General features: G+C 41.4%; 1 protein-coding gene and 1 long non-coding RNA gene across 2 annotated transcripts; one reads left to right on the top strand and one right to left on the bottom strand.

Moving 5' to 3' along the window:
• Positions 1-16,042: 16,042 nt before the first annotated feature.
• Positions 16,043-32,218, bottom strand: LOC148154029 (uncharacterized). The gene is made up of 3 exons (XR_015766027.1): positions 20,934-32,218; positions 18,831-18,933; positions 16,043-17,047 (listed from the first exon to the last, which is right to left on the bottom strand). It is a non-coding gene; the product is annotated as an uncharacterized LOC148154029 (long non-coding RNA).
• A 12,992-nt stretch (positions 32,219-45,210) lies between these two features.
• LOC148154028 (uncharacterized) lies at positions 45,211-48,338 on the top strand. Its single transcript, XM_088016027.1, has 2 exons — positions 45,211-46,438; positions 48,283-48,338. Exons 1-2 carry the CDS (start codon positions 45,211-45,213, stop codon positions 48,336-48,338), a joined length of 1,284 nt encoding a protein of 427 aa, XP_087872153.1.
• Positions 48,339-50,916: the final 2,578 nt, after the last annotated feature.

The raw sequence follows: 50,916 nt of genomic DNA, 5'->3' as shown, positions 1-50,916 counted from the left end.
AGTGCAAGAGGTGTTTTATTTCCAGATCTTTTTTTTTTTTCTTAAGAAAATAAAAATTGTCACAGAAATCAAAGCAAATCAGAGACAAGATGCAGCAACCTGCTTCCAGTAGCACTGGAGAAAGCACCATGAGTTTATATCTGTTCAATATCCTATTGGAAAAATTTCCCCCACAATGTTTTCATCACCGCTTCAGCCCTGTGACATAACCATCCCCTTCTTTTAGCTGGTTCTTTTAGCAAGGCCACTTACAGTTATTGGAAAACGCCGTCCTGGAGGAAGTACAGGGGAAAACGTTAAAATAAGAGCGCTGGTGTCGTGTAACAATCACAGGTTAGTGCTGACGGCAGCAGGATTAAAGCAGGAATGAAATGAATCAGGAGGATCATTTTAATCTAAAGGATCAATAAGGAGTGAAACATTATCCCCTCAAGGAGCAGATCATCAGCAGTAACTCTGAGCTGAAGGTCTGTTGGGCTCTTAGACGGCTTGAAGGATGGAGGGTTTTTTTTGTTGTTGTTGTTTTTTTGCTTGTTTATAACCAACTAAGAAGAGTCCCGGCTTGGAAAGTCCAGGCAGTCGTAAATATGACTGAAACCAAATAAACCGAATAAAATGAGACATGACTTTTTATTGCTGTGAGATATTAAATCTGACCAAATTTTTCCTGTTTCAGATCAGCATTTTTATGTGGCCGTACAAGCTCCAAATTACATCAATAAGTCCCTCCAGTTTTTCACAAAATCAACAGATCCCCACGTTTTTTCTGACTTTCTTCCTTTTATGAATTTGGAATAAAAACACAGACATGCTGCAAAAGAAAATTCAAAAGTGTATTTACTAAAATTAAATGTGGGTTGTTTCCCTTAAATGTTAATTCAAAAACTGACCTCAGTTTCTCCAGAAAGTCGCAATGCTGTGACAGCAACTATTAATGCAAATTCACTCATCATTCGTAAATTGTGCAGACTTGCAATTTTCACCAGACAACACAACGTTTCCACAAATATGACCAAATAAACTTAACATTTCCTGTATTTCCTTCTTTTCTGACCAATCGCTGCACGTCGGCTGAATTTTGACAGCAACATTTTCAATAAGGTTCCACAAAATCTGAAATTTTGTTCCACAATAATCACAAAAATCATCGGCACATCATGGAGGAACTGTAAAGCTCCTTCAAATTAAAATCCATGTAAGCTTATTAAAAGGTGGGTTTCACAAAACCTTTTCTTCGTATGTGTGTTTGTGATTCTGAGTGGGCAGCCAGAGTCACCTCATTGTATATCAAGCACCACGCAACCACAGCTGATAGCCAAACCGCAAACACAACCACAAAAGGCTACAGGACACACAGAAGGAGGGAAAGAAACAAAGCAGGGGGCAAGACCCAAGTGTTTCACTAGCCATTTCCACGTTCGCCTTACATAAAGTGCAACACTGCCCACACGCACACACTGAAAGACTTATGTAATTTCCTCTGAGAAAGAGAGAATCAGTAATGGAGAAATAAGAGAAGAAATGTAAAAAAAAAAGATGAGGAAAAAAAATGCAGCGGTTAAAATTGAAGGTTGATAAGAAAAACCCACTTTCTGCAGGCCTGCAGCGATGCACTTCGAAGTGATGGACTGCAAACATAAAATGCTGAAGGAGACATCAACAATTTATCAAACAAAGTGTTTTTGTCCCTAAGGGCAACAGCAGCAGCAGCAGCAGCAGGATAGACCTGCAAGAAAACAGCTGATGCTGCTGGACGCACCGAGCAGTTCAGGAGAGGAACATGAAGAGCCAAGGCAAAGACCCGACTGACGGACGGCAGTCATAACCACGTGAAACGTTGCATTGATAAGATACAAAAGGTCAACATTTAAAACAGAATATTTTACTGACATTTGCTTCAAATGAATTTTAAGTATCTTTTAAAATTAAATCTAGGTGAAATTAATAGAAATAGTTCTTCTTTGTTGTGTATTGCTGATGAGATAAATCCCCTTCAGCGGATACAAGATAAAGTTTGCGGAACTTCCAGGTCTTGTTTTACCAATCGTGGTCGAATCCCCCAGTAAAAGGAAAGTAAATCTTGCAGGCTGCAGCAAACCTGCACTCAAAAACAGAGCAAGCTACTGGGTTCTTCAGAAACAAATGTCCGGTTTTGCCGTCCAAAGATTTGATTGACTGACGAAGAAACCCAGCTAAACCTTTTGGAGATGAGCAGAAACGAAATTGGAAGGAAATCTCACATGAAATGCCGGGTAGAAGAGCTGACCTACAAGCTGTCTCAGTGAGTGATGGAGAGCTGATGTAATGAGACAAACACTGAACAAAAGACACATTATGACCAGAGCTGAAAAGAAAAGAAAAACATAACAGGTGCTGTGATTGTCAGTGTTGGTGTGTGTTTTCCAATTTCATGCAGAGTTTGGGGAGAACATCTCTGGTTCTGAATCAGCTATCACTCATCAGGTGTATACAATAAGAGCAAAACTTGACCAGACTGAAGAAAGGGCAGCGCTCATGGTTCAAAGTGAGTGTAAAGGCAGAGGTCATGAAGTATATTTGACCAGTATAGTAAGTTGCATGGATTTGTAACTACTATTATATCCAGAACAGGTGAGCAGTACGTGTTATCCTGAGCTTCGTTTCCAGTGTGAAGCTGGTTGTAGATACGAGCAGAGAAACAAACAGAGATAAGATGAGACTGTCGGGTCCAGCCTGAATCGTTAATACAGGACGGATCGGTGCTTTCAAGTTGTTGACTCCCAATTCTGATCCCACCATGCGAATGTCGCAGCAGAAATCCAGACTCATCCGACCAGGCAACGTTTTTTTGATTCTGGTGAGCCTGTGCGAATTTTAGCCTCAGTTTCCTTTTCTTAGCTGACAGGAGCGGCCCCCCGGTTGGTCTTCTGCTGCTGTAGCCCATCCGCCTCAAGGTTTGCTGTGGTTTCAGAGATGCTCTCTGCATACCTCAGTTGTAGCGAGTGGTTATTTGAGTTGCTGCTGCCCTTCTATCAGCTCGCATTTGCGCCCACAGAACCGCCGCTCATTGGATATTTTCTATTTTTCGGGCCGTTCTCTGTAAAGCCTAGAGATGGTTGTGCGTGAAAATCCCAGTAGATCTGCCGTTTCTGAAATACTCAAACCAACCCGTCTGGCACCAACAAACCATGCCACATTCAGAGTCACTTAAATCCACTTTCTTCCCCGTTCTGATGCTCGGTTTGAACTGCAGCGGATCGTCTCTAGGCCACGTCTACATGTCTAAATGCAGTGAGTTGCTGCCACGTGATCGGCTGATTCGACACTTGTGTTGGTGAGCAGTTGGGCGGGTGTACCTAATAAAGTGGCCACTGTATCTATATTTGCTCATAACTCTTCAGCTTGATGGACGCGTCTCCCTGAAGTGACTTATGGAGGTCCAAAGATCCCTTCCTGCTGTGTCGGGTGTTTATGTTTGATTTTTCCACAAAGACTCACAAATCAAAATCAAATAAAATTTTATTTGTGTAGCACATTGCAGCAGCAAGGCATTTCAAAGTGCTTTAAGGAAGCATTGTGTTGCTTTAAGTGACATCCACAGATCAAACCTTATACATTCAATTGTGAATTATCTGATCAAAAGTTTACAAAGCCATGGGAAGATGATCTGGACTGTGTTTCAAGGTTTAATAATCTCAGTCAATCAATCAAATTTTATTTGTATAGCACATTTCAGCAGCAAGGCACTTCAAAGTGCTTTACATAATTAAAAAAAGTGCATAGCAACTTTTGAATTTAAAGAAAGTAATAAATTGTACTATAAAAACATCTATGATTGTTTTGTAACTTAATTATTTCAGGTAATGCTAACTGAGTTAAAACGGTTTAGTCTCAAATCAGAGAGTGAGAAATACATTTTTAAAAATGTGTGTATTTTTACATATTTCTTGTAAACATCTGCTTTGGCTTGTATTCCTGGATTACTTAGCTGCATTACTCCAACAGATTGTTTTTCATCAGTAAATCTGCCAGTACAGATTTACTTACTAAACAGAGAGTTGGTTTTAAATCTCTGCTTGGCTTCTCAAACTGAGGGAGCTGCTTTTCTCTCTCTATTTTTATTTCTCCACCTGTCACTCCCGGACTCCATGTGAAGACATGCTTTCCTCCGTGAAAAAAAAAGAAAAAAGAAATAATAAAAAAAAAAGATCAGCATTTTATGGGAGCGCCGTGTAGGATGAAAAAGTTTCTCACGGCATGCAGCTGCTCTGTGAAAGCCTTAGTCCCACCGAGACATCATGGTGTCCTTGTTTGCAGGATGTAGAGGTTTGTCTCTCTGGTCAGACAGGGATGACGTCCACAGAAGGTTGTATGTTTCCAGGTGCGTCTTTTTCTCCCAAAACAAAAGCATGCCTCAGTCTCAAGTTTGGCAGACACCTTTGTTTAGACACGCCCTCGAAAAGGCTTCAAGAGTTGGGGGCAGAAAAGAGAAAAAGAAGAGAGAGCGGCACGACGCTCGGTACAGGACAGAAACTGGAAGCACCGCTGGAATTATTTTACTGTTGTAGACAAAAAAAAAAGACATTTCAAGGCATCGTGTTAAATACAGAAGCAACACTGAGGTGCTTTGAACAAATGGAAAAACATAAAAATGGATAAATGCAAAAGCAACATGAGAATTGATCCCATGTTCAGCCTGTTAAATCTGTCCTGCTTCAAAAATGATTAACTCTTAACAGGAGCGTTAAAGTCTGTTCATCATATGTAACGATGTGGAAAATCTTCTTTAGAGTTTGATGATTTTTGGCTCTAATAAGCTCCTCCTAATGAATCTTCCTCAGGGTAAAACATGGAGTGTTTGGGTCAGTTTCCTCAGTAAATTCCCCAAGGCTAAAAGGATTTAATGTTTGTCATGTTTGTCACCTTAGATACATGTTACTTCACGCAAAAGCTAATAATGTTTCTTCCAACTCTGCGCAGCATCCATGTATCACTCTGTAAGATGTGTTGTATTCAACATTTCATGTCACTATAATAAAAAAATTGCATATCAGGTTCATATTTAGCCTAGATTTGAGATTAATTAGTAATCTAGCTAAAATTAATCACCAGAAAACAGAGAAGTTTTCCTCCTGAGAGAGCATAACATTGAATACAGTCGAGTTTCATGTGTAGGTGGATGTGGCAACAATAAGAGAAGGATAATGGAAAGCATCCTCCAGTTTTACACTCAGCTAAGCAAGTTTCACAACAAAATTAGCTGAATTTTGCCATATTTACGGTTGACGTTGATATTTCTTATCCTGCCTGCAAAGAAAAAAAAATTAATACGCGGTATGAAACTTCAACTTTTTTTTTTTTTTATATATATATATATATATGTGCAGGAAGAATGAGATGGAAAAGTGAAACTTGTCCTGAGACAGCTGGAGCTAACTCCCTGACAAGCAGCAGAGGGAGAACAAGGAGGAACCTGAATCCTCGGTGACACCTCCTGCCTCCTCGACGCCGAGCTGATTCAGCTGCTAACAATGTCCGGCCTCTGCCACGTCGTCAGCCCTGCTGCACGCAGTCTTCAAAATAAACCTGCAGCGACAGTCACAGCATGTTGTGCACTTTGTACCGTGTCGCGTCGTGACTGAAGGCAGCAGACTAATTTACGGTCAGAATTTGAGCTTTTTGTGTCACGTTTTGTTTTGGTAAATTATCACCGTGTCCAGTTTGCTCCGGTGATTAAGAAAAGATACAGCAAACTGTCATTTTGTCAAAAATGTTGACATGTATATGGAAGTAATAGCTTGAAAGCTGCAAAGATTTTGGAGTTGGAGTGAAAGTTTTCTGTTAGTCTAGTTGGAAACTCAGTATCTTTGAAAACACGATGAGACACAGAAATATAAATATACAGCCAAAACCAGATATACATAAAGTGAATTTAAGGTCAGTTAGGACGATCAAAATTGTGCCTTTCTGCCAAAATAATTAAAGGTTATTTTTTATGTAAACATATGATGACTTTCTTCAAAATGTGCAATCTATATATACTAAAATTACTATGTCTTTAAATCATTTGGGAAAGCCCAGATGATGACATCATGGCGTTGAAGCGTCTGATTGGCTAGCTCACTATATTTGACTTAATCGGAGGAAAACCTGTGGATCTATTTTACAGCAAAACCTCAAACACACCGCTTCCTTCGATGACAACCTGGTAAAACAACAAAAAAAGATATTAGGAACAGAACTGTGGACCATCAGACGTTCATTACTAGTTACAACTCCCATACCTGAAGGTGCCACTTTCATCTGATCAAAGTTACATGCAAGCCATATTCAATCAACTACAGCTCTGGAGAAACTTCAGATTCCTCAGCACTGAACCCCATTGAAAACCTCCTGGTTATCCCACCAAATATTGATTTCTGAGTGAAAACATCAGTTTTGTTGTTTCTAAATGTAGATGAACTTGTTTTCTTTGCATTATCTGAGGTCTGAAAGCACTGCATCTTTTTTGTTTTTTTGACCGTTTCTCATTTTCTGTAAATAAACACTACATTTTTGTTTGGCATTTCGGAGACATGTTGTCAGTAGTTCATAGAATAAAAGTTAATTTTACTCAAATATAAATCCATAAAGACTAAAATCAGAGAAAACTGATGGTTTTAAGTGATCTCCTAATTTTTTCCAGAGCTGTATAAATATGCGTTTTACTGAGGCTCGATTAAAAGTTCTGCTTTAAAATGACAACATATAAGCAGGTGTTAAATATACTTTTCATTAAATGGGTTTCACTTTGTGAATATAGTAACTTTTTAAAAAAATTACTTTTTAACAACATTTTAGCTTGCTGAACTGGTCAGTAAAAAAAGATGGTAATGTCCAGCTATTGAAGGAAAGTAGAGCGCACACTTCCAAGGTAAAAAATTTAAAAAGGGGGGGAGAAGGGAATTAAATGGGAGCCCGGTTCTGACGATCTGCAGAAAATGAAAAAAAAAAAACAGCACTCTAAAAATACATAATATTTAATGGCAAAACAGACCATTTCAGCTTGTGGTGATTTGGGGCAGGAGGGACTGGTGCACTTCACAAAATAGATGTGGGAATATTGAAAACATTATCCAGGTTATGCCTGACAAGCTTAGCCTGGTTAAACTCCTACATCAGCGATGTCGGGCATGTACGGGTCGTCCAACTGGACAATAATCTAAAGCTGTGTCTCAAAAGACATTGATCTTCCATCCCTGCTGTTGGTGCCGAATCTCAGTCAAGACCAGAACCAGACATCAGAATCACAGACGAAAGACCCAGACAACAAGTAAGGTGTTCTGCTCTGTTTTCTGCGGTGGTTCTCTGGTGCTAAATTGATGCGTCACTTTTTTCGTCTGTTACTTTCTTCAAACAATATGTCCACGTTTCAGTTGTTCTTCTATCGTCTGTAAAGAATCTTTGGCTCCGTCTGGGAGCTGAGTCAGAACCTCAGTATTGTTCCTATGTTTTCTGAGCTTCTACCTTGAAATTAAGTTGTTGGGTTTTTTTTAAATACCAAGTTCCTTTTTGCAAGCCATTATGCTTAAAACAAATATTTTAGTCCTCTTGATTACAGACAATTTTTTAGGGAATGCTTACAAATGTTACAGTTTTGGCTGCAGCATGTGTGAGGAATTGATAAAGTTCATTTTTTCCAAGTTTTTTTTCCTTCTCTTAAGTTTCCCAGGTGTAAATGGAAGCTGCCGTCTCATCTTGTCTCATCTTTCTTAAGTGTGACATTTAATTTGATTCTGACTGAACTGCAGTTTTAACAGAGGCATGTCTGTCTGTCCGTCGTCTGACGCTGTGAAGGAGGCACTTCAGATTTACAGAGGCCTGAAAGAATCAAATTCCTTTTGTGGTGTTGGACGTGTGCAGCGTTAATGTTAACCACTGTGTTTTTCCACTTGTAGCTATAAGAATATTATGTTTTACTGTCTGAAGTAACGAAATAACATTTAGTAATCTTATTACTCAGCACATTTAGCTGTAATGGTTATCCAGGCATCATCGGAATGCCTTGAAACCTTACATGTAAGAATCTCTTGGTAATCAGATTTCGTATTTAGTCTAAGGAAAACGGGATGAGTGTGAAGTGTTCTTCATATCCAGTTCAACAAAAGCAGAGGAACTGAATTTTTCCGACTCATGTCCCATTGGAGATGCTCTCGGGATCTAAGCAATCAGAAATAATAGTTCTCCCCAACTATCCATAAGGATCTGCCTGTCAGAAAAGCAATGACCTTTAACCCCCTACGAGACGGACACCGGGTTCCTCTGGATGCGTGAGAGGAGGAGTTTTTGGATGCCAGCTGGGACCAATTACCAGCATGAAGGAACGCAGGTATCCACCGGGTTCAGACTCCGGAGGTGAGACAACACGGTCTCTCAGGAGCTGCACAGGAAAATCCAAAGCATTTGCAGAGAAGTTTGAGCTTCTTTTGTCTGTCTGTGTTGCAGACAGACAAAAAGATGAAACCATAACAAAGGCTTTTCAGACACAGCTGATCAGACTGCGCCCGCCGCTCAGTTGGATCAGAGCATCGTTTTTTCCGTCCTCTGACATCGCGACGAGGTGACCGGCTTTAAACTGTGGCTGACCCTTCAGGTCACAGCCCAGTAATCGTTGCAAACCGGCAACGTCACGACATTTTCAGGCTGGTTTGTTGGCAGACGGCAACACTCAGCTAAACCTTTAAGAATTAAAGGACATTTTTGGCACAAAGTCTCAGAAAATCCCAAGATATTTCCTTCTTGTTAATAGTTGCAACTCACGTACATGTGGAGCTGTGGGTGCAGGATGTCAGACCTAAAGATGAATTCATGTTACTTTAAAACCTGTTGCTCAGTTAAAAGTGGATGTATGTAAATAATTTCTTTACAGCGAAGATAAATGATGCAAAATTTGAGCGTTAATGACAATATACGTAGGATTTGGATGTTTGAACAAGCCTGTCCCCAGTTTCTGCTCTTTCTTCTTCTGCAGATAGAAAATTATTCACTATGTGAATTACTGGTTACATGATTTTACCGTAAAACTAAGACTGTACTTTAAAGTGTTTCACTACATTTTATTTGTGCTGTAGGTTTCTGATGAAATGGATGCAGTACTAAAACTAAACTTACAGTAAAGTACTGTCAGCTGCAGAAACCCGAAATTTACTACAAACTTAGTTTAACATCTGTATTTATTTTTACAACAAACTACTTCAAGAATTAGTGTTGAAAACGTTACTGGCATGTTCATGGTAAATTACTGGCAGATAAATTCACAGATATTTTACAATTTATTTTACAGTATCTGTATTGTGTTGTGCCTTCATTGATGTAAATTAATTTAAAGCTGCAGACTGATTGTTTTGCCCTGAATTAACTGGGTGAATTTTAATTGGCACAACAAATAAAAGACGCTGGATCACTAAAATGTCTCCGCATTTGGTCAAAAAAAAACAAACAAAAAAAGAACCCAGAAATAAAACAAGAGCCGTGTGGGTAACACTCATCTCTATTCATCATGTTTGACGCCAACCACAATTATGTTTGTAAAATCTCTCATTTGCACAGGAGTGACCATGGCGATGGCTAAGTATAGCCAGTAGCCCATCACCGCAACGCGTAGGATGACTAATGGAAGAACATAATTGCGGTGGGCTATAAGTATCCACAGGAGGCAGCAGCGGACACGTGGGGGCTACCGACTGATGACAGGCGTCCGTTTTGTTGCCTGCTGCAGTAAAAGCCGCTGCACATTCACTTAGTGCTGGTAAAAAAGACGTGAGAGCTGCGTGTCAGTGTATGTGTGAAGTCATACAAAGGCATCAGTGTGAGTCAGAGGCAACAGTCGGGTTGCAGAACAGAAGAAGGGACTGTTAGCATAACTGTGAATTTGGATAATCTTAGAAACAGATCGGTTCGTCTGATGGTGCGGCGGCGCTGGAGAACTGTCACAAATAGTTCTGTCACACCCAGAACTGTGTGTGTGTGTGTGTATGTTTGTTTATAATGTCTTGTGGGGACCATTTTCCTGACACAACTACGTTATGGGGACCACTGCTCCTTGTGGGACCGAAGCCTGTTCCTCACTAGGGGACACACTGTTTTTGGGTCAGGGGTCAGATTTATGACTATGGTGTGAATTGATTTTTGTTTAGGGTTGGGGTTATGATAAGTGTAAAGTTTAGGCTGTAGAAATGAATGGAAGTCAATGGAAAGTCCCAAGAAAGATAGCGACACAAACGTGTGCGTGCGTGTATTTTAAAAACTGTAAGAACAAACCCTAAAAAATGTGTCAGTTCTTTTATAAAAATTTATGAAATTTTTATAAATTTCATCAATTTTATCAGGAATTGTTCCAAAAAGTCAAAAGTATCAACTATGTCAGATAGTCCTTTTATAAAAATTGATTAAACATTAATACACGCCCTATTTTTCAACTTTTTATGGGCTATATCAGGAATTGTTCCAAAAAGTCAAAAGTATCAACTATGTAGCTCTAGTTATTTTGGAAAAAAATAGAAGTTAATCAAATTCAGTCCTTATATTATACTTTAAAAATCGTTTAAAGATATTTGATTATTTCAGAGAAAACACTTTTGTCTGTTTCCTCAATGTACAAGGGTCTCAATAAAATTGGGCTTTTAGACAATCAATCAATTCATCAATCAGCTTCAACACAGACATACTACTAAATGGTGAAAAAGCATAACAATTTAAAGGCATTTATTGCCAAACCGTAACCCTTTATTTAGACGCTTTAATTATGTTGCTTTACTGTTTCACTGCTCTCATCAAAACCCAGAGAAAGTTAATTTCCTGATCTACGAGCAAAACAGGAGACAGATATTGTCTGTGTTCCCTAAAAAACAACAACCAGAGATACAAAAAATCCATAATTATAAATAGACTAATTTACTCAATCTGCTCTGTAAAATATTAACAAAGAGACAGCTTTACGCCTACAGCAGGTTCAGACTATGATCAGACAGGCTTTATGTAAAATAGTTTCCGTTTAGCTAACAAAGGAAAACTGTCACAATTATGAAGCCACTATCAAAATCCCTGTTTCAGTCAGACGATTCCTCTGCAGTAAATCACCTGAAGCTGGTTTCAGTCTGATTTCAGAAAAATTAACATAACCATAGATGATCAAATATTAAATCTCTACATGTGAGAAGCTCCCCCCACATGTGATCAAATGTGGAATACTACCAAAAAAAAGAGAAAAAATATGGTTTTTAACAACTAACAAATCAACATTGAAGAAAAATGTGAGCATCATAAAACTGAAAGCCCCCGAGAAATTCTGGGAAAGACATTTTTAAAAAGTTTTTCTTAAATTCCTTTTCTATTTTACGGACCGTGTTCTCCCTTTTCTGATCTGACCGGACCTTGATGACTCACTGGCTCAGAGCGAAATGTTGCACGAACATCACCTCTTACAAAACGTTGTTTTGGTGAAGGGCTGTTAGGTAAGACATTTTTTTACCAGGATGCTTTAAATGCTTGACTGAAAAAGGAGCAGTTTGCAAAATTAATTTTTAAAAAAGCTTTGTGTGGAATGATATAAGAATATTTTTGAAATGCTGCGTTTCAAAAATATTGAATGTGTGTGGAAAGGAGACCATCAACATGTTGTTGGTGTCTGTCACTTTAAGCTTTTTCCACACAGCCTGGTCTCTAAATACTGACAGACACTAAAGGATCATCCTCCATTTTCAGATTGTGTTAGAGTGACCACAAGAGGACAAAAGCCTGCATTATTATTGTAATCATGCTGCAGAAACATTTGTCATTTTATTCACATCAAATAACTTTACGTCATCGTCTGGCAATCAGAAAGTTAGCTATTTCTGTCTTACCTGAGGTAAGGTTACTGGAATTATTTACATTTGATGAATGACAAACTATGAGATTTTTTTTTTAAATTCAGATGTTTATGTAAATTGAATTAATATTTAATAGAATTGTCTTTCAAGGTGCATAACTTGGGTCAAACATTTCAAATATCTCTAAGCTTTAACTTCCTGGTTGACTTTTTGAGATTTCACCTCAATATTCCAACAATGTTTTACTCTCCATTCTACCTATTTTGTGAAGTAAATCAGTCACAATAAGTGGTCAAACATTTCCATTTTAGTTTCATCAGACCACAGGAAGAGTTTGCAGAAAAGAAAGTTTTGATCTTCAAAGACATTTTGAAAACGTAATCTGACTTCTGTCACTTGGACTTCTCCTGTCTGAGTAGCCGTTCAGTCCAAACCAGTAAACGACTTTGTTTCGATTGTCGACTTTGGTTTGATTTGTTCTGCGGTTGATATGCACATTTTGGACAGTGTGTTTCATGGATATTCCCAATTTGTACAAACTTGCATATTCATTTCTGAACAGAAGAATACAGCATCTAGAAAAACGAACGAGTCATCAGAAATGAACTCAGCGATATGTAGAAATGAACGTGTCAAAGGGCTCCATCGCTGCACCAGGATCCGTTTCAACTCCCACTAGCTAATTACCTGCTTTCTTTTGCCCTGGAGCTCTGTCAGGTGGCAAATCCTCGGCTTCCCCTCAACCTTTAGTTAACTTGGGCACATTCGGCTGCTTCAGCTCCACCGTCGCCACATCGACTCTTTTCCTGAGGGAGATCCATAGGCGCTGTAGCTATGATTAAACTCATTTGACTTAAAAATGAGCTCCTCTTGCCGACCTTCGAGTCTTAATGCCTGCCCTCCATCTAGTGTAAAAAATACATTAACCAATATTATCGTCAGGAATTAGTGGGAGTAAAATGTAGTCAGTGAAGCAAGACGTCAACTTCAACAGATTAAATGAGATCAATTATGTAACTTTTTAACAGTTATATCAGTTTCAAACTATTTAAGTGTTGGGAGCAGCTCATATATCATAATGAGAAAGTTTATGATGAGTGAAATTAAAGCTGCAGTATGTAACTTTTATAACAGTTTATTTTAAATATTTGCTAAAACTATCATTTTGCCATGACAGCATAAGATAAAATAATATGTGAAAAAACTGGAGCTCTTTTGCTCCAGTCAGAGCCAGGAGGAGGGTTTTAGCGCTGTCAATCAAGCTCATGTATGTGCCACTCAAATCCTCCGCCTCGCTCTCTGCTAGTTCACCACAATGGACCCCGGCCCGAGTGCTAAGGGTAGTTAGCATGACCACCAATGACACCAGATAAACAGTTTTCCTGTAACTGCATCAGCACGTTGAGCAGCACGTACATGAGTCTAATTGACAGCGCCAAGACACTCCTCCTGGATCTGATTGGTTGTTTTTTTTTTTTGGCTGTGAGCGGACCATGATAGTAGCGCTGGGAGGAGGTTGATTGTTTTCTCACAGGTTATGAGTCTCATATCACGACATGGCGACAGTTTAAACACAGATGTAAAAAACATATTTTTGTAAAAGTTAACACACTGCAACTTTAAGCTAAAACGTTTCTACATGTACACCAAACCGGAGCGTTGCGTCTCTCCACAATAAAAGCATGTTGTTGATACGGTGGGTCGGGTCCTTTGTGGTAACAAGAGGCTGATTCAGGAGGAGCGTCTTTACTGTCAGCGTAAGCAACAATGTCTCCCACTTTATTCTGCCGTGCTTGTAGCTGGGCAATGTTGTCCCACAAGAGCAATTTTCCTTTATTGGCTTGGACACCTCGTTGCGCTCGCCAGACAGTAAAATCAGTGGCACAAAAGTTACAAGGCTGCACACTCTGAGTGATAAACTGGAAACACAAAAAACATGCTAAACTGCAAGTGAAGAGAGATTTTCTGCAGAAATCAGGGTGAGACCTCCTCCTCTTAATGCTTACATAAGCAGCGTTATGTTTGAAACTGATTTTGAAAAAGTGTCTGTTATAATATTAGCATGAATGAATCATCAAACTGATTTAACCAGGTGGTTGAAAGGTTTTACCAGGACAGATTTTGGATATTTTATTATTTTCAGACAGTAGCCTGGTTGCACCAACACTTGACCATGACAATAACTGTTTATAGTGAACATCGTATCTGCCTGTATTCATAAGAATGTATCCACTAAAGGTAAAAACTCACCAATTCTTTAAAGTGTGAAAGAATTTGAGTTTTCCAAGGCTTTGTAGAGAATTGGCTATTATCCAGACAGAAGTCTAAAATATTTCAGAAATCCTAAGAAAGGATTCATTGGGTTTTTAGCAATTTAAAATAGTTGTGTTTACGTGATCATGCTTCACAGCAGTTTGTCAGTTAGCTTAGTCATTTTTCTCTGCCTAAACATGCTGCTATGACCCAGACAGGATCATAACCAAAACTATGGAGCTCATCTGGATTTTAAGTGGTTGACCAATACAAGGTAGGTGTTTCATTAACAGGTTGATGATGCATGGTTTCCTTTTTATATCTTTATTTTGTATGATCTGTAGTTGTACTGAGCAATCCTTCCAGGAAGTTGCGATCGCAGGTTCCGATTTCCATCAGTCAACGCAACTTTTCCGCCAATCTGATGGATCAACTCGACATTTTCTGTGTTTCCTACTTTCCTGACCAATCGCTGCTCTGCTGAGTTTTAGCTAATTTCCTTTAGCCCCGTACTATTTTAACTTCCTGTTTCACAACATCTCTTGAAACCTGTGACATGCAGGATGCTGCAGTTTTTGGCTGTAGTGGGCGAACAGTTCATGCTAACTGGAATGACCTCAGGACATTATTCAGGGTGTTATTTGAAGAAGCTACTTGAAAATGTTACTTAAGATCTATATATTAACTATTTTCTTGTTTGGGGGGGAAGGTTATGTGCTTAAAAGAAATTTGATCGCAATCTTTTGAAAAAGGTGCAGCAAAATCTGTCAATTAATGCGGCAACAATGACCAAAAACACACATAGCAACATCCTGGAGGGACTGAGTAACGCCTCCTAAGCACATTGCAGAACCAGCAAAAACTAATGGTTTTTTGTGTGTGTTTTCTCTCTGTAATTATTGCACATAAGGAAAACACTTTTCTTGATTGCAAAGTAGCTCACATCCACTGTTGCTATGGCTTTATGCTTAAAGGTCATTGGGAAAATCTCTACCCAGTCTCAAGTCTTTTACAGCCTCTAGCAGGTTTTCGTACACGACTGGCTTGTATTTGGCTCTACTTGCTAACTAGCTTCCAAGTCCATGGTTAAGAAAATGTTTCCACGGGACTCTTGGCTGCTTCTCTCATTAATCGTCTCCTGTGAGCTCATTGGGTCCCAGAGGGTTTTTGTGGTTGAGCCACCATCCTCTCTTTGATTTAATCTGACGGGTTGATCAGTTCTCTCTCTGTAAAGCGAACTCTTCTAAAACCGTCGTGTTTTTGAATCAAATATCTATGAATTACCATCTCATCTCAGAGTCTTTTGGCTTCTTGTTGGTGACCCCAGTCTGAAGCAGTCTTCAGGAAGGATGTGTCAGGTTAGGTAGCATGTCTGTTTGCGCAACACTTCCAGCGCACAGGACAGACTGCTCAGCAAAGAGTTGAACTATGTCCAAGCAGCTCTCAAGCGTCATGCTTGGGCACCCTGCGATCACACCTCTCCCACACAACCCCTCTCCCCAGCCCCCCAACACACACAAACACACACACACACACACACACACACACACACACACACACACACACACACATACTTGTATTAGGTGAAACGTGAGGACCATTTTTAGCGAGTGACTAGGTGGTTACGCGTGGGGACTCAACTTTCTAAATGAGCTAAAGACTCCATTTTAGGTTTGGATTTTTTTTAGGGACATTGGAACATGAAATATCATCTTTAACATAAAAATTTATAAAGTTTAGAAAATCAAAAATCTGTCAGGTTTTGGGTGCACGTGGGGACTTGTCCTTCACCAACTACCACCAGGTGGCACTGTGTAATTTTTGTGAACACAGTTTGTTAAATATGAGCAATCCTAGTTGTTTTAAGTCAATAAACTGCATTATATTAGATTTGTTTTTGTTTAATGTTATTTTAAGTTCCTGGTAACCTGCTTAAAGCCAACCATCAATATTGGACTGCATTTTCAGGTTGTATGTGAACCATTTTATTACACAATTTCCAGATATACGTAGTACAATTCAACATGGATATACATATATGAAATGGATTCATTGATTTGCATCCATAAACATTAACATACACACTTCCTCTTCTATGAAAGTATGCATACATACTTGGATTACAAAACTTGACTGCAGCTGTCTCAGAACTTCAAAACTGGCAGAAACTTCAAACAGATCCAGATACCAAAAAAGTCAACGCTTACCTTCTTTTGAAAGTCTCTCGTTTTAACGCATCTATGCGATTTTTCACATAGAATTTAACCCCTTGCCATGTCCTGTCCTTGAGGGCCACTGGTGAGGTTTCAATGCACTTCATACAGTCATGGCCAAAAGTTTTGAGAATGATTCAAATGTTAATTTTTACAAAGTCTACTGCTTCAGTTTTTATAATGGCAATTTGCATGTACTCCAGAATGTTATAAAGAGTGATCAGCTTAACAGCAATATTTGATTTTGGGTCCATGGCCTGGAAACTCCCCAGATCTTAATCCCATTGAAAACTTGTGGTCAATCATCAAGAGATGGGTGGACAAACAAAAACCTAGCAATTCTGACAAAATGCAAGCATTGATTGTGCAAGAATGGACTGCTATCAGTCAGGATTTAGTCCAGAAGTTGATTGAGAGCATGCCAGGGAGAATTGCAGAGGTTCTGAAGAAGAGGGGTCAACACTGCAAATACTAACTTGCTGCATTAACTCATTCTGTCAGTAAAAGCTTTTGTTACTCATAATATGATTGCAATTGTATTTCTGTATGTGATGAAAACATCTGACACATGAAAACCAGAGGGCAACAGTTAATGTGAAAATATAATATTTGTGTCATTCTCAAAACTTTTGGCCATGACTGTACACTGGGCTTTCTCAGGAACCTTTCCAGATTCAATACAGTCCATGAGCGTTTTCTCCACCGCCTGAATTTCTTCTTGGCTCCACTTGAGTCTCTTCTTTTGTGGTGGGCCTGAAAAATAATTAGGGGCACATAAGTGTTCTTCAATGAAAAAAGGTTTCAGTCTGTGTGACAGGGCAAGTTATAAAGCTATCACAAAAACATTTTTCAATCACAGCTGTAGTAAAGTATTTAATATTAAAGGGTCAGTTGTCAGCTGTAATAGTTGCCACTGATGAAGCTGACAACTAGTAATGAGTGAAAACATTAATCTCACCAGTCCTTAAAAAAGCATCAGCAGGTACCCTGCCAGCATGCCTAGGTGGGCCCCATGTGGGGGAAAGGAGGGCTGATATATGGGTCCCATATGGGTTTGTCTGCGGGTTCCACAATGGCCCGGCATGGGTTTGCCCATGTAGGGCCCATGTAGGGCCACAGCCCACATGGGCCCTACATGCCCTATATGGTGGTGGCCCACATGGGTTTGCCCATGTATGGCCCATGTGGGCTGTGGCCCTACATGGGCAAACCCATGTGGGGCCATCATGGAACCCGCGGACAAACCCACATGGTCTGCCCTCCTTTTCCCCACATGGGGCCCACCTAGGCATGCTGGCAGAGATGTGAATTATGGCATAAAAACAGAATCCGACGCTGAACAGTGAAAAATGAACACATGATGTGAAACATGATGATTAGGCAGCGCAGCAGGTGATGAGTGAAGATTACTGAGCATCAATAAATGATAAAATAAATCTAGAAACAGAAAAGAAACTAAAGTGGACATAGCAATAAACCAAGAGAGGACAATACTAATCAAAGGAAACTAAATGGAAATGAATGAAGAACAAAATGCAAGAATAAACTAAGAAACTAAAGTAAATACAGAGGAATAAACTGGTATGGCAAGGCCTTTCGAGCAATAATTAATACAGAGGACTGTATGGCAAGAATAAACAGACACTATTTCCAGATAAAAGGTAAAATAATATTGTTGAAGTGCCATGGGTTTGCTGAGACCATATCTAATATTGAGAATAAATATATCTTACAGACCATAACAGTAAATAACTTATCACTTATTTATGTTTTTAATTATATTTGATATATTTATTTCTTCAATATTATTTTTCATGTCAGTGTTAATGTCATGGTGGTGTTCAGTGACTCCATGACACTTTCAGTTTGACTCATTAGGATTTGATGAAGAACCAGATTTGTTCTTTGTAATTTCTGTTCAGTAAAACTATTAATCTATAATCAATAGACAGGTCTATATAAAGAAATAATCCATATTTCTGTCTCATATTTGTGTGGCATTAAAAGGAACTTTTGTTTTTCCACTAAAAGCTCTGGTTTGCACAGTAAATGCCATTTGGGTGAAATTTTATGGATGATGCTCTGATGTCCCATTCTCCTGAAGGCAGCACAGAGCTGCACCACAAGAAACTGACAAACACTGAACAGAAGAAGAGCTATGATTAATGTAGTTACAGTTCTATCCATGTTTTAATGCTGCAGAGTTCAGTTGGTTTGCAAATAGTCCAAAGTTTAAACTGGCATGTTGTTCATCTTTTATCTCCTCATTTTGTGGAATATTTAACAACTAGAAAATGGCACAAAATAATAATATTTTTTCCACTCTGATTGGCTGCTGTTAGGCCTACCGATGTTAACCTGAATGTTCATTGCATTTTTCTTAGACGCCTGTGAAAATAATTTCTATTCCCATGACTTTTTGTTCTCTGGGAAATTATTTCTGATGATAAATACAGAAACAAGCATAAACATCAAAACATCTACAATCATCAGTTAAAAAAAAGTGTGATACTATGATATTTATAGATAAACTTACAATCAGTTCTTGTGAGCTCAGGCACGCTCATGTCCCGTACTTCAGCTGGTGTTGGACCAAGGATGACGGTATCGTCGCTCTCATCGGATGACTGTTTCAACTCCTAAAAATTGACAAGTTTAACAGTAAAATGCCTAAATTAGCTGTTACAACTTAATACAGAGCTACAGAGTCAACTTCAACTTCATGAAGGTATTTAGAAATCCCAAATATGTCACATATTAACAGCATCAAAAGTGTACAGGCTCCATCAGATTACACTGGAGATTCTGCATTTCATGGTGCATAATATGAAAACACAGCACTTAACAGAGGGGGTGGGAGGACAAATAAAGCAAAAGCCTTACTTATATATTTAATACTAACCATGAAGTGATCCACCCAGATCTGTCACAAATACACCAAAAGCTAATATTCTGCTGTGTCCAAATTTGACAGTTAAAAATCAGACACCCACACAGGAGTTAGGTACTGACCGCAGCAAATTACATTTGGACTATGATATCCATTTTCACCTAATCTGACCTATTAACTGTAGGTTAAATGACACAAACTATGCACATTGATTTTATACTTCAACATGCAGGGTTTCCCCCAGAAAACTTGCTAAGCCCGGTGGTCGGGTGCCCAGGTGGTCCACCGTGTTTTTTGTATTAAAAGATGTTAAGTTGACAATAAAAGTAAAAATATCACTGGGTAATTATGTTATGGGAAAACATCATCATTGAACTGCTATATAAACCCACAACTAGTCTTAAAAACAACTAATCAAAAAATACAATTAAAATGAATATCAATTCTGTCCACTTCTGTTAAATCCAAATTAAGTCAGCAGCTCCATTGGGCCCCCAGAGCTTCAGGGGCCCCATAAAAGCTAATATTTTAACACAGACCACCATTTGTTTATTGAGATTATCATTGCTGCTAAATTTGACATAATGGTTTCAGCATACATAAATTAAAAGGCTTTAAATTATTTGACATTTATATGCAAGACAGTGGTTCTTAACCTTTTTTGAGGTACCAAACCCACCAGTTTCATATGCGCATTCACTGAACCCTCCTGCAGTGATAAATAAAATATGATTTCCCCAACTAGAAGAACAACTAAAGGAACAACTAGACTGTTACTAAATAAAATTAGCAAAGCTATAAGAAGTCAATAACAGATGAATGTATAAAGGAAAGCAGTTGAACTGGGTCCTACCAAAACATCTCCCGCTGTCAGAGATGACAACACAAATCTTTATTTCTTTGGATATTTAGAAACAACTGGCATTTGAAATAAAATAACTGCAGGAAAGATGTGTTGAGCCTTTTCTTTGTTTAAGAAAAACCTGACTGTGTACTCTTAAATCAAACATTAACTGATATTGTGTTAGCTTCTTCTAATCTAGGCAATTAAAATCAGGTAAATCCTCTTTCACACCTCCAGGGGCAGATCTACTGGGGTGGCATGGGGAGGCAGTTGCCACCCCATGTTTTTGTTTTTTGACAGATTTCTGCTTGTCCTGCATTGGGATAAAATTATTTTCTGGACACAATGATTTTCTGGACACAATGAGTCACAAAGCGATTAGTCCAATCCAGTAATACAAATCAATTAGTAGCAGTATGAAATACATAAAAATAATTAACTATACTATATTAAGAAATTTTATTTAATCCTCAGTGCTACATGAAGCTCATTTTGAAACAATGCAAGTTAAAAACAGATTAAGTCCAATGTTAGGTCTGTGTAAGCCAAATGTGAGAGTGAGACATATCTATCTATTAGAGGTGTGCCGATCAATCGGCCATCGATCATAATCGGCCGATTTCCGTGAAAAAGTGTATGATCGGTGATCGCCGATCACGGTATTGGCACATCTCTATCTAGATTCATACTTAGATACTGGCATATGCTGCCACCCCTGAAAAAATCCCTGCCCTCCTCTTGTCACCCCATAAATATTTTGCTAGATCCGCCCCTGCACACCTCCCTTCTCTTACCTGTGCGGTTATGCACAGGTTACATTAATTTAGCTGAAACAGTTATGCAAAAACAATTTAAAAGTGGGAAAAACACTGTGGGCTAATGCATCTTTCCCTGAGATAATTCACCTTTTAAACTGGAACAGCCGTCACTCCCATCACTGGATCTGCATCTCTGGTTGGGATTTTCCTGGAAAACCCCCCCCCCCAAACATTCAATGATTATAAATGTGTCAAAGCCCTGAAATTCATTTTAACAAAGCAGATTCACTCTCTTCCCCTCAACTAAAGTTATGATGCTGAAGTTAGTTTCTAATTCACAGCTCTTCCCCAAATATCCCAACCTTTATTATTCTAAAGAGAATGTAGTCTGGTGTAATGTGCCCTGAAGGCCCCCCTCCCAGCAGAATCAACCTTTACCCACAAGGTATCCATTTACTTCAGCCTCGTGTTTTAGATCCTCATGTCTATCGTCTCTCCATTCAAAACACATGCAAAAAAGCAAAAACCCTCTTCAATCACACAAGCAGGGTGACTGAAAATAGTGCATATTTCATTATTTCTGCTTTATGAGGTTTGCAATTTGCTAACTTAGCTTTTTATATTTTGCATTTGAGTTATTTTTTGAGCAGTCATATTTTAATAACATATTTTTTAGGTTATCACTTTTATTTTTCTTGTAAGACTGCACATCAATAAATTGAAAATAAAACATGCATGTTTCTTATTAGCTGTACTAGGCTAATGTAAGCTAGCCATCCAAGTGAAGCACAATTGAAACAGTTTTTACAGATCAACACGTTTAAACAGCATTTAAAAGTATATCTGACCGAGTGATATAATGGATAAAAACTAGGAGTCCATTAAGATAACTATAATCTTACCATTTTTTTAGCTCATTCCTCGTCATATGTCGCTCCTCATTCCTCGGATGTGTTAGCATGAATCCCCTCCTTCGGTGTGCAGTAGTCAAAAAGGAGCGCTTGATTTTTCCTCCGGCACACGCCGGAGTTTCTGCTTGGTTGCAAAAAGCATTGAGCTGAGGTTGACGGCCCAGCCCTGTGTTAATAACTAATGACACCTTAACTTTGGCGTCACAACTTTCCCGCGCCATCAATTAAGTTTTAAAACTATGAAATTAATAAGTTACATTTTATTATCTCCCACAGTAATGCTTCAGGAGACAAAATTATTCTTTGTAATGGAAATTTTGTAGGTTCAACACCAGTCAATTCTGCAAAGTTTGAGAGCAAGTTATGGAGGAATGTTGAGGGGGGATGGGCATGGGTGAGGTGGGGACGTCAAATCTCAGGAAGTGTGTGAGATGGCAGCCATTACAGAGAGACTGGGGATAGAGGCTATAGCATATCAGAAAAACAAGATGTGGAAAAATAAATATATAAATTAGGAAAGTTGAAAGAAAGTGACTGAAGAAATGTGAGCCAGTCAACTTGTTTGATTAGCATACTGATTTTGTTATTTTCCCACCGTTCTTTATCTTCAACCAAGCATGTTGAGGGGGATGGGCATGGGTGAGGTGGGGACGTCAAATCTCAGGAAGTGTGTGAGATGGCAGCCATTACAGAGAGACTGGGGATAGAGGCTATAGCATATCAGAAAAACAGGATGTGGAAAAATAAATATATAAATTAGGAAAGTTGAAAGAAAGTGAAGAAATGTGAGGTGGTCAACCTGTTTGATTAGCATACTGATTTTTTTTATTCTCCAACCATTCTTTATCTTCAACCAAGCATGTTGAGGGGGGATGGGCATGGGTGAGATGGGGACGTCAAATCTCAGGAAGTGTGTGAGATGGCAGCCATTACAGAGAAACTGGGTAGATGGCTATAGTACATAAGAAAAACTATATGAGGAAATGTGAGCCAGTCAACCTGCTTGAGTTGCATGCGGATTCTTTATTTCTCTTCTCCCACCATTCTTTATTGTCAACCAAGCATTTTCCTTAAAAAGTTCAAACATGCTATACTTTATAGTTCAGCATGTTTCCCTCCAGGCCATGGAGGGAATGTTGAGGGGGGATGGGCATGGGTGAGGTGGGGACGTCAAATTTCAGGATGTGTGTGAGATGGCAGCCATTACAGAGAAATTGGGTGGAGGCCTATTGTAGATAAGGAAAACTATATGTGGATAAATATGTGGATAAGATTATACTATTATACTATTATTATACTACTATATATTACTATTATTATACTACATGTGGATAAATATGTGGATAAGATTTTTATTTCTGTTAAATTTTGTATGGGTAAGTCACTTAAAATGATGGACAACACTGCATAACCTTTACATAAAACAAAGAGCAAATAAAGGATTGTGTTCAGCAGAAAGCTTCTGCACTTAATGCACCTAATACTGTCATTTCTACTAAGCAGGCCTAAACATGACCTGTTTGACTTGACTAATGAACATGGAGTGAAATACTTTCTCTTTAGGAATTATTCAATTAGTTTTAATTCAATTTCCAGACATAGAACTGCTATGTTTACCATTTTATTAAGATTCCTGTTTCTTTCAGTCATACCATTCCCCTAGCACACAATGGGATAGAACAGTACCCCATTCCTAGAACTGTTTGATAGAACGTCAGACTTGTCGCATGAAGAATCAGAATCACTTTTATTGCTATTGCTAGTATACAGGGTCATGTGTTAGGAAATTGCTTTGATATATTGATGCAAAATATGACTAAAAAGTAAAAATATGTATGCATGTGCAGAATAGCAGGTAGATAAAGTGGCAGTGTTATGCAACATTCAATTATCTATTGTTAACAGTCTAATGGCTGAGGTAAAGAAGCTGTTCTTGAGAAGTGTTAGTTGCAATCCAACCTGCACGACCTACATCCCTGAAGTACAGGTCATGTAAATGTTGGAGGTTGCACCCAATCACCTTTTCATCAGTATGCATGATGTGTTGTAATCTAGGTTTGTCCTTGGTTGTGGTTCCATTGTACCCAGTGACAGAGGTGGTGAGGACGGACTTGATGATGGCTGTGTTAAACTGCACCAACACTCAATTGGCAGTTTGAGTTCTCTCAGCTGCCATAGCTAGAACAACTTGTTCTGGGCCTTTATGATAAAGGAGCTGATGGTTGGCTCCCACTTGAAGTCCTGGATGATGGTGATGTCCAGGAAGCAGAATGAGTCCAAATTGGAGATAGAAAGGACTCTGAGAGGGGATGATGGGTCTGTGACTTTCCTAAGTCCATCATTAACTCCACTGTCTTCTGGGTATTGAGCTTGAAGTAGCTGCACCAAGCCACCACCTCTAGTGTGACCCTTTTTTATTTTAGTTTCCAACTCCTTTATCCATGGAGGGTATTCTCTCTGTGTTATGGCCACTCTTCCATCACAAAGGTCCAGAAAACAAAAATGCCAGAGTAGTCCTTCAGGAGAAGGTTTTTGACTCACTCAAAAACAATAAAAAGCACTCACGGAGACTTTTCCTGTGTCAAAGGAGTTTCTTTTACTTATAAAAATAACAAAAAATAATCTCCGAGTTGACTTCAAATAAAACGTTAATTTGCGGTACAAAAACTCTGTTTCACTCCTCACTCCTTCACCCAACAATCAGATCAGCCCCAACAGCTGCTTCTGCCTGTTAATCACTGCAGGAGGAGGGTCTAAGCAAAACAAATAAATACATACATAAATAAATAAATAAATATACAACAATAGAGGTACAATACAACTGGAGGTGGGGCACAATGGCGAGCGCCTGGTGGCCGGGCTTTTACCCACGGAGCCCGGCCGGGCTCAGCCCGAAGAGGAGACGTGGGTCCCCCTTCCAATGGGCTCACCACCTGTCGGAGGGGCCAAAGGGGTCGGGTACAATGTGTAATGGGCGGCGGCCGAAGGAGGGGACCCTGGCGGTCTGATCCTCGGCTGCAGAAGCTGGCTCTTGGGACGTGGAACGTCACTTCTCTGGTGGGGAAGGAACAGGTGCCAGTGTGCGAGGCTGAGAGGTTCTGGGTAGAACCTCTCAGCTTGAAGTAGCTGAGAGGTTACTCGAAAGGGTAGCCTCCTTCCGCCTACGGGTGGGGGTAAGAGTTCTGACTGTTGTATGTGCTTATGGGCCGAACAACAGTTCAGATTACCCACCCTTCTTGGAGTCCTTAGAGGGGGTACTGGAGAGTGCCCCTCCTGGGGACTCCCTTGTTCTGCTGGGGGACTTCAACGCTCACGTGGGCAATGACGGTGAGACCTGGAGGGGCGTGGTTGGGAGGAACGGCCCCCCCAATCTGAACTTGAGTGGTGTTCTGTTATTGGACTTCTGTGCTCGTCACGGATTGTCCATCATGAACACCATGTTAAAGCATAAGGGTGTCCATATGTGCACTTGGCACCAGGACACCCTAGGCCGCAGGTTGGATGATCGATTTTGTCGTCGTTTCATCGGATCTGCGGCCGTATGTCTTGGACACTCGGGTGAAGAGAGGTGCGGAGCTGTCCACTGACCACTACCTGGTGGTGAGTTGGCTCCGGTGGTGGGGGAGGAAGCCGGTCAGATCTGGCAGGCCCAAACGTGTAGTGAGGGTCTGCTGGGAACGTCTGGCGGAGTCCCCTGTGAGACGGAGCTTTAACTCTCATCTCTGGCAGAACTTCGAACACGTTCCGGGGGAGGTAGGGGACATTGAGTCTGAGTGGACCATGTTCCGTGCCTCAATTGCCGAGGCGGCTTATCGGAGCTGTGGCCGCAAAGGTTGTTGGTGCCTGTCGCAGCGGCAACCCTCGAACCCGTTGGTGGACGCCTTCGGTGAGCGATGCTGTCAAGGAGTCCTATCGGGCCTTTTTGGCCTGTGGGACTCCAGAAGCAGCTGATGGGTACTGGCGGGTGAAGTGGCATGTGGCTCAGGTGGTCGCTGAGGCAAAAACTTGGGCATGGGAGGAGTTTGGAGAGGCCATGGAGAAAGACTTCCGTACGGCTTCGAGGCGATTCTGGTCCACCATCCGGCGTCTCAGGAGGGGGAAGCAGTGCAGCACCAACACTGTTTATAGTGGGGGCGGTGTGCTGCTGACCCCGTCCCATCAACTCGGGCCGTGGGCCGTTGGGCGGAATACTTCGAAGACCTCCTCAATCCCACCAACATGCCTTCTGTTGAGGAAGCTGAGCCTGGGGACTCTGGGTCGGGCTCTCCAATCTCTGGGGACGAGGTCGCCGAGGTGGTCAAAAAGCTCCTCGGTGGCAGGGCCCCGGGGGTGGATGAGATCCGCCCGGAGTTCCTTAAGGCTCTGGATGTTGTAGGGTTGTGTTGGCTCACGCGTCTCTGCAATATCGCATGGACATCGGGGGCAGTTCCCCTGGATTGGCAGACTGGGGTGGTGGTCCCCCTGTTCAAAAAGGGGGACTGGAGGGTGTGCTCCAATTACAGAGGGGTCACACTCTTAAGCCTCCCTGGTAAGGTCTATTCAGGGGTTCTGGAGAGGAGGGTCCGTCGGATAGTCGAACCACGGATTCAGGAAGAGCAGTGTGGTTTTCGTCCTGGTCGTGGAACACTGGACCAGCTCTACACCCTCAGTAGGGTCCTGGAGGGTTCTCTGTTGCCACTGATCAGAGGCAAACAATCTACATAAGTTACTTTTAATGGTTTTGATAACCTCATCAGAATAATGTTTCTGGTTGTCGGCAGCAGTGATACTGAACCAAAGAGGTGAAATTTTATCCTGTAAACCTCAAGAGGTTTACTAATGTCCCCTTCTGGCCACCACAGAAACCTCAGAAAGTCCCTGTCCTTTTCATCAACATAAACTTGATAAAACATTGCCTCAATGTCTGCCATAACAGTGATTGCTTCTTGGCGAAACCTTAACAGTACCCCAATCAGGGTGTTTGTTAAATCAGGACCTTGGAGATGTTTCTTGTTCAGAGAGGTTCCTTGAAATGAGGATGTGCAGTCAAACACCACCCTCAGTATGTTCTTTCGCTTATGGTAAACGCCATGATGCGGAATGTGCCAGACATGTCCATTCTCCCTAGTGACTTTGGTGCTGCTTGGCTGAAATATGTGGAATTTAGAGCCAAATGAATGGCAATGGCTTGCTATATTGTGTGGGCATGGGGAAGTCACCTTCCAGTGTAAACTTGTTGAGCTTTAAAGCAAGTAAGACCAATTTTTCTGGTATCTGCCTCAGTATCATCTTGATTAGATCAAGGGAGTCAGAAATGGAACTTTCAAAGGAAAAAAACAGACTTCTTGTTCTGATAGGGTGTGCATTTATGTCATCATATGACCAAATAGTATCATTTGGCATACCACATGGATCACTCATTGTTTGGTATAAATCAGTCTTTCTTTAAGAAAGTTATAGATTTTCCAAATTTATGGTATGAAGCTCAAAGTTAAGGCCTGGCCATGCCCCTTTAACATCCACAAAAACAAAAAAAAAATTGATAATCATTACTCCCCAACACCTTAATGCAGTGGTTCTTAATCTTTTTTGAGGTACCAAATCCATCAAATTCATATGCGCACTCGCTGAACCCTTATGTAGTGATAAACAAAATTATTTTTTTCAAAATTCAAGACATAGGGGGTGACCCAATTAGAGTCTATTTGGGTCACCCCAAGATCACTAAGTCTTCTTCAAAGGTAGAGTCTCTGATAACAGTTCTTCAAAATATAGTCAGTGTTTTCAGTTGAGCTGACTGTCCAGGAACGACCCAAGGTATTTAAAATTTGCCACAATTTCAACAGGTTGACCATCGAGAGAAACTGGATCCACTTTAAGGTCTTGTTTAGATCAAATAATTAGCTCTACATTCTTAAGAGAATGAAAAATTAATAATAAATAAAGACTTTGCAGTATTCTGATTTAGTAATGTAATCCTTCTAGTGCAGGCTCCCAATCTGCCTCTGCGCGAAAGAACGCACACCTTTAATATGTCCTGAGACGCAGGCGGAGTGTCAGGGTCAGACATTGTTAATGATCACACAATCCCTTCACTTTCAAATAAGTTCATCCATAAACATCCTTTTTTGTTGCAATTCTTTTCCAAAATCCACAACTTTGCTTTCTGTGGCGATTGATTGTTTCTCTGCAGCGCAGCTGCACTTTCATTCATAAACTCAATCAGCTGATTTTACTCACTGCCCGCTGGCTGCTTTCTTTGTTCTTCTGTGAGTGATCGGCTGGATCCCACAACTTTGTGCTTTTCTTCAAGTCGTCGGTGAAGGTTTTTGTACTTGTTATGGCCACTCTTGCATCACAAAGGTCCAGAAAACAAAAATACCAGAGTAGTCCCTCAGGAGGAGGTTTTCGACTCATTCAAAAACAATAAAAAGCACTTGGGGAGACTTTTCCTGTTTCAAAGGAGTTTCTTTTGCTTATAAAAATAACAAAAAATAATCTCTGAGTTGACTTAAAATAAAACGTTAATTTGCGGTACAAAAACAATTTCACTCCTCACTCCTTCACCCAATAATCAGATCAGCTCCAACAGCTGCTTCTGCCTGTTAATCACTGCAGGAGGCTGACTGAGTAATTATGTTACCACCCCCATGCCACTAGAGGCAGTAGCAACCCCGAAAAGAATTTGGTACAGAATTTGGTAAAAACTGTGAGCTTTGCTGAAGTAAGAAAAGACACAAGTTCAAATTCATGCTGAGAAGTGGAGCTTCTTCAATCAGTGCGGCAGAGGCTCCACTGAACCCCTGAGACCGACTGATCAAACCCCTGGGGTTCGAATGAACTCACGTTAAGAACCACTGCCTTAATGTCATATTGACCAAATTTGAAGATAGCTCAGAATCTGTAGGAGTTTGTTGAAGTTCGACATGTATGAAAAGTCAAAAATGCCAAAAAATTTGACCCAAAATGGCAACATTTCCTCCAAAAGGCTTTTTTTCTTGTTTCAGTGGGTCCTACCGATGTACCAAATTTCAGCTCTTTACTATTTGCCAGTTAACTTGAGTTTCAATAGTGTGTGTGCGCTTAGCTTCTCAAAGCTAAGAGCGCAGCTTTGAGCTAAGCTGCTTATTTAATATTTATAATAATAAATAATAAATTTATTTATTACAATAAATTTATTATTATTTATTGTAATAAATTTTATTTAATTTATTGCAATAAATTAAATAAAAAAGTAAATACTGGTAAACTTCACTTTAAATTGCAATAAAATAAATTAAATGAAAAATACTCCATTAATCCCACAATGTAAAAAAATAAGTTAAAAATATTACATTTTTACAGTTAAAGTTTAATTTCACCGATAAATTGCAAAACCTCTGACCGACCAATAGAGGGAGCTAGAGAGTGAGCAGATGGTGACGCACTGTTCCGGAACACCTAGCCTAATGGGGACTGCAATAATCTGTGTGACCACTAGGGGCGGTTCCCTTATACACACACACACATTTTGTCTTGGAATGGAATTCGTGGGGACTTCCTGGAAAACTTCACCAGGCATGTTTATACACCATTTTCTACTTGAAAATGGGGTTGTGCCGGTGGGGACCTCAAATTTGGTCCCCACGTGTCATCAGGTCCCCACGTGTATGCACAGAGTCAGGCTGAAGTCCCCACGCGGCAGGTAAAACAAGTACACACACACACACACACACACACACACACACACACACACACACACACCACCCTACACACCAAAATATATGCACATTTGGTCATGCCACCTTTGGAATTAACATGCAACTCAGCAGACACAGACTTCACGTAGGTAGGAGCGCATTATCTAAGCAACCACTTCATCTGCATACCGATATACGTAGATAAAATAATAATAATAAAAAAAGAGGCTCCAGCAAAAGCTGCAGGAATCTAAAAAAAAAAAAAAGAAAAAAAAAACTCAGCTTACACTAATACTCCTCACTCAATTAACAAGCAAAACAACAGCAAGGAAGTGGGAACATCACATCTACTCCCACGCAGGCAGAATGGCACTTCGGTTTTAAAGTTATGTAATAGTCCACTGGTATGAGATTACATTTATTTTGCCCTCAGAGGGGAGGTAAGTGATCATGAGCCTGTGAAATAACAGGTCTGAGTGGATAATTGATCGCTGGCCTTCCTCGTGAAGGAGCAGCTTGGCTGAAGAAAAGTGGATAATTGGCTCTAAAGATGAAAAACATTCACCAAAGCTGTTGGATTTGACTAGAAACATTTAAAGAAATAAAAATACAGCCACGTCTTTGCCTTCAATTTATCTGTAAAAAAGAAAGGAGAAAAAAAAAACACTGTGAAGGAAATGAAACCTCGACGATCATATCACATGATGGAGATCATGAATTAGCTAATTGGCAAATTATATAATAGGAGTCCCATTACGCAGGAATCCAACTGGAACTGCATTGTTTACGAAGACGTTCCCCTGCTGACCGGAAATTACGTTAAACAACAACAACAACAACAACCGCCGACGCGCTTTGAACTTGAGAAGAGAAAAGGGACCCTAAACAGGAGGAGGAAAAAAAAACCTGAAAAGGCGCACCGTGCTGCAGCCTGCGGGCGCTCGGCATGTGCCAACTCTCCACAAACTCATTTTGGATGTTTGTTTTTCTCACTTCTAATCTGGGCAGACAGCCGCACTTGCTTCTTCTTTTTTTTTTTTTCGTTCAACGAAAAAGGGAAAAAAAAAAGAGTCCAAATCCTGCCTCCCAAGCGTCTTACCTTGTATCTGAAGGTGGGAACAGGTGGTGCTGGAGCTTTCTGCTGGCTCGTCTAAGTCGTCCGAGAAAAATGCGGTGCTGAGCTTCCGAGTCCGAGCACCATGCTGCGGGAGAGGAGAGGAAAAAATGCGCATAACACTGGTGACAAGGCGGAGGAGCGCAGATTTTTAATTCTATCTGAGCATCTGAAGTGATACATAGTCACAGCAGAGACACTATGTGTGTGTGTGTGTGTGTGTGTGTGTGCGTGTGTGCCCCCTCTCCCGCCTCCATGACTGACAAAAAAAACAAAAAAAAAAAAACATAAACCAATCGCATTTACATTAAGGTACCGAAAATGTTTCATTTTTTCATACAGTGAAGAGGGCGTTACCCGTTTATTTAAACACAGGACAGATTATCTGTTAAAAAAAAATCATTTCAGACTCACACGTGGTTTTCAATTCCTAACTGTATAACATAATAACGAAAAATACTTTTTATTGTAGAATCCAATTCAATCCAATCCAATTAAAAAACACACTAACATCACACCCTCGCTTCTAATTGGGATGTGTTTATGGGGCTTTATTCGGGATAATTGAGCCACATTTAGACGTCTCACACTCCTTTTTAAAACTTTAATATTACTATATGCGTCATCTAACCGGATATGGACTTTGACGCACGGTGTGCTCTTTTTTCTCTGAGTGTGTGTGTGTGGGCTATTTGTGGATATCTGCACCATGCAGCCGTCATTCACGTTTCTGGTGACAGCGTATGCGTGATTCTACGTTTGGCCACTGGATGGCGCCAAAGGCCGTGTTTACAGACAGTCACCCAAGGCACGATTTAAATGGGAAAAGTTTTATTTTGATGTTTGTGGGAAATTCAAACGTTGTCTTTGGAGGCAGGAAGCTTTGAAAAAAAAAACAAAAAAAAACAGTTAAATAATTGAGTGCTTAGCAACAAAAAATATAAACCATTAGCATCACAGCAATCAAACCCATCATGTAACTGTATATGTAATCTGACAATTTATTTTTGGTGATGTTTCATTTTTTGCCCCCTTCACAGTATGTCAGATTCAAGTCGGGCATCTGGCTGGGCAGCTCCAAAACTTAAGGTAGAACCTGCGATCGGAAACATTTTTGGTGAAATTAAACAATTACTTTAAGCCTAAATCTGCCTGGTGCAGCATTGTATTGCTGCCTAACTACATCTGCAGCACAAAACTAGCTGGTGACTGAACAGCTGCTGCTCTGCAGATCTTAATAAATGTGTCATAATTAACCCAAAGGTTTCAAATCAGTGATTCATAAGAGCTTTGATCCAGTAAGACATTGAGCCGTTTTGAAGTCATATTCTTTTTAAAAACCAATTGAAACAACTTGAAACTGGTAATCAACCCACACTTGTTCAGCTGAGTTTTACAGGGCCACTTTTCTGACTTCTTGTGGCAGCTAGCTGTGCTGCAGTGCTAACAGTTAGCTTGTACTTAAACAGGGACAAGTAGAGGTTCAAACTGTTATTTTCATTTCTGTCCATATGGCTTCAGCTAACGGCTTTTGTTAGCATTTTTTTTGTGTAGCATTGATAAGTTTCTACATCCTTCAGCTCTCGTACCTTGAAATACATTAATAATCTCTAGGCCTTAGATACCGAGTCTCTACTGATTTTAAATGATCACCACACATCTCGCTCCCACACAGTTTAACTGATTGATGATCTGCTAGCTGGTTGTTCGGATTCTGATAACACAAGTTTATTTGTTTAAGAGCCAAAAGGAGTCTCTCAGGCTCACATTTAGGACTTTATTTAAAAAAAAAAAGAATTTTCCAACAAAATATAATTTTGCTGGTTATTTATTCAAGTCATTTGTGCTAAATGTCCTTAATCTAATTATAAAGTGAACGCAAACCCACCTATGTGAACTTTAAAACATTATTACTTTTGGATTGCGGCCAGATTACTCAATGGCTTCCAAGAAACTTTCTCGAAGTTATCCACTCTTAAAATGAAGTGTGAATCTGTAATAAAAGATGAAATAGCCTGAGAGATGCAGCTCAAAACTGCAAAAGAAGTAAGCGGAGCGTGAATTTGGGTAATTTTCTGACATAATGAGCTCTGCTTCAGCTCTGGGAGCTCCTCGGAGGACGGTCAAATGCCTTTTTATTTTATTTATTTTAAACCATAACTAACAGAATTAAGATTACAGCGATTAAACCCAGTCAGCTCATGTGGACGTTTTTATTCTTTTTTGGACTATAAAAGCTTTAAAGGATCAGTAAAAAATACTCACATCTGATCACTGACACACGCAGAAGAGACTTTGGGGTTATGATTAAAACTTTTACAGAAACTAAAACCTTTATTTATTTATTTTCTTCCCCTACACACCCTGCAGGCCTCCAGCTGTTTGCACAAATCTGTCCTGTTCACCCTTGAAGATATTTCACATGTCTGAACAGAATAATCAAAATTTAAGCCGTTCTGAACCGATGCCTGAATCCAACAATCACCACAAATCTGCCCCATGACGGAGTAACGGCTCTAAATCCTTAAAAAAAGCTGAATAAATATTCTGATTAAAGCTGCTGGATTCTCTGCTGCAGAAACAAACGTTTGGAAATTGTACCGACACGCTGGCACAGCCTGAACCTTGAACTCAGCCATGATTATTATGTAAAAGAAAAAAAAAAAAAACGTATTGATGTGTCAAAACCTCTTATTGTTACGCAAGGTAAACTCTTTAAAGTTGGTTTTTATTTTTATTATTATTTGAAGGATTAACCTTGTAAGAGTGGATTTTGAGAGCATAATATTTCTTTACTCTAGTGATGTTTGTATCCACTGAATAAATGTTTGGATTGTGAATCTCAATTTGATTCCATTTAATTAAACTTGAATTGTTCTTGTTTGTTTTGTCTGACATTATCTTTGTTCTGAGAGCTGATATTTACTAAATCTATTAAAAGAAAAAAAAATCTCTGACTGACGTCGATTTGGAAGAAATATTTCTGGTTTTAGGTCAGTTAATACCAAACATTGTATCTATATTTGCTGATATTGATCTTGTGTCTATCACATTATATATTACTAATGAGCCTCATCGGTTTTGTTGATTTGTTTAAGCTGATGCCAGTTTGGCCTTTATATCTTCCTCCTTCCCCAAAACGCCTGTGTGATAAAATTACACCTAATGCTGAAATTTTAACTTTTTCCTTCGTGCAGGATCGAAAAGGGCCCCATCTGGTCGCCTGAGCTTCAATTTAGAGACGCATCTCTGCATTTCGCTCTTTAATTCATGTCAACAATGACTTTAAATGTGAGTGTTTGATGTATTTGTCTTTCTGTGTAACCAGTGTAAGCAGAGAATACATTTCAACTTGCTTATTTTTAGTAAGAAGAAAAAAAAACAAGCACAAGTTACCTAGACATCCCCACTAGCTGTGTGAGCTTCCTATGAACTCAATCTGACCAAAAGAAGGATCTGTATCATTGCAAGGTCAGGATGTGTGATAAGTATCTTTTTCTTTTTTTTTTTTTTTAATGTCCTATTTTCTCAGGCTGCGGCCTGCTGAACGCCTTCAGGGGGAAAGCTGTGCTTCAGATGTTGTGCGTCTCGGAGAGTTTCTTCGCCTTGACAGGACGGCCTCGTCTCCGCAGCAGCTTTCACATGTCACATCTCTGCGGGCCGGCGCCTCCATCCGCCCGGCAGAAAGAGCCGCCGGTGTGCCGCTCTGCAGCCAATCCCAAACCGGCAGCGCGCAGCGGGAGCTAATTAATTAGAATAGCACACACTGTGTCTCCCTTTCTTTATTTTCCCACCAACTTCCTTGATGCTCTGCCTCCCCACACGCCGGCGCAGAGCAGGCGAGTTTCTGCTGTGGGAGACGGGAAGAAGACAGGTAGCTGCATAGTGATGAGCGGCTGTGTGCGCAGCACTGAGCAGTTGAGGTTTTGTGTTACTGTCCTCAGGAAATACTGCATCTGACTGAGCGCTCATCCATTTTTTAGACTTCCACCCACATCAAAGTTGGATGTTGAGCGTTGGAAAGTTTCAGCAAGGAGATTTCTCACTCTGTGATGAAATACTCTGTTATCAGCATCTTGATAACAAATCTCGCTGGACGATAAATTGTCCCAGAAATTATTGCGATAAACGATAATATTATTGTTTTGAGGCCATTTTCAAGTAATATAAAGGTAATGGCTTGATAATGCAAGAACATATTTATCTAACATTTAACACCGGAACTGGAAGACATTTTAATACCCAAACAAACAAAAACAAATAAAATTAATTATGAAGTCAAAACGACTAATTGAGACCAAAACATCAGACTGAAAACTTTTGTCATCCAGCTTTTGGTGGAAAGAGAAAAACTATAAATTATGCAAACAGGAATTAATTTATAATGCGATTAATTGATTTATTGTTTATTGTGATGGGCATATACACACGTTCATGTAAAACTTGTTTAGTTTGTACAGGAAATTAAAGAATGGATGGTTTGTTATAAGCCTATTAATATTAAATTTGATGTTTCAGCGTGCAGGATTATTTCTACAAATCGTTTAGGTGGAAGTTATTCATAAATCTCACAGAGTACTTAAACAGCTGCTGGGGTAAATAAAACCAAAAGGTAAAAGTTTCTGCTTCCTAGGAATCAATCATGAGCAGAAATTGGATTTGAGCTGCGACCATGAGAGGAATTGAATCAATGAAGTGTTTAATGAAACATTTAATGATTAAGCGTGATTGAGATCAATATTTCAGAAATCTCACTCTCTGTCTTCCTTTGTCAGATGACAGATGACAGCTTCACTGAGCCATTTGTAAAGACAATTAGGATATAGAAAGAATGATGCAGGTTTTAGGACATTATCAATAACAACACCAACAACAATAATCCAGAACTTTCTTACTATTAGAAGGCTGATGCTGTCTAATAATAGACAAACTGTTGTCTAATAAATTCTGCAGTTTGTCCGTTTCACTGAGAAACTCCAGAGGATAAGTGACACAGTACAGGGCTCCACCTCTGGTAAATCTGCTTCTTAATCCCTGCAGGCTGATGGAGATGAGGGATTACTAGCTGTCATTAGGGACGAGGCTGGTTACCCCTGGAAAGTCTAGCACAGGATAACATAGATACAACAATGCACACTCACACCTCATGGCAAATGAGTCAAACTCAAGGCCCAGGGGCAAATCTGGCCCGTCGTAGCTTTTCATGTGGCCCTCTAGACTCCAAATTACATCAGGAAGTCCTTCCAGCTTTTCACAAACCTGCGACATTCACACAATATCAACAGATTCCCAAATTTTGTTTCTAATTTTTCTAGAAATTTTTTTTTCGAAATTGGCCAAAACCATTGGGTCTAAGTGACGACTGCCTCAACCTTACTTGAACTCAAGTTGTAGTCTGTGATCGATACATCAATGAATTAAAAAAGTCACATTTAACATCATACATTAGTACAAATATAAAAAATTCCTTACAAATATTTCTAAATTAGCGCCACAAATCTGTGATTTTGATTGCATAAAACTCCCCACACACAAACAATCACGAAATCCTGGTTGGACTGATCGACGTGAAAAAATGTTGAATATTATTTAATTTTAAGAAACACTTATTAAATGCTGAAACAAAGATTATTGATATTTTAACAACTTAATGGGTTTTATCATTGCATTCTGGCACAACCGGCCCTTTAAGAACGATCAGATTTTTGATATGGGCCAAAATAAAAATGAGTTTGAGCGCCCTGCCTTACAGCATTTCCTGGATGTTTCATTTCCTGGATGTTTTTGGAGGAAACACAAACACCCAGAAAGACACAATCACAAACCAAGCACAAGTGGCAAGAAGCAGAGGGGAAGACAAGTTTCTGCCCGGGTTCTTCTCTGTCGGCCCCACAGTGGACAGACATCTTGTTCTGGACTCTCAAAGTGACGGCTGAGCCGAGGAGACCAACGCGGATCACTGGAGAGGAAGCCGGAAGGAACATCATCGTCGTCATGGCTACAGTTTGGCTAAAAAAAACTCAGCACGCTAATTATTGTCACAGATTAAAAGAGCTGCTGGACAGGAAAATGGTTGAGGAGTTTGCTCATGTTGGAAAACAAAACGCAGAGGAAACTAAAATCAGAAGTCTGGGTGAACAATGGCAGGAAATCTTGTTCAGGTTTTTTATTCACTGACGCTTGCTTTTGTTAAACCGAGGAAAAACACGCAAACCGGACATAATATTTACTTTCTTCACTCAGCTCTCACAGGCATGCAGGGAGTTGTCATGAGAAGGACTTAGTTCTCGACAGAAACTAAGATGACTGCTGTTTTTGTTCTTTAAGCCCAGATCTTTTTGCACAGTAGCAGCAAAATCTGAGCTCTACTTTGTGTTTTTTCATGACATCCTTTCCCACTGCTGGTAGTGCCACGGGCCCACGCCGGGCCTTCTTCCCCGCTCTACACCCGCAGGCTGTCTGGTCCGTTCAGCTTCTCCACCTCCTCGCTGCTCCTGAGCGTCGGGAGCAGGACTCCGGTCCTCTTCCACGCGAGGCTCTTTGCCACTAACGCTCCTGTACTCATATTAATTATGTTGCTTTCAGCATTTCTGGCTGAGTCATTCTCCTGCCATAATTCTCTCTCTGCACTTGGAAAAAAAAAAAAAAAGCAACAAGTCTGCCAAGATATGAAGCTTTTAGTGGGCCTGAGTCTTACAGGGCCCTTTTGACCAAACATTTCTATCGGTTTGCCTCTACAAGCCACAATAAGTCGTTTAGTTTAAGGAGAACTCTCTGTGATGATGTCATCTGCTCCAGTTTCCTTTATTTTTATAAGCGGGGATGGTAATTTTATCTCAGTTATCCAAATCTGATGACGTTTGGTGTTGTTAGGGAAGCCGAAAAAAGAAACTCCAGGAGGATTTTCTGGAAAATAGATTTTTTTTCTTTTACAAACTTATTTTACAATTTTCTTTCACCTAAAGTTGACATAAAAACACTTTTCAGTTCTCTTTTAGACCCCCAACACCAACAAGTTGTTTAGGCCTAAAAGGTCACATCAAGTTCACCACACTTACAAGAGAAGAAGGTAAAATACTCAGAGGGAAAATGCAGTCGAGCATTCATCTTTTCTTCATTTGGCTCAGACACGGAGGAAAGAAAAGTGATGCTACTCCAGCTGCTTATTGGTAAAATCAAGCATTTTCCTACGTATGAAGTGCGATGACTGCCTTTTTTTTGTCAGAAAAGTGCAATCTAAATTTGCTTTTCCATTTTGGGAATCAATGGTTTCACAAGCTTATGGGTTATTTTTGACTCTAAATCAAATATACGCCATATATTCACTCAAGGTCTGGTCACAATATAAATCCAGGTTAGGTTTAATGTTTTCCACCGGCTCCTGACGGAAATATCTTCATCCCGTATGTTCGACAGAGATTTGGATTTAGCCAGATGTTCCCAAAGCGATGATGACAGCAGTGAGACCAATCGGCATTATGCAGACTGCGGGCCATGAGGCCAAAGCACTCAAGCTGAGAGAGACCATAAACCGGTAAACCTGCGTGATAACTGAGGATTTATCGCTGCAATCGCCCATTTCCACACTACATGTGACGATTATGCTCATTGTTATTGTAACAGAAATTCATTTTACCGCTGTGAGCACCTTCAGCAGCCGGCGCAGTGATCATTTGGATCAGCTAGAACAGGGCTCTGCAACCTTTACCACTCAAAGAGCCGTTTTTGCTCCCAGTCCAGCTGAATAAAACTCATTTAGAGCCTCAGGTGTTACATGACCTGTTGACAAAAGACAATTTTTAATTTTTGATATATATCTACTAAGGGAAATTTGTTATTTCTAAAGAACCAACATTTTATTTCCACTTTTTGATTTTGACAAACAGGAAAACAACTTTTTTTTGTTTTGCAAAAAGAAATATTGATGTTAATATTGGCAAAAGAAAAGCACAAGAAAATCGTGTATAAAATTATTGTTGGTACTTTTAGCGTTATTCTGTTGTGGAAATGATGCAATTAAAGTATTAAAAGAAAAAAAAACTGAAAAATTGCTAACAACTGAAATAGTTTAAAAATCTATGCTTAGCAGCATAAGTTTTTAAAAATAATAATTTTCAGCCATAATTATTAAGAGCCATTGTGGAAAAAAGTCCCAAGAGGAACTTGTGGCAGTTTTCAGACTCCCTAAAATAGAAAAACAAATTAAACTTGACTAGCTTATGAATTACATTTACCACGTGACTGCTAATGATTGTAAATTACGCTTCAACAACCATAACACGGTTTAACTTCATAATAAGCTGCAATATCAGACATTTTCATTATATTATTACAACGAGAAACAATACCCACATCTGTCCTTCTCCACGCCTACACAGCGGACAAATTAAAGGCCCACATCAGCGCCGCCATCTTCCCAGACGGTTCCAGAAGCTCGTTACATAAAACCAGCCCCGTCAGGTCGCCTTCACAGACCGAGACGGTAGGTAGGTAGGTAGATGTGTTCTTGTGTGTCGGTTTGGCAGGAAAATGCCGAAGCCGTCTTTATGTATCGAGAGGTTGAAGCGAGGGAAGTGTGAAGCGAGCGACGACAGCACGACAATCGCACCTCTCGATGATTAAGTCCTGTTCCGACTCTTGGCTAATTAATCTGTCACGATGAGTCACCGCCGCTAATTGACAGATGGACGCAGCAGAAAAGGGGGAAGTAATGGAAGGACTAATATAGAGCTGAAACATTTACAGAGAAATGTTTTTATGCCTTTACAATCTTTTTCCTCCCTCACTTTTACAAACTTTAATTCACTTCAATTGGAAACGCACGAATTAGGTCAGGGATAAAACTGATAAGTTTAAAGGAAACTTAGGTTAATGATAATAAAAAGAGAAAACAGCGCATACACCACTGTTCACGGATCTCAAATGAGTAAATAAAAAAGTACAGGCGCACAAACTACCGGTACATAATAACTTACTTCAAAATGGAGTATCCACTGTAATATTTTATTTCATATGGAAATATCTTGCGTTATAAATTACACGCCAGTGTCACAGATTCTTATTTCATTTTCTGCTCAGGGGGAACTGCAGGCCCGGGTGATTCATGACACAGATTTGTTGCTGTAAATCTGAGGGCTTTGAAACATCCTTCTGATTTGTTGAGGAAGAGCAACACTTTGAGCGACGGCAGAAATGTGATGCAGGGGAATGTGAGCAACACCGTGTTTTGGACACAGTCCAGCGTGCTGCTTTACCAGACGCTGTTTGGTTTGTGGATTTTATTTATGGAGATTTGAAGCAAAGGCACGCTGACAGGAGTTAGCTTTTTTTTTTTATAGATGGACAGAATGACAGGTGATGTTCTGTAATTTGTTGGAAAAGTCCAGTTTGGTTTGTGCAAACGACGACACACGGGCGACTTTGGGAAGGAGCTGTGCTTTGTGAAACTTACTATATCTGATAGAAGAGAAACCATCTTTATAAGCTCTGAAGCGTCCATTTCTCTCCAAAGAACAAATACAAACATTCACTATGAATAAATTGGATTTATGTGGAGTTTAGGGTCTAAAAGTGGATCCTGGAAGGAAGATTAGCTGGATGGATGAACGCAGAATGGCGGTTTTAGGTTTATCGTGATAAAATTTGTCATCATTTTTGATTTATCGTTGTCACGATAAATTCCAATTGTTTAAAAAAAAACAACAACTCAAAACCGTCTGTGTTGTCGGGATTATTTTTGTACTGTTTTCAATAAACTTGAAAATATGGTCAAAAGCAGCTACTGTGTGCAGTTTGGTGATACAGATCAGACTTATTTATGTGACTGGCGTCCCAAAGAAGCGTGTTATGAATGTGTATGTTTTCTCAAGAGCAGCATTTGTGTTTGTGAGGCTATAATTGATGTGCTACACAGTCACAGCCATACAGTTACCTAAAAAAGAAGTAATAAATAGTTTTTATCGTCACAATACTAAATTCTTACTGACAAAACTTTAGAGCTTTTGTTCTATGTTTGATTCTGAGGTTTGTGTTTCACTCAATACAACATTTTGGAATTACAACAATAAAACTTATGTGGGACTGTTAAACCTTGGGTTGCTGAGTTACAGATCTGTAATTTTTATGGGAAATTCAGGGGCAAATAATGACATATCCTGGAGTGATGTATACAAAATCAGACTTAATGCAACTGGTTGAAACTTTTAACCAACTAGAAGTACAATCTGAGTGCGACTGTCTTTCATTATCTTTAGGACGACTGAATATTTGGTTTGTCAACAGAAAGCGTCACGGCCGGGCGACTTATGAGAACAATACACTTTTGTCAAATATTAGATTCATCTCCCTTAGAAACAACACGTTAATTTATTAGCTTCAATGGCAGCAACAAACCGGTTTACCTGCCACAACAGAAGAAGATCTGCTCAAGAGACGACAACAAGGACTGCAAAGTCACAACGTAGCGACTCTGTCAGCTGGCTTTGTGAAAGTTTTCTGGCGTTAGACGTACGACTTCTGCTATCACCTCTCCAGTCAATCTATTTAATGTCCGACCTCATCAACGCGATAGTTTTCAACAACTTTCCAGATGGCCGATTGTAGCAAACCATCTGCCGGGCCGAGCTGCAACCTGCGTGTACGGGAGGCATGACAAGATGAATAAAACATCTAATTGCACATCTCTGGTTCGTGTGTCAAAGCGAATTTAGTAAAGCAGACGTGAACTAAAGCGGAAAGTTTTGTATTTATAAAGAGAGAGAGGCTTTTAATGCGCTGGATTTTAATGTTTCAGTAGGGAAACTGTCATTAGTCTGAGTTATTGTCCATCTGGACTCTGAAGAAGCAGCAACACCGAAGCAGCAGATTGTTGTTTTTTTTCTAGACAAGAACTGAGCTCAACACCACGTCTGTGTGTGTGCGTGTGTGTGTGTTTGTGTTTGTAATACCTTGTGGGAACCATTTTCCTGACACATACTACGCTGTGGGGACCCACTGCTGCTTGTGGGGACCAGGCTACGGTCCCCACAAGGGGAAACGCTGTTTTTGGGTCAGGGGTTAGATTTAGGACTAAGGTGTGAACTGAGTTTTGATTGAGGTTAGCTATGTAGTGGTTAGGGTTAGGAAAGGGTGAGGTTTAGGCTTTAGAAATGAATGGAAGTCAATGGAAAGTCTCCACAAAGATAGCCATGCAAACGTGTGTGTGTGTGTGTGCGCGTGTGTGTGTGTGTGTGTGTGTGTGTGTGTGTGTGTAAAAGTCTCCAGCCCCCCGCGCTGAAGAACAGGGTCAGGTTCAGACTCAAGCTCGCCGCCATCAGGAACACGTTCTCGGTTTCCATCCACATTCAAGCGGGGGGAATCTTCAGGGAGACACAAAGGCAGCACATGAATATATTTGGACATGTAATCAGGGCACAGGCCACCAATTAGGAGGGCTAGTGTGTGTGTGCGCGTTTTTGTGGCCCATTAGTCCCAGCAGGGGATGGAGACGGAGCCCAACAGAGGGGAACCGAGTGCATTCAGAGTTTGTAATCCAATTCTGAAGGCTGTTTTTCAGAAACGAAGCAGTGTGTGTGTGTGTGTGTGTGTGTGTGTGTGTGTGTTTACCAGTCTGAGTGGGGCACGAGAAGGAGCTGAGAGTAGATCTTTAATGTGAAAAGCAAAGCAGGGGAGAGGTCAGGTTACGTCCCTCGTCTCTCCTCCCGTAATGCTCGTCTGCTTTCTCGGTCCGTGACTGCGGCTCTCTGGGGCGGTTTGCTCTGCAGACGGTTTGGGACGGCCGCTTCATTTCGCCGCCCAAACAGGGAGCGCTGAGGCGCTCTGTTCGATAACTCAATAACCCGGCCCTTTCATTCGCGTCTCGGGTTTCTCAAATGAGCTCTTCGGGGTCTTGAACGACCAAAAACAAACGGCTCAGAAGACAAAAAGATTTAAAAAAAAAAAAAAAAAAAAAAAGAAAGAAAGCATACACTACTTGAAAACACTTGATTAGCGTCAGGTACACAACGCTAGCTTTCCATTGCCCTGAAAATTTCACAAATTGGAATGAGGAGGATGAATTTGTTTGCTTTGATAAAAACTAAACGTTTTTCAAGATGTTTTTGTGTTAGGATGAGGTGGAGTTTCCAGCCACACAGAAATGGGTATTTTTTCACAAAATTGAAGTGGAAACACTTTTTTGGCTCTCATTTATAGACACTGACCTCCTTGGACAAAGTGCAGCTAATTCTCACTGCATCGCACCATTCACCACAAGTTGAGTTTGTCCTTTAAAACTGTTGAATTCATTGCTCTTTTGGGGAAATCACCGTCTACAAATTCTCCAAAATGCTGCATATTGGAAAAATGTAGAGTTCACTGCACTGAGCCTCATTGAAAACCTCCTGGTTGTTTCACTAAATATTGATTTCTGAACTCTTCCTGAGTTAAAACGTTAGTATTGTTGCTTCTAATTGAATATGAACTTGTTTTCTTTGCACTACTAGAGGTCTGAAAGCACTGCATCTTTTTTTCTTTCTCGTTTTCTGCAAATAAATACTAACTTTTTGCTTGTAATTTCAGAGACGTGTTGTCATTAGTTCATAGAATAAAAGAACAATGTTCAATTTACTCAAACATAAACGTAAAATCAGAGAAACTAAGTGCTTTGTTAATGTTTTCCAGAGCTCAGTATGTAGCCACTCCCGGGTATAAGGCAATATAGGGGCTTGTCGCTCCAGCGCCTGATTGAGACGCCGACGTCTCGTCTAATGATGGATGATGAGCGCCGCCATCGCCGCGACTGAAACATGGATATGTCTCCTGTGAGTGTTTACATGATTCGCCTTCATGATTTTTAATGAGTTATCGTGTGAATAAGCTAATTCATGTGTGAGTTCAATTTCAAATTCTTATTTAATGGAATTTCAAAATTGTGTTTTATCGACATTAGCAGAAGATTGAAAAAATGTTGTGCAAATTGGAAATGGAACTACTTTCACTTATGATATGGGAAAAATGTCTCGTTAAGCAAAGTAGAACTTTTTCATCCACATTAAGGAGTTATCAGCTTAAAACGAGCTCTGATCTGGCTGAAAAGTTAGTTTTGTCTGTTTCACCTGTACTAAGATATTTGCAGCAGAAACTAGATCAAAAATACTTTGGTAAGATTTTGTGTTTTTGCATTCTTCAACAGGTTCTTTGACATGATTACCGTTTATTTAGCTCAAATTTATATCTCTATAAGTTTTGACCAATCTCCCTGTTCCTGCTCAAGAACAGCATCCCCGCAGCATGATGCTGCCACAACTTTGTTGATGTTTAAACCTTGATATCGAACTTTATCTCTGAACTGCTTGCTGCCTTCCTAATGGTGTTAGTTCGTTAAATTATTGCAATGGTCATGATGTGAAAAGCATTCTTTAAATAGTCGCTTCAGGAAGGCATTTCACGATAACTTCAGATCAACTGGTTATTCGTCTGTATCTTCCCACTCCGTAAGTAAACAAGAGCTGAAATTGGTCGGATCCCTGTTGCTCCATATTGCACAACACACACATTCTGTCCGCGGATCTCCACAGATGCTTTTTTCTGCCAAGTAAAATTAATTCAAAGATTTGTTTTGGCTGTTAAAAAAAAAAAATGTCTGGATTGCAGGAGACAAAGCAGGGCTCTGATTCCGGGGCTTTTTGCTGCAGAGAAGTCAGAAAGCGAAGTAAGACTCGAGTCTTCTGAATGATGCATGGTGGGAAGCTTAAGGCTGCTGCATTATTGAAACGAGGTGGCAGAGAAGGATGAACTCTTGCTCCATGAAAGACACAGTCCCCTGCTGGCACAGCTTTTCCCCTCTGCTGTGTCAAAATTGGAGGTTTGGGGGAGGAGAGAAATTTACAGGGAGAAAGAAGGAAAAGCGTCAAGCCTGCAGACACCTTTTCAGGATTTTAATTTCCATCATTCTTTATTCCACCCCCCCTCCGCCTCCCTTAAATTTGTCAGCTCCTTTTGCAGCAGAAGCAAAATCCGTGTTTTGTGAAGACAGACGTGCTGCCTGTGAAAAAGGGAAAAAAAAAGCTGGAGTGAGAGAGACAGCAGATGAAGTGGAGAGTAAAAGTGAAGCCGAGCGGCTGATAATGAGCAGGGAGAGGGATTCCCGTTAAAACCCAGCCCGGTCCCTGCAGACCTCTCAGAGAACGGAGCGCCGCAGCAGAGCGCCCGCTATTTTCTTTGACAAGTCTGGGAAAGTGGAGACGCTCCTCCGCTCCCCGACTGCTGAGCGACTGAGAGGTTTCAGCCGCGTGGGGACGTCGCACAAAGACGTACGTTTACATGAAAATATGCCAGACACCCAACATGCGCTACATGATCGCTGAACATGAGCTGCTCCGGTTATCAGCAGGTCTTTTTTGTTAAAAGTGTCTGCAGTCAGAGTGAGAGGTCCTGTCATCGCCCTCACGCTGGAAGCAGCCGCCCCTGTTAGGATCTGTGTTTTCTGTGTAGTTTCTGTCTGTCTAGTCCTGTTTTCCCCTGAGTCTCTGTCTTGATTGATCCCAGCTGTGTGTCGTTCCTGTGATTACCCTCCCTGTGTATTTAGTCCCTCCTGTTGTCAGTGTTCCTTGTCGGATCCTCGTCGTGTCTCACGTCTGTGTCTGTTCCTGTGCTGCCAGAGATTTTCAGTTGTTCCTCCTGGTTTTTTCATTAAATTATTACTTTTCATCATGACTACCTGGGTTCCCCGGCGTCTCCCTCACCACTCACAACCACGAATCATGACAGTAGGATCCGACCAGAAAAGAGGTGAGGACGCCAGCGTGTGGGGGAGCGAGGCTTGGTTCCAGCAGCAGTTGGAGTTGGCTCAATGGGATCTCTACAAAGACGTAGAGATCTTGCCTTCTCCGCTGCTGCTGGAGGAACTTGGTCTCGCCTCGGACCTCGACGCACCCAGGCAACGCGGGCCGCGACGGAGGCGGCGGCGGGGACCTAGAGCGGAGGAGTTCTGTGGCGGAGCTCCAGCCAGCCAGAATCCCTGGGTGGGAACTCGGCTGGCGTTCTGTCCGCCGGGAGTCGGACCCCGCCGTTACTGCTGCCCTGAGCCGCCGGAGATCCCGGCCCCTGGGTCACGCCGTTTCCGCCGCCCTGAGCCGCCGAAGATCCCGGTCCCGCGGTCACGCCGTCGACGCCGTCCTGAGCCGCCGGAGGTCCCGGCCCCTGGGCAAAGCCATCACCGCAGCCCTGAGCCGCCGGAGGTCCCGGCCCCTGGGCCCCGCCTGCAGCTGCCTCCGGTCCCCGCACCGAGGCAGCGTCTGTCCCCGCTGCCTCCGGTCCCCGCACCGAGGCAGCGTCTGTCCCCGCTGCCTCCGGTTCCCGCGCCGAGGCAGCGTCTGTCCCCGCTGCCTCCGGTTCCCGCGCCGAGGCGGCGTTTGCTTCAGCCCCCCGAGTTTCCAGAGTCTGCTCCCCCCGAGTTTCCAGAGTCTGCTCCCCCCGAGTTTCCAGAGTCTGCTCCCCCCGAGTTTCCAGAGTCTGCTCCCCCCGAGTTTCCAGAGTCTGCTCCCCCCGAGTTTCCAGAGTCTGCTCCCCCCGAGTTTCCAGAGTCTGCTCCCCCCGAGTTTCCAGAGTCTGCTCCCCCCGAGTTTCCAGAGTCTGCTCCCCCCGAGTTTCCAGAGTCTGCTCCCCCCGAGTTTCCAGAGTCTGCTCCCCCCGAGTTTCCAGAGTCTGCTCCCCCCGAGTTTCCAGAGTCTGCTCCCCCCGAGTTTCCAGAGTCTGCTCCCCCCGAGTTTCCAGAGTCTGCTCCCCCCGAGTTTCCAGAGTCTGCTCCCCCCGAGTTTCCAGAGTCTGCTCCCCCCGAGACTCCGCCCCTTGAGCCGGCAGAGTTTCTAGTGCCCCCTCCTCCCGAGTTTGCTGACTTGGTCCCTTCTCCCGAGTCTCCGGAGCCTGCAGCCGGCCCTCCAGCCGGCCTTCCAGCCGGCCCACCTGAGCCTCCGAGGGTCCTCGTCATGCGTGGGCGGAAGAGACCGCCGGACCCGGCTCCACGTCTCTGGTTCCTGCGCCGGCGGAAGAGACCGCCGGACCCGGCTCCACGTCTCTGGTTCCTGCGCCGGCGGAAGAGACCGCCGGACCCGGCTCCACGTCTCTGGTTCCTGCGCCGGCGGAAGAGACCGCCGGACCCGGCTCCACGTCTCTGGTTCCTGCGCCGGCGGAAGAGACCGCCGGACCCGGCTCCACGTCTCTGGTTCCTGCGCCGGCGGAGGAGACCGCCGGACCCGCCTCCTCGCTTCCTGCGCCGGCGGAGGAGACCGCCGGACCCGCCTCCTCGCTTCCTGCGCCGGCGGAGGAGACCGCCGGACCCGCCTCCTCGCTTCCTGCGCCGGCGGAGGAGACCGCCGGACCCGCCTCCTCGCTTCCTGCGCCGGCGGAGGACACCGCCGGACCCGCCTCCTCGCTTCCTGCGCCGGCGGAGGACACCGCCGGACCCGCCTCCTCGCTTCCTGCGCCGGCGGAGGAGACCGCCGGACCCGCCTCCTCGCTTCCTGCGTTGAAGAGGCCGCCCACCGCGGCCCAAGCTTCGCCCCCTGTGCCGTGGGCGGCCCCCGGACTGTTTTCTGTTCCTGTTTTGGACTGTTTTCTGGACTCTGGCCCTCCTGCCGTCGCCCCTCCGCCCACCCTGCTGGGTTGTTTTGGTTTTTGGACTTTTCTGTTAGGGCGTCTGGTAGCCGCCCCTTGAGGGGGGGGTACTGTTAGGATCTGTGTTTTCTGTGTAGTTTCTGTCTGTCTAGTCCTGTTTTCCCCTGAGTCTCTGTCTTGATTGATCCCAGCTGTGTGTCGTTCCTGTGATTACCCTCCCTGTGTATTTAGTCCCTCCTGTTGTCAGTGTTCCTTGTCGGATCCTCGTCGTGTCTCACGTCTGTGTCTGTTCCTGTGCTGCCAGAGATTTTCAGTTGTTCCTCCTGGTTTTTTCATTAAATTATTACTTTTCATCATGACTACCTGGGTTCCCCGGCGTCTCCCTCACCACTCACAACCACGAATCATGACAGCCCCCTCGTTATGTTGAAAAGAAGAAAAGCCAGAGGTTTTCTGAGTTAAACTGTGGGAGTCAATTTCAGTGCATATCATCTATTGTGCTCTTAATTTACATGTAAAGTTCATAGTCACAGGAGGCAAAACATGCAGAAATTGAGACAAAAAAACAAACAAAAAAAACCCTTGTAAGTCAGAGACACCATACCTCATTCTGCATCTTTCCAGGCTTCATGATTGAAATTTGTTGATTTAACTTATTATTAGCACTATAGTTATGTCGCATGTTACTGTTTACATCAAAAAACTTCGCTGGAGGACAGAAAGATGATTCTGTTGCGCCACAGCGAAGGGAAAATAACGCAGACAAATGGCTGAAGAGCAGCTCAGAACCTCTCATATTCTTCTTCTTTTCTTGCTGTGTTGGCTGTGCTGCATACACAGACTCGTTGCCGTAGCAACTGACTGACAGCAACGCTAACCTCTAGAGAATAGAGGACCACTGAAATATATATTGTGGGCCTAATTTGACCTTGAGTCTGAGGTATTTATGGTCACCTTCCTAAAATAATGACCTAAATCTTTTTTTCGTCTCAAGGAGGAGGTGGTGATTTTTTTTTTATTACATTTTTAATCACTATTAGCAACACTTAAATGACTTAGGCTATTATTTTAGGTATATGATTCGAGAACGTCACTGCAAAATTTAGCAGAAGCTGCGCTCAGTCCTGGAAATGTACAGAGATTGTGGATTCATACAGCGCCACGAAGGCCGTTTTAACCTTTAATGATGTTTGGAGTGTAAGACATGACTTGTTAAACAGAAGAACCTGCAGTGCCCGTTGATAAGACGGTGAGCCAGCTGACTGATGAAGCCTAATCCTCCGTGCTCCAGCGTCTGTTCAGTCACAGAGTTTTGTGTAGCGTTGTCTCGTTTTGCAGCGCCACAAAAAATGGATGCAGATTGTCTCTGTGGTCAAACAGGAGCAATACTCCTCCCAGTCAGACGGTGGCCACCGAGACAAAACTGAGAAAACGGTGACTCACATCAACAGCAGCAGAAGAAGAAAAACAACGATACAGCCATACTTGAAAACTTTGGATGACTTTTTGAGTCTGGTGAAATTTTCTTAATCAACACGTCGTTTTTAAGTGCAACGATGTGTTGCCCTTAAAATGAGCTCAGCTACTGTTCAGTGATGTTCTGATTTAGTGAGTGTGACGGGACAAGTCTTTACGAGGCGCAGCGAGGAGAGCGGACGGTCCATAAAACCAGCACACATTCATCCTCTGAGCTGGGCTTGCATCACTTTTCTAGTCGGTGTGTGTCCCCTGCATAGATTACTGCCCGTCTCCCTGGAACAGGATGGATTATGTCCTGCTGCGAAGACGCACGCAGCATGCCACTCGCATGAAAGAGACCGATGCTTCTGCGTTTGTGTTTTTGCTCGGGGATGCAATTGGCAGCACTGTTTCCTTTCAGAACCAAGGTTCTGGGTTCAAATCCTGTCCTTATGGGTTTTCTTCAGCTCAGAAATATCAGTGTTAGAGTGATTTATCCCTCTAAATCGTCGCATTTGATGAAGAGATAGACTGACATAAAACATGTCAAACCTTACGTTTAGTTAATTAGTTTCCAGTTCCGTGTTTGTTTGTTTTGTTTTTGGGGTTTTATGGCATTTCTTAAAAAAAAAAAAAGACCTAAATCTGTCTATCTTTTGTCATATTTTTTACCCTCATAAATGAGCCAAACCCACAAATCTTTTTCTGACATTAGAACAGAATGAACTTTTTTCTCTCTCTCTTTTTTTTTAACATTATGCAATAATACATTAGTTTCAGGTGTTGCATTATATTATGAATTATAAATTTCCCTTATCAGAAATAAATATGTCCTCTTGTCTTTTGAAGAGAGGCTGAGCGATATCAGACTTTGTATCATACTAGCATCCCACGGAAACATTAATTCATAATGTAATTTTATTTTTATTTTTTTCAAAATACAACTCAACACACGAGATCATGCTATTGCAATAAAAAGTCGGTTAATTTTAAGGCTTTTACACATCTTTACGTGGGGAGCCAATAAAGGTGGAGGTTGTTACATGTGCTTTGATTTACATTTGATGATTAGTGGAATCAAAGCGAAGCTGCTTCAAATATCGACATCCAGAGACTTCAAAAGGGGAACGTTGGTCTAATTTCTCATGCTCTTTGTTTCTGTGCTCAACCCCAGCCTCCACTCTCCGCTCTTTCAGTCGGAGGTTTAAAGGCACTGAGCGTTAATTTGACTCCGTCAGTCAGCAGAACGCGGCCGATGCACGCAGACGAAACCAGACTTTACCGAATGCATGTAAAAAAAAAAATAAAAATGACACGCGTCTTTGCATTTTGGCTGTTCACGAAATAAAAAAAAGCAATCAATATTCTGTTCACTGCACTCCTTTCAGACTGACTTTCTGCATACAAACACCTTGGAATCGGTTTCTGAAAAATGAAATGATGCATTTCCCTTGAAGGTTTCTCTCTTCCTCTCGCTTGGACACCAAGCAGGCAGGATCCGTTCGCCTGATAACGAAGCTTTAGTTTTATTTTAGATCAGAGCTCTGCCCTGTGTGGGCACAGGGTCAGAGCGCGATGCACTGCAAGGGGGCGGATGAATCTCTTAATCTTGGTAAACAACGGGGCTGATGGAGGAGGCTTTTAGGTGGATTCAGCCGCCGGAAGCCTCGAACGAGGATCAGGTGCTTCTGATTTGCATTTTGTGCCTGTGCAGGAACATTCTAGTACGAATTTATATGTACGAATATATAAACATATCCCACTTTACTTATGTCTCTCCGCCGAATGTGATGAATAATCAGGTCGGGCGCTGAAGCACATGAATCACTTAATAGCATGTAATTTCTTTCCTCTTCCTCCTGCACCTCATCGATTAGAAACGTCAGGCTCCTCTCAGCGCTTCAGCCGTCAGAAAATAGTTTCTAACCAAACATTTCTCTGACACTGACAATAATTAGATTTTAAAATTAAAACTGCAGTTTACTTTCTTCCGGTTTATATTCAGCAAACAGGCATGAGTAGGAGATGATTTAACGATGTAATGTTATTCTCTCAAAAAAATAAACTCTTAAAATGATAACTTCCCTGTGTATTTTGTTGCACATTTGACTTTTTTTTTTTTTTTTTTTCGGTTTGCTTTTCTCAAAGCTACAGAGAAAACGGTGATCTTTAGCACTGACCCAGTAATCTGGAGATTGAAAAATGGTGCAAGGGAAAAAGGGTGTTAGCGGTGCATCCATCAGCATGATTGACACCGATAAGACCCTCCCCCTGGATCTGATTGGTTGTTTCCGACTGGGAGCTGAGAATTTCTGCAATTGGCAGTAGCAGCACTGGGTAGAGGCAGAGGAGATAATTAACTTTTTTTCACAGATTATATCACTTATGATACTGAC

Source organism: Poecilia mexicana, unplaced genomic scaffold (assembly GCF_051168715.1).
Source record: "Poecilia mexicana isolate PSO_F unplaced genomic scaffold, ASM5116871v1 scaffold_18, whole genome shotgun sequence".
NCBI lineage: Eukaryota > Metazoa > Chordata > Actinopteri > Cyprinodontiformes > Poeciliidae > Poecilia > Poecilia mexicana.
The sequence above is the reverse complement of the archived record's forward strand: the minus strand, read 5'-3'. Positions and strand labels throughout refer to the sequence as shown.

What these genes read in the sequence shown, in the direction of transcription:
- LOC148154028 (XM_088016027.1), top strand. Translation starts at nt 45,211, where the DNA reads ATGACAGTAGGATCCGACCAGAAAAGAGGTGAGGACGCCAGCGTGTGG. An exon ending in TCCGAGGGTCCTCGTCATGC is followed by an intron (nt 46,439 to 48,282) that starts GTGGGCGGAAGA and finishes CTTGTTAAACAG; the next exon opens with AAGAACCTGCAGTGCCCGTT.